Raw genomic sequence first — 60,948 nt, forward strand, 5'->3', positions numbered from 1 at the left:
TCGCAAAAATGTGTCTACACAGTCGACCATAGAAAACGCATAAATGAGTCTACTTCAGTGAAAGGAGTAAAAACGTTGGATTTGCCACTGTTTGTAATAGTAACATGTTCATTTCCTTCCGCAGCTGAGTTACTTTCTTTTTTACCAGCTACGAGTACACAGAACTACAGCTACTTCAGAACTTGCACGAGTATTCCGAGGGTTGCGATAGGCGGTGGTGAAAAAAAAGAGAGCAGCTGGTATCGACTTACTGTCACCCTGCTTTAGCCATGACCAGCTGTACGCCGCCTGCTCAAAAGTAAGCACAAGCCAAAAACTGTTTGTTCATACACCCGACAGAAAAACAAAAAATGCTGTCTATCCGCAAGTGTTGCGTTGAACTAACATTTTGTTATTGTTATGTTTGATATGTTCTTCATGTTCTGCTATACCACATGCAGCATTTTCTAACATATTTTTCAGTATACATGTATATATATTTTCATGCAATTGTTTTTCTTATTGTATCTCATACAAAGGCTATCATGTTGGCGCTATGTGTTATTATTGTAAGGTGCTAATGCTGTATCTGCCTTGACATCATACTGTTTGTGCTGTTATACATATAAATTTTATCGACACAACTTCATTACTGTTTGTATATACCATGTCAAAACACAGGCTATAGACGAAAAACTGGTGAGCTATGATCAGTGTTTTAAGCATGTAGAAGTCTCCATTCAATAAATGCTGGCGATGGCACAATATTTTGTGTAATTTTTTAAAAGATGCAAAACTTTTCAATACTGCCAGTTTGAAAAACTTCAGTTTGCCTAACAATGTCAATTTCATTATCAGTTCTCTGTACACAAATAGGGCAACTCCGATTTGAGTGGTTTGAGGCTGATGCATTGTAGACTAGCTGTAAAACGTATTGCAGATTTTTATTGTTCTCCCCAACATTATTGACATATATGACTGTATATGTGTATGCATAGTGTGATCAGGGCAAAAAATTTCAGTAAACTGCATATTTGGAGTTGTTTTACAGAATGAAAGACAACTCTCAATAAACCTTATGCTGCCCGTGAATCTGTTCCTGTAGGCGGGTAATGCAGCTAGTAAAATATAGATGTAACAAACTTCTCTATCATGGTTTCAATGATCTCTGAGACTAACATTCAATCTGCCCTTTAACGTTACTTACATCTTGCAGATCTGTTAATGATGTTATGGTAATGTTTAGGGATGTTAATTATGTTTTAATGATCTTATGATAATCATCAATTTTTTCTACTGTAGAAGAAGTCTCTAATGCAGTTAACTGGTCCTACTGTGAATGAACGCAATTTTTAAAAAATGAGAATTAAAAACACCTTCAAGACGGCAGAAAATGTCCTTAAATCTGCTCAAATTTATGCATATCGCGTTTGTAGGTCTGAGTGGCTATTTTTGACCGGAAATATGGGATATTGATTATTGAGACACAGTTGCAGAATTTTGTTTTAGCCCACCAAGTAATATTTAAAAATTTGTTTATTTCATAACTAATTAACAGTTTTAGCTATAAGGAATAACAATTAGTTTAGTTGTCATCAGAGATAGAAATGTGATAGAAGCCAGACATTTTTCCTACAGCAATAATGCTAAGTTATCTTAGCATTATGCTAAGATAACTTAGCATAATGCTGTGTTTAAGCTGGCCTAACTACTCCATTTGGCTCTGCTTGCATAGCTCAGCCTGGCTCAGCATCACGCAACTGAGGTTACTAAAAAAGGACTAGATACAAAGGGGCAGAGCCTACTTGATGGAGACACCTATATAAACGGGTAAAAAGCAAGAAGCAAGTAGAGCATCTTTGGGCTTTTATATATGTATAAACTTTGCTGTCTTTATAACTATCTGCAAAGTCACTTAGATTATTCTTGACTACATCTGTGCAGCTTATCACGATGGGTGCGGGGTGCATAACGGAGTCTTTTAGGCACTTTTTACACTAGTGACAGTAGTAGTATCACTTGATACCTGACTCTACTCCAAAATCATTGCTTGATAAACATCCTAGCACAGTCTTAAAAGCGACAGCGTGGAAAATACTCAGCACAAGCCAAAGCAGCTCTTTCTAAAAAACGGTAGCACAAACTTGGCAATACGACACGAAAACTGCCTGTCGTAAACGCAGTAGCCCTGTAACAAAGTAACTCTTGCCTGGAAAATATCAGCATGGGGTGAGAATAATAGCTTGTTCTGCCTTAAAATGGCAGTCTCCTAAACAAGTAACTTAAGATTGCTAGCATGACATGAGCCCATTCTGTCTTTAAACTGGCAGCTTTGTACGCTTAGGAAACTCTTGCAGGATGGCAAGCAAGCATGCTCGGAGTACTGGCACTTTTGTCAAGGCCATGGCTGAGGAGCCACTTAACCAAATAAATGCAATGGAGGCAGATGTCATTGAGAAACTTTTCCATATGGTGCAACAGTTTGCACAGAAGGTTGAGAGACTCCAAGATCAACTCAACCCTCTTAAAGAGACAACACAGGAGTGATAGTTCACTATGTCGGAAGCAGAGTAAGGCTGATAGCTTTAACACACAGTCCTGCTAAGACTGTTACCGGTATAAAACTACTGAGTTGAGAGAGGAAGGGTTCACACAGAAGGAGCTTATCAGATATTGCCAACAAAGTCTGACTTGTAAAGGTCAAACTACACAAACACCAGCTCACTGCCTGGAAGTGCTTTGCAATTTGAAAATGGTGGGATTGACACTATGGATTGCTGGCAGATCTCTAGGGCCCACCTAGTCAGACCTAAGACAGTTTTCAGTCAGTCACCCAGAAGTGTCTCCTGCATTAAAATTGGTAGAGTCGACCCTGGGCACCAATAACGGCTCTGCAGAAACAACTGGGCTAGCTCCAAAACAACTCTTACTTGTAGTTTTTAATGCAATGAAGTGGCGACCAAGAGTGCCTGACAGAGCAATAAACTAGCAAGGTTACAAGCCAATGTTCACAAATCGGCCGCAGTTATGAGGAGCAGGAAGCGGAAATTTCTGCACAACATGTGAAGTTCTCTCAGGATTTGGCTGAGCATGGTAATAAAAGCCCAGATAGCTTCTAAATTTAACTAGTAGTTCACGATTGCACCCCAGCCCTATGAGAATCTTGCTTAGGGCAGACACACAATCCCTCTCACTTTGGTATGGGAAGGGCAGTGAGCCACCTCCAGCTGGCCTGGTACTGGCTCAGCCTGACAGCAACTGTCAGGAGGCTGGTCAAGAGATGTGACTTGTGACAGACCTGTAAGCATGGCAAAATCAATATGTCTGGTAGCAGGCAATGACTGTACCCCTCCCTCCTTGGCCTGGCAAATAAAGATCCATCAATTTGCTTGGTCCGCTCCGCACCACTCCGAAGGGTGGCCAAATCGGTGCTAGTGTTCATGGACACCTCACTATGTTGTAAAATTTCCCAGCCTTGCCTAGTGCCACGGCGCCGATAGTAGCCAGTGCACTTAATCACAGGATTTTCAGTTGCTTAGAAATGCTGGAGCAACCCGATCAAGGAGCTCAATTTGAGAGCCTGCTGATGGCTGAACTCAATCAGCTCTTTCAGATCAACAAGACACAAACCATGGCACAGTGGAGTGGAACAACTGGTGGCTGAGAGATTCACTCAGGGGCCTGTTTGGGACTAGTGGTACTTGCTTTTCCTTTATTTGATGAGAGTACATGGAGAATTGCCACACTCCATGACTACAGAAAAGGCATACATGGTCATGTTAGGCCAATGGTTACAGTCGTTAGATTAATTGGAGTGGTACTTTTTGCCTACTGAATTCTTTCTGGCTCATGAGCATATGATCAAGTTACAGGACCAAATGAAAACGGTAGATGAAACAGACAGCCACAGAAACAAATTTGACAAGAAGACAAAAAAAGGCACTTCTGCATAAACCCGGCAACTGTGTATGCTTTTTCAGTAACCCTTAATGAGAAGCAAACATCTCGAAGTTGCAACCAAGTTCATAAAGCCATATCAGCTCAAAAAAGCCTGAGCCGACCACAGCTACTTACTGAAAAAGCAGGAACAATTTTCATTCAGAGTGAGAGCCGCCTGTGATTGTATCATGCATGCCCAAACGAGTTGGCTGAGCTCCAGCTACCCTGGAGCCTAGAAGAGGGCCAAACATGAAAGAGGGTTGACCACATTGAATGGAGAAAGCAGCTAGTAAACTAGAAACAGCTTGGATAATTTGTTACCCAACTATGCCGTGTTTATATGCAGCACTAGCTGAAGAAAACGAAAAACAAAGAAAAGAAACCAAAAGACCAACAACTTCTCTGACTTTCTCAGTTAGTTGACCGAAGAAAAAATATAACTGATTTTGCATGGCCCTACTGAGACTCAGCACAATTCAAGACCTAAGAGGGCTACCAGAAATCCGGACAAGATCGATGTCAGTCAGCTATAGAAAAAAGAATTATGGCTGAGTGATACACGAAAACCTGAGGCAGAGGTAGAAGAGTGTAAACAGTCACTCTCTACAATAGCCAGCTCATTCTTCCATGAGCCAGCAATCAAGCTAGACTGTATTATGTTTCTACGTTGATTATTATCAAGCAAAATAAGTACCAAAAACTTTTATTTTTTGCAGACAACTTTGTGACAACTTTGAGAGAACTTTGTGATAACTTTACAAAAAATGAGACATCTAACCTGTAAAATAAAACAGCGACATAGAGATAGGAGCCAGACAATGGGCTGAGGCTGCTTTACAAGTGGCACACCCAACTTAACCTCTGCCAGCCCAGATCGCCAACTTACAAAAGTCGGCGATTTGGGAACAATTCATCTAATGAAGCCTTGTCATTAGACCTTCATGACAAACTGTCATGAAAGCAATTATATTGATACAGACACTTTTGCTACTACAGTAGTTTGCTATAAGCGCTGAGCCGGCCAAGTGACTGAATCTTCTGTTACCAATCTGGGCACGCCCAGCCAAGGCACTGAAGTTCAAGCCACCATGGCTGCCTGCTCTACCAGCAGTCAAAGGCTGGCCAAAGATTAGCATCATTTGTTCAATCCGATACTATTCTGCACAGACAATGAAAGGAGTGGTGACCACCTTAAAAGGCATGAAAGACTAGTGTAGCATTAGCTGGTTTGCAACCAGAATTAAGAGAAGTTAGCATCATGGTGCTGCAGCATTTTGCTGAGTTTGTTTGCCCAGGTAAGTGGCAATACATTTCACATGACCAGGTGCTGCAGCCCCTAAGGAGGTGTAAAAAAACAAGGCTTTGAGCCGGTTGTCTAGTTAGTAGACTGGCTAGGAAAGAACCAGTTTCTGGCTGAACAAAGTTGGAACCTTAGGTGAAAATGACCTAATGCCCCTTTATGCTGACGACAGAGGACTTATTTTGACAGAGTTGACAGAAGAGAGTATCTTAGAAGAAACCAGCCTATCTGGCACGGCCAACCAGCCAGTCCAGCTTGGAGACTAGCTTGTCTGACTCGGAGACCAGCCAGCTTGGCCTGGAGATCAGCTGTTCCGCCCCAAAGACCAACTCGGCTCAAAAATGAACCAGTCTGGTCTCAAGAGTAATCAGCCAAATTGGAAGAGAAAAAAAGGAGGGAATTACATTTTCTAGCGGCAACTGCACAGCTAGGCTCAGAAGCTGAGCAGCGTCCAAGAGCTGGTTGAACAGATGGGGCACAGATTAGCCAGCGAGTCATTAGGGAAGTGTCAGAGGTGACAGGCTTGGCAGATACACAAGAATGCCAAAGGCTGGGCTTATGCCGGATAGATGATGAGGAAGCTAGCAACTAAGAAGCATGCAACCCACATCGACCAGAAAATCTTAAAAGCTGAAATTCACCGATTAGAGCGTGAGGCTTGGCACCACCAGTTTTCTAATCAGAGTTCTGATTGGAGAATAGTGCTCCAATAGGGGTAGTAGGTAATGGGATCCAGTCAGCCTTGCGTTTGAGCCAGCCTACCGACTTGGCTCAGCTCAGCTTCATTTGGCTGGCTCAACTCGCCTGGACTCAGCCAAAATACTAACAAAAAACCAGGCACAAAGGAACAGAGGGTACCCAACAAAGACATCTATATAAGGGGACACATAGCATTTCTCCTTAAATATGTGTGAGCGTTGTTGTACTCACTACTATAAGCAAAAACATGTATATTATTTTTGACTACAACTGTGCAACTGCGCAGTTGATTGAGATTGGTATGCTGTGTTGTAAGAGAGTTTTTCAGGCTTCTTTTAAAGTAAGACTAGCTGTACTACCTGGCGTTGCTCGGGTAATAGAAGAGTCTTTGGGCAGAAAATTTATTTGTATTTAACATATAACAACATTTGCCGTTCTAACTTGTAAACTACATATCATGAGAAAATTGTTTTGTCTTATAAACAATGTGAAGTAGTGAGAGCTGCTCGCTATTATGTTATACTGCTCGCTTAGCCAGTACGTTTAATAATGTGAGCAACAGCTTCTCGTGACGTTATGCTATGACCCGCATTGTACGCAAATCTGTTGGGTATTTCCTCACATATATTGACTTATATGTTATGTAGCAAATCGATTTCTGTGATCTAGTGGATAGCGTGTCGGTCTGATAAATGGCAGGGTCCGAGATCGAATCATTTTTGGTACGAAATCTTTAACTCAAGATTTTAAGATCTCTAACCGGAATGCGTACACACATACTTTGAGAATCCTTTAAAGTAAGATGTAACACTACCAGCTACAGTAATATTCAGGTTATTTATTGTTATAGCTATTATCACTATATCTTACTATCTGTAATATTAGTCAACTTGATTGTGGTCGTAGTTTGTACTAATATGTTCTACTATATATATTAATAATCGTATTGGTTGTCATTGTAGCTAGTGGGATGTATTAATTCAACTACTGTAATACATGTAGTCTGTTCAATTATGAATGTAGTTAGTAAGATGTGTGATCTGAAGCATGATATTGTGTGTGCAGTGCTGTCAGTTTACTTCTCACTCTCACTTTTACTCTCTTTCTCTCCCTATCCCTCTCTCTATTTTTCTCCCTCTCTCTCTCTCTCTCACTCACTCACTTTTACTCTCACTCTTTCTTAATCATGCATTCTCACTCACTCTTACTCTCTCAGTAAGCTCTCGATACTCTCTCGATACTTTTTCGGTACTTTTTCGGTACTCTCTTGATACTCTTTCGGTACTCTCTCGGCACTTTCTGCAGCACTAACATAAGGCATACATACATAATGCATATATCCGCACTTACATAAGGCATAAGGCTACAGCATAAGGCCACTAACATTGTCATTTTTCATTGAAATCATGAGTTTTCAACAACGTTAGCACATTTTCAGTAATGATTTGGAAACCCAAAAGTGCCTAATCTAGTTAGGAATGATGTACTTTTACTAGCCGGTATACAGTATTTGCATATACCTACTATTGAAACAACATCATTTAGAAAGAATCATGAAACAAACTGTCACACACGCTGAGCTGCACAGCAAACAAAGCATTTGCATGCTACTCATTTGTTTAATGCCACAAAGAGTATAAAGTTTTATCAAACTTTCAAAGTTTCAGAATCAAACCTACCAACTTGCGAGTCTTCACTAAGATTACATAACTTGGTGAATTGTCATAGAGTAGAGTTCTAACTTACTCATAGTGTACACAAGATAGAATTTAGTTTGCACTATATAAAAAATCAACACCATTAACCTGCTTTTAATCCATTTATATGCTCCATCATACTTACAGTTTGTTACAGCGGCTAAAAGAATGAAAATTGGTAGATGAAAGCTTGTCATGTTTAAATATTTTAAAATTTTTAGTAAAATAAAATAACTGGCATAGCTAAGCACAATGTAAATATTCAATGTTAGACCGCAGCATAGTTTATCACATTATGAACCAAATGCCCAGCGTCACACGGGTAATAGAGTAATTACCAAATGAATTTGAGTAACTTACCTGGAAAGCTAGATCTTTACTAAAATCTTTACTAAAACAATACCTACGTTTTGGGCCTACTTAACAATCGTTACGCGTAACGGTCAACAGTACTAGTTATCATATCCAAGCAAGCGCTTTAAGCGTGAGTAGTTTAACCAATGTAATGACTATTGGCCCAATGAATCTATTGTGTTCGCATAGCTTAAAGCCTCTAGATCTGGAGGTCCGGAGATCAAATCCAGGGTCGTGCAGATTTTTCATTGCTAGATTTTAATTGCTATAACTGGACACACAGATTAACAAAAAGACAAACACGGAGATTTTTGTATAGAGATGTTAAAGTTTGAATGGACACTTAATAACCTCTCTAATAATATCCCCATATCTATAGGTAAACATTCTTAAAACAAAAGTAGTATTGTGGAGGACCACCAGATACCCTTTACTGCTCCAAATAAAGCCAACCACTTGAGTGTAAATAAATATACTTATGTAATATGTTATTACAGTGAATGGGATGCAACATGTATACACACAACTGTACACTTTGAGACTTACCCGTGCTCTATAGGAGCATCTGTTGGGTCATCTACCGGAGGCTCCGCCTTTTTCTTCCAGAGGCCTTTCAGTCTCCCTAAAGCCTGGCTGATCATTCTCTTGGCAAGGCTGGTCACTCCCCTTCTTAGTCCGGCAATGTGGAGTCGTCTCTCTCTCTTTTTCTCTCAGCCCAGTTGAGCCAAGCCGTCTCCTTGCCAGCTAGATAGGGCTGACTTGGCCAGGCTGCCAAGTGTCTGGTCGAGTTGTTAGTTGGTCAGCATTCCGCACAATTGGCCAGCTGAAGTTATTGCAGCTAACAGACAGGAAGAAGGTTACTCCACTTATGACAACGTATTATCCTTGCTTAATATTTCTTTTTATAAAGTTTACATCTGTTGTTATAGGACTTACACTTCCTGTTATGCAACTCACGTTTCTTGTTGATTAAAATCACCAGATTAGTCACATGACTCATGAGATCCATCCACCCCCCCCCCCCCCCGTTCTTTATAAGGTTGTACCTGAAGCTTTTGTCAACCAGTAGACAATTATTATAGCTCAAGAACTGTACCTCACGTAAGAACTCAAGCTATATAGCTTGAGTTCTTAAAGTGTGGTACAGTCAAACACAATATCTGAGTTGTTATGGACATATATAGCCTATTTGAAACTTGCAGCATTTTAACTGATGGTTATTCATTTTTAAGTTCTTTTCAACTTTTACAAATCTTTTACAAGAATAAACATTTTTATATGGCTGTTTGTACTTCCAAACCAAAATTAACAATGATAAATATTGTTAATATACAGTGTAGTTTAATATACATGTATTATAACAAAAGATAGCATAGCGTAATATAACCCAATGTAGCACGGTGTAACGGCCAACCTGATGATGTTATGGCATGAAGTACGACTGCTCCATCAGCTGCTTTACCCTGACTAGTCCAATCACATCATACATGTAGATAATACTCTGAGACTGCTGGCAGTAATCTACCTAATACAAATTCAATACGGTAGCCTTGCTTTAACCAACAGAAATCCTTATTAAATGATTAGATTAGACTATCTTCTTTGATTTTGTCCGAGTTTTTTGCAGCATCATTTAAATATATAAATCTTAAAGTTTTTTGCGTTTTTCTGTGTGTAGTTCGGTTTGTCTAGCTATAGTTATTGAAATTTAGGAAATAAAAATCCGTGTTGCAGAAGATTTTACTTGAGAATCTCCTTTTCGCCAGGAAAATGCTTTACCAATTAAGCTACGCGCGAGATTAATGGATTCATTGGGCGATATATGTCGCTATGTGAGTGAAAATACACTACCACTCTCCGTTACGGAGCAACATAATTTTATGCTTGATCTCATGGCTCCTATTAGTAAGCTCACTCAATTTAGCCATTGGTAATGTGCTAGGCTAATGGCAAGTGGCAAGCAACTTACATTACCTCTCACTGGTTATAAGCTGATTTAAGTTTAAATATAATAGTGAACATGGTGTCTACGAGCTTGTGTTGTCGTAGTAGTGTGCAAAGCTCTAAATTATCAACTTATCAAGTCTGTAGCTCAATGTTTCTAACCTTGTTGGAGGTACTGAGCTAATCCAAGTCGTATGTACATTCATCAGGCCTTTCACATTTGGGAATGATATTATACTTGTGTCGAATAAAGCATGAAGCTTTTTATCAAAGGTTAAATTGAAGTACCTACTTTTATTCCGAACTACATGTAGTATGCTGACAGTCCCGCGTGCAATGAGAGATTGTCATGTGTAATAACTGTGCATATAATGATTTGTCAATTTGGAAGGTGGTAGAGTGCCTGTCAGTGAAGTAGAATATTGAGTTCAATTCCTGTTTGATGTAATTATTTTCTCTAGCATTTTTAGCGTGGCTTTGGACGGAGGGACAGACACGGCTCATATTATAGTAAACATTGCTAATTATAACTCAGAGGGGAGCTAGCCTCGAGACTGCCACACCAAAGCCTTAGGATCTGATGGAAAACAAGTTAAGAATGACTTCTCCTACTACATCTTGACCTCCTAATTGTACACACTATAATTACAAGGTCTTATAATACGTACACTGTAATGACAGTGTACATATTTTTTAGCCTACATACAATGATGAAGTCTGCTAAAATAAACCATAGCTATAGCAAACTCTGTATAAATTATTGGAGTTTAGCATAGCTCGGCCCTGGTGTATGATTACTACTGTACCAGCACACGCATGTGCAGAAAAATTATCTCAAACACAGTACTGTCACTGCACTGTATTTGTATTGTACAAAAACTGTGCTGTTGCAATTCCTTTAATTAATGGTCATCTATGGTCATTATGGTCATCCATGATGAACTTTCTAGTTCCAGACCAGCAAACATCTCATTACATGTATTCCAGGTTATCAGTAAATTGTTAGTTATCATATGTTAGTAGTTGTCTGCTACCGCTTCACACTACACAGAGAAGATAAGTCTGTGCTAACCTTGCTATAATTTGGTGAACAAGAATGTTACTAAAATACTTGAAAACGGTTTTCTCTTTGCGGGTCCAAAATTTATTGCACTTTTTGACAAGAAATCTTCATGCAGCACATTTTGTGTCATGGAATGATAACAGTAATCAATAACAAAGGGAATACAAACGCATCGCAAAGGCAGTGATTTTCTGGCATAGCTGACAAACTCAAGTCACTCTGAATCAGTAATAATGTCATCAAAAAACGAGTAAGTTTATATCAAAAGTGATAATAGTCAACAAGGAGCTCTATAAAAGTTAGATATACAAATACACAGATATGGAAGCTACAGATCTTTGATGACCGCCCCAGCCTTTCTCTCAAGCCACAGCAGACTTCCTGCAACAAAAGGTAACAGTGATTACTGAAAGAGCTAAGGCTAAACAAACTAGGAGACACAAATCTAAGAACTTTAGCTATCAGCCCAATGCAAACTATTCGCATTGCACTAATGGAAGAGTGCCCAGAAGAAAACTGTATTTGCCCAAAAGCACCGGCCAGAGAGGAAAGCTTTGAAAAAAAACAGACTACAGAGAATTATCAATATCATTATTAGCACATGGTGAACAGTGGAGTTAGCTGAGCCAACCGGCTATGGACATGGTTTGCTGACCTATTGACTTCTAACACCCTTGTATAGGAAACACTACAGCAGATCAGATGTGAAACGCTTGATTTGAGCATTTTAACCACGATCAGGTTTTGACGATTTTAATCGGGAAACATCCTGACAGTCAGATCCCCTCAAACATAAAATAGAATCACAAATGATAGAAAAATACCGATACTGTCTGATAGCATCTACTCAGATTTAGCATAAGTTCGCCTCCAAAACCATTCATAAAAACGCTCTGTGTTTCATTCAATCTGTTGAACAGCCCAAAAAAACGTGAGTGCTAACAGCTACAAATAACCTCAGACAAAATTCAAGCCAATGCTCTGAATCAATAGAATCATAATTTATAAAATAGAGTGTCTTTTTAAACTCCATCTACAAAGAGAGGTGTAGCCCTGATGCAGAGGCAGACAGCTCGCAGGTAAAAGCGGTGATAAAGACACTCAATATATTTCACTCTCACCTAAATAATGCAAACATCAATATAACGTAACTTATTTATTTTCAGTATTTACTATTTTCTTACATTTTATTTTTATTTCTTTATTTATTATTTTATTTCAGTCTCTGCATGTTTTTTCTTCACAACTTTTATTTGTAAAAAAAATTTTGAGTATCATAAGTTAGACACTACTTTTGGTGTCAAATCAAAATTTTGCAGAACCTTTTTATGTTGGGAAATCTTTATATTAAGGCAATAATGATCAAAAATTTAAGTACAAGCATGTATGGATGAAATCCAACAAATTTGGAACTTTGATTCCATAAACGGAAACAGTCAAGTAGAACAATTGCAGATTCTGTTTCAGTTAGCATGAGAACCTTGCTATCTATAGCAGGAGTGCATTAGCACATCCAAGTGCAGATTCTCAGTGTCAGTTAGCATGAGAACCTTGCTATCTATAACAGAGGTTCATGAGTACATACCACTATGCTTTACGCATTACCTCACCTTGCATGGATAGATCAAGGAATATAAAGAAAAACAACTAGCCGCTTACCGAGTTTGATAAAGTTGGTCAAGTGCTGGTTGCTGGTTCATTATAAACTCCTTAGCCTTTCCACACGTAGCATTAACGCAGAGAGGGCAGCGGAGTGACAGCTGTCTAGACCCAGTCAGCCCGCTGTCTAGATGAGATTTAACTACGTCTGCCAGTCCCTGCAGAACAACCAATAAGGAGTTTAATTTCTAGACAAGATACAAAATTGTAAAGGAAAGAGATTGACTACATACTCCTAGCAACATAAAACAGGCAATTTTACAATCTGGTGGAGACAATTTCAAAAGTCAAGTTATACGTAAGAGCCTGAGTCTTGATGGCCTACCAATCGTAAGCTATGTTGAAACTGCATCTGCACTTACAAATAATTGGACAATTTCGCCAAAATCTCAATGAAATGTAGTAAATCTCAAAAAAAAACTTGGTTCGGCTAAAGAGACTCACCTGTATGAATACCTTGTTATCATTCATGGCGGCTGCTCGCCGTATGTTCTCCACTCCAACCTGTAAGAGGCCATCATTTGGAGCTTTAGTATTATGTATTGCACTTAAGAGGCTATGCAAATACGGAAAATGTAACAAAAATTTTAGTCTGTAAAAAGACATTTGCATAAATAAGTGAAAAAACTGACAGCTTTGAATTGTTTGAAAACCCAAATTATTCAGCTGTATATCCTGAGAATGTGCTAAATATTATACTGTTATCATAAGCAACATGCCGTTGCACGTTTGATAAACTTTTGAACCAGCAAAATATTTTTTAGATTTTAAAAGGGAAGTGAAAATTTTGTCAAAATTAATGCAGTCAACCACACAACAGATTCGTTGTATCGAATTAAACCCTAAGCTGTTTGTCATAACTGGTAAGGTCCACGCAGTTCATAGACTAAGAGTCAATCTTAACGAAAATGATATGATATCTATGTTAATATGACAGAGTTTTCCCTATAGCTCTATTCTAACTATCTGGGTTAAAGAAACAGCTACCAATGTAACATGGACGATGCATATCTATATATAAACTAGCCAAATTCCAAGCGTTGCATGGGTATTAAAAGACAGCTTATAAACAGTGGCAGGTGATGTAGTCGCCTGCCACTTGCCATTAGCCTGGCACAATGCCAATAACTAATTTGAGTAAGTTCGCATCGGTATTGGTAAACTTGCTAATAATAGCCGTGAGAGCAAGCTTTAATGATGTTGCGTATCGCAGATTTCTATGAGTATTTTAACGAGATAATGAATCATAATTGCATCTCGCGTAGCTCAATTGGTTAAGTTATCGCCTAGTAAATGGGAGGTTCCAAGATCAAATCCAGCATGAAGCAGTTCTTCCATTCCTAGATTTTAATAGCTATTGCTGGGCAGACCGAACCGGGCAGCATATTTATCATAAGTTGTGTTATGTTACACAAGCAGATCTGAATTATATGATTTTGGTAATCAATAGAGTTACTAATGCACCTTTTTGGCCAGTTCTCCTGCATATTCTATATCCAACTCATAGAGTGTTTCAATGTGGTCACTCGTAAATGCGATAGGTACGAGTAAGAGATTTTTCTTTCCTCTACTAACCAAGCCTTCAATGACTTCGTCTGTCTGGGGACCAAGCCATGGCAAGGGCCCAACCTGTGAAAATACAAATAGGAAACAGCATGATAGTGACATAATCTCAGTAGCGCCTTGGCCGTATCGTTAGCAAAAGTTCCCATGACCAGGTATAATGACGGGAGGGGTGGAGAAGAATATGAACCTCACCTTAGACTGCCAGACCAGCCTGTAAGGATGGCTGTGGCCCAACTCGTCCATCACACGAGATACAGTGGCTGCTACTTCTGGTGCATATGGGTCCCCTCTGTTCACTACCTACAGGCAACAGAGACACTTTTTTCATACTCCATAATTAGAGCTTTCTCATCATGACTTAATTATCTCATGTGAAAACATGGACCTTGTACAAGAATGCGGTAGTTTTTTAATCAATCCAAAATGGGTGTATGCAGTGCAACTTGTGAAACATTATCAATGTCAAAATAACTGTTTAAAGCTGGTTAGTGGGAGAAACAAGTGAGTATCTCTGACGATCTAACCGCTGGCACGCTCACCCTAGTTAGTAGCCTTGGTTAGTGTTTTCCATAAACCATTCAGCATTTTGGCTGAAGAAACCTTGCTTTAGATGCACAGCAGCTAGTTCATAGAATCTATAATGCATGACTCCCATGCCTGCTTGTAGCATAGCTAACTCTGTATACACTCTTGTAGAATGATGCCTTGATCTAACAGGGACTGTGCTTTCCTTGGGTGTCTTGCAAAGAGTTCTTAGTCTGACCTACCTATGATAAGGTAAGTCTGACCTGCCTATGATAAGGTAAGTCTGCACCTACCTATGATAAGGTAAGTCTGCACCTACCTATGATAAGGTAGGTCTGCACCTACCTATGATAAGGTAAGTCTGCACCTACCTATAATAAGGTAAGTCTGCACCTGCCTATGATAAGGTAAGTATGACCTACCTATGATAAGGTGAGCTAGGAGTTAGAATAATAAAAGAAATTTCCATTGTATTGGTCTAACACTAGGAGGTTGAAATAAGATTGACTAGAAGTTATCATCTCATGGCAATATTATGCCAGTAACGCTTTTGGTAAAACAAGCCTCATGACTAGAGAACTGCTTTATGAGCCCATATAATTTGGCAAAGGGTTGGCCATGTCTAAGAGGAGAGCATTTCATGTTGGCACGAGTTCTTGCTAATAATATAGTCCGGACTCCACTTACTGTTGGCTCTAAATACAAATTTTATATACTTTTAATGATTTATTTAATGATAAATTTAAATAAAGTTATATAACTATTTGATATGACATAAAATATGAGTAGATATTTGTTTCGACACAAAATTATTTCCAACAAACACCAAGAAAAGTGTCTCGAAAAATAAAAATTTACACAATTTTCCTTCATAGAATTTAGTTCTACGCAGCTCAAACAATAATTAACTGTGTTTCCTACATTCTTTTTCAGACTTATAATCTAGGAGGACCTCTAGAAGAATAGTGTGAGTGGAAGTGGTGGTAAGAAAGAAAGTAGGCATTGCTTTCTTAGAAATATAACAACAAATGAGAGCAAACATTTTCAGATCATTTCTTTAAAAAGTTCGTAAAGCGGTTATTCCGAGAAAAAGTGGTTTCAACATACAAAGCATATATCAGAATGATAAACTTTATATATTTTTTATGATGTTGTTTGGAAAAGGTGTATCAAAGTATGGTTTCCTCTGGTTTAACATACAGGAACATAAATTGAAAGAAAACTTCTGCTGTTTAGACAATGGTGGACTGCAATCTGATCTTTAAATAAACGCATAGATATGGCTGGACAGTCTTTTAGGATTGTATAGTTCACGGCAAGTGAAGATACATTGACAATGGTACAACAGATTGGCAAGTGGGTGTGAACACAGAAACGCCATAAATTCTCCTCGCATATAATGACAAACATATTCCAAGAAACTAAGCTAAGCCCACAGAAAACATCAGAAGAAATTACAGGTTAAGCACTCGGGTGAAAACTATCTACAATAGAGGTAGACAGACCTTCATTGGTAGAGAATGAGCTGAGAAAAGAATTATTACATCATCCTTTACAGACTCTGGAAACTTGTCAAGCTCTTCCCTTATTACTTGTGCGAATGCCTGAAAAAAGGAGACAACTCCCTCATTAAAAACAAACAACAACATACATCCATCTGCTCTATGTAAGGTCATTTGACTGAAAAGCAATGCTATAACAATAGTGTTTAATGCATGGGGCAGATAATGGAGAGCTGGAATTATTACATAACACCCTATCACCATGACAGCAAAACTCAGATAACACCAGTGTCTAAAATACAATGATTGGCTACACAAATAATTGGCTGGAAAAACTACATGAGTTCACAGCATGCAGTTACAACAATGATGTAGAGCAACAACGTAGACACTGGCATATCTCGACCTGATAAATATACATAGAATGTACTTCAAGTTCATTATCAAGTGCTAACACGCATAGTTATGACATGCAGCTACAAGTGCTTGTTTCATATCTCTTCCTCATCTAGCGCATATTGTCAAACCAAAAGACTGACTCACCTTTACTAAACCAGGATGTGTCGGCCACCTGTCAATCACACTCCAGGCCATTTTAGTACTGCTCATGCCCTGTTTAGCATAATGCTTGTAAATGGCGTTTAGACTACTTCCTGTTGTTGAACAACTGTATTGTGGGTACTGAGTGAAGGCTACCGCATGTTCGACGCCGTCACTGCAATTTAATCCCATTATCATATGAAAGTGAAAGATTAACACATGCTCTCAAAGTAAAACAGTGATATTTTAAAATATGTGCTTACTGATCGAACCAACAGATATTTATAGTGATGTAAAAAAATGCTAGACTGAGAACTCATGTAATTAAAACTTTTACTACTCATCACATGTCCTAACAATCAGCTTAAAGGAAGACAACTCCTCACAAGAAGTAGTCTGTGTCAATGGGTGTCTTTTTTCTTTTTACTTTAAGTTGCAGCCATTATTCATTCATGTGAGCCACACGATGCTCACTGCCTACCAACTGGTCTCTGCACCTCGAGTGGTTAGATGAACTACTGGGCGCAAGGAGCCTTCATTAAGGATTTTTAACGGTGTATTTCTTAGTAATCGTTTTTCTTAATGAGAACACAAAAAATTAAAAAAAGGACCGAAGTAGCAAAAAAGTATAAACAAAGAAAAGACTGAATGAAGAGAGGTTGCCATCAAATAACATAACAGATTGGGGAAATAATACAGGCTGCATCGGCTTTACAAATTAGGTATTTTTTACAAATAATAACTAAAATATAGCATGCTTCCGGTCAAGAAGATAGGTAAAAGAATGCTGTTCAAGTGGTACAATAACCCCATCATATAAAAATAATAAAACTAATGGCGCATTATGTAGAACAAAACTAGAGATTCGAGAAATGCTGCTAGCAGCATTTCTCGAATCTCTAGTATTGTTCTATCGAGTTTTCTATCGAGTTGTTCTAGTTTTGTATCGAGAAATGTTGCTGGCAGCATTTCTCATTGTTGGCAATTCAAGCATTTAATTTCTTGCAATTGTTGGAATTTCTCGCATTGTTCTCACATTGTTTCTCAATTTTCTCGTATCTCTAGTTTCTCAATTTCTCGCACTTTCTCGCACTGTTGGCAATTCGAGCCCTAGAGATGTATAATAAACTGACTCAATGTTTAAAAGCTGCTTGAAGGAACTTATAACATCTGCTTACAATACTAAAACTGATGGAGTTGGAACACTTGGAACTAACCTTTCCATTTGCTCTATGGTATCCTCAGTGAGTGGATCGGCATATCGAAATCCGATATAGTGCTTATGAGGAGCCGTCTCTGGACTCATAGTATCCAAAAGTCGACACATTTCCCGACCCTGCAGGTCGGTCCACTTTTTGATCGGAGAACCACCCCCTATTTCCTTGTACTGTTCTACAATCTTAGGGGTACGCCTTTTAGCAATCCACTCTGCTAACTGCCTAGAGAAAGAAATAAAAGTTGGACGAATTTGCAAACATAATAGTACGTAACATCTGCGCAGGTTTATTTCTGATTTCGCAAAAGTAATGTAATGATTTTCACATTGAATAAAAGTCATTATTGATTGCATACTCCTAAATCAATCCAAAAAAATGTTGTCACAACAAATGGATTGTTGGCTATTCCAGTTTTGGTCAAAAAAGCATCTGCGGTGGTTGACCGTGCCAAGGAGATAAATTTAGAGATACATCAGGATAAGAAAGAGTGGTTGGTTGGTCCTAGCAATGAATGATCAATTCTTGTTAAAGCTCTTTATCATTAGAGGAAAGATAACTGACAGTGGGCATCAGCGCTTGGAGACTGTCATATGAAAAAACAGGAGTTAGCTCAAGTGCCTAAAATAAGGTCCAACTCCATTCTGCTGGCGCATATAGCAATTAAAAATAGGATGCCCTTTTTGTCAACATCAAAGTCTTTTCCAAAAATTAAATCCATACCTCTTATTATCACGTAAGGCACTCTAGACCACTAACTCATGACAACTTGCCATTTACCATTTATGCATGATATTAATGTCGCTTGAAACTGCAATTTCCCCTTCTTTATTAAACACCTCTTTAAAATCGAAACTTGCAAGTGAGCTTCAAATGTAGAGCTTTAGCATTACATAGCAGTCAGATGCTTTGAGCAAACAGTGAAACCTTATATATTCTATGTAATTACTGTCATATAAATGTCACGGAACAAATAAAATTATCTAGTTTGATAGTCTGATAGAGCAGGTTCAGTTAACCTCAAGCAAAATTCTAGAAACGTCAGTTCAACGGTACTAAAAATGAGCTCACTTTTGCGCAGGCAGAGGTATAAGATCCTTATCTGAGAATAGACGTAGTAGAAATGAATGGACCTCATCTGTAGTCTCTGGCCCACCCAGGTTCAACATCATAATGCCAGTTTTTACTCCGGCGGCAGATCTAGCAGTTGTGCTCAACTGTCTTATAGAATGGCTAGTAAATGCAGACCGCACAAGACGGCTACATATCTCCATGGTCAACCCTAGGAAGAGCAATATGACTTGGAGCTGAGAAAATATTATTTGCTACCAAGAGTTTCGAATTAATATCTCTTCATCAAATAGTATCAGTTTTGGAAAAAACAGCAAAGCATAAATGTTAAAAACACACGATATGAATGGTGTGCAAACACTTTCATTTGCAACTAGAATAGTTGCCTAGTGTTTTGAATCTTTCACCAAATTCATCAGGAGAATTTAGAGATTAATTTAGAGCTACAGTAGAAGTTGTGTCTTTGAAGAACCATCCAGGATTCAAGCCTGCAACTTTCAACTTCGTGGACCTACATTCTAACACCTGTGCCAATGAGACACCGTCAACCACTTCAGAATAATTATGCACATAGTAATTTGCTGTGCTCTATTGGCATACCTGACGATCTCTCACAGCGTACTAGACAGCGAAGGTACTAGTTATTGTAACAGAGGAACAAAATGAGAGTAGCAATTGAAAATTAAATAAAAAAATTCAGCATCAACAAAATACAGTTCAACGTAACAGCAGGTGGCTGCTTTGGGATTATTGTAAAAAGAATGACGAAGCTTATCCAAACTCAAATTCCATTAGCCTATTTAAACTTTGCTGCAGGATGAGAAATCAGAGTTATAACAATGAACTGTAGTAATTGGCTCCCACAGGACTAGTTCAAATCTGTAAGTCTAATACTCAATAGACAAACAACAATCAAATAATTTGATTCTGACCAAAATATGCACAGTAGAAGTTTTATTCCAAACACTCTGGGAGAGAGCAGGCCAAAATCTAGTAAGATGATTTGCATGTAGGTACTTGTAATAAGCATCATAATACAATAATAAAACAAAAATATTTGAACAACTTGCTTAGTGTGATTTCAAAAAGCAATGAAAAACACCAAAGCGTATAAATACTTTTATAATTTAATCAAATACTATTTCTGTTTAACAAACATTCAGACTTAAGATTCTGCAATAAGGATAATAACAATAACAACATAATTGGTATGATGTTTTAAAAAGCATCCCTTTTAAAAACACAAAGAGTAAAATGTCCACTTGCTACTAGATAAGTTAGTTAATTTCAAACCTATATTACAACTCTCCCTTGCTTGACATTGCCACGAAGAAATGTCATTCGGAAATTTTGTTCTTTTCCATGTAAAATATGTCAATAGGGAAAACTTCAAGGTTGGTTGAATTGTATTAAAGTATAAGCATTTAGTGTATATCACTTCTGAGACGTTACCATCAAGTACCCAAAAGCTTCTTTCGTGTGCTTACAGCTTTCACAAAAACTGCCATGTTTCATGACAAAAGTTAACAGCTGAGTTCTTTAAGGGTATGATAGTCAGAGGAGAACTAGCCCCTAGATAAAGGAGATTTACAGACAGATTTACACCCATTTATACTTCAAACTCGTTAGCAGTGAGTCAACTGGTAATCGGATGCTACTTAATTAAATCATTAGTGCCCAAAAAACTTGTGAATGATCAGGTTGTACAGAATATTGCATAAACATACTACCATACACATTATATATGCTACTATGCTTAGCACTACACTTACAGAAATGTATATGCATCAGAGACATAAAAAATGTGACAATTTGCTAAATGGCACAGATACCAGAAAATACATTTTAATAGGTTTAGGTTTAATACGATTGGCCTAAAATATTCAAGTGAAATGAATTAATAGCTTTCCTCAATATGAGGCAGAAGCAATAGATCAGTGTGTGTAGAGACAGGAAGTTTGAATTTGATACTGAAAAGGAATGATACCATCAGTACCTATTAAGTGGATACTTTTCATATTGGCAAACTTTCCACCAGTAAAGTTTACTGCATAAAGTCAAGAGTTTGAGTGATATTATGGTCCTTATTCTAGTCTTTATTTGTATCCAGAATTGTGTTACTATTGAAATGAGCCATATATGAAAAGGTCTTGAAATACTACATCTGCAACTTCTCATTTAATAAATGAAGTATGCATAGAGCTAAACGGTAGATGCTGAAACCAATTTGTTGATTGAGAACTATTTAGCTAATTCTTTGCTGAACACTAGAACCCTATACATGTGAATGCTCAATAGTACACAAAATTCTTATACATTAAAATCCTTAAACTCTTATCCAGTTATTTGAAATGACTCATTTTATTACTTTTCAATATGATAGAAGAGCCTTTACTTCCTCTTTATCTAAAGTGTTTGGTAAAGAGAATTCTATTCATTCTGTATTTCCAAACTGCACCTATATTAGTTGCTAAATGTTAATTGTGGAGTTGATGTCTAATGCGTGTGTGCTTGCACATAGTGTGCCGTAAAACAGTCTACCATATGGAAAATGCCGCATTCATTAGCTATATCCCATCCATCTCTGTCCATGCTTGTGGCTAATAGATTTTATTCAGTTTAAAGAAACGCCTTACACTCATGGAGATTTATGTTTCCTGTTACTTTCTTCAGTCATCTCACTTCACCTTTCTAGATTTTTTACTGTTTTATTTAACTTCCAATATTGGATATAATTTCTAGCATGGTACAACAGTTAATGTCTTTAAAAGTTCTTAACTGATGTCTCAATAATTTTTAATTGTGTACAGTAGTTATTTCAAACACCTTTGAGACACTCTCCAGTAGGGTAGTGATAGTTCTTTATTTTTGATACTAAGAATTAAAAAGTATATACATTAATTTGTCTAAATATAATGGCTAGCAAAAAATTTATTTCTACCTATTCTCAATCACTAAACATGCTTATGGTTGCAGTAAAAACTCACTTGTAACATGCAGCTTCTTTAATTTTGAAAAATGATAGTCATTTTATTTATTTTAATTTTAGATTTGAGCCAAAAAACTTTAATATCAATGATAGAAAGTAGCAAAGCTCAAGAACAAAACAATATGTAGGCATGGCATTGTCATTATAAAACTTTATAGGCCTAAGGCCTACTTAATTATTCCAGACAACATAAAATCAACTAATCATCTTCAATTGCACTTGTTCAGAGTACTTTAGCATACTTTGAACAGTTTAACAACAATATCTTATCCCGTCAAGTTAAAAAATAATATGCGCATTGATCCTAAAACTTTATAAAGTTTGTTTTTGTAGACAAACCAGAATAGAAAATGTTTTCCTACAAAAAAACAATTTCATGTTTACAGTTTTGCAAACAGCTGAGTAATGCATATTGCAGATTACTGCTTAGCTACTATCCAAAGCGATAAAGTTGTTTGTCTGTGATATAGTGGAACTGGGACTCTCATAAAATATTGATATATTATCAACTACTTGTCTGGTCTTATTAGTTGTAGTTGTTCAATTTGTAAGTACGTAAACAATTTTCTTTCAAAACTTCGCAAATAAACAAATAATAAAATGAGAGCAATTACGAGTAAAATACAGGTAAATAAGGCGTGAAAGGTTTACTCAAATATCGCCCTACTACTGCAATCAAAACTTGATGTCCTCCTAGTCAACCTAACTGTGCAAATACTAACTGCGTTTTCACGCATCAGACAAAAAATTATCGTGCTTTTGCTGATCGCTGAGAATTAAAACAACAAAGAAAAGTAATTCGCAGTCTTTTTCACGAATTGGAGAAAAAACTGACCAGTATGACTTGCAACGTTTCAATTGCGTCCTAAGATTTTTGTGCATGCACGTACGATTAATGGTGCTTTACCACGACGCCCCGTCACACTTTGAGATCTCAATACCACGGCTTATAAAACAAGTAGCCTAAGATCTTTGGTCGACAAATTCTAACTTATAGAATTTACTTCAGTATTTTCTACAGTACATCATCATTAGCAAAACAAATCCATCATCAAAAGCATATAAAAATTGTGAACGCGTTATTGGAGTAAATCTCTAGTTCTGTGAAATTCTCCAAAGTGTGATCATTTAATATGAGTTAGTTTTGTGGTATTAAAGAGAGAATAACTCTCTCTGAAAGTAAATAAATAAAACGATCAGCCAAGAACTGCTTAAAGAGGATCTAGCTAGTGTATTACCAAACCATAATTACTTGCATGTCTGCTGTGCCATTAGCCATTACCACAACTAAAAGCACCTCTAGAATAATCATTTTCAAAAAGCTTACTGGTGTATGGATTTATGGTGATTTTTCCGAAATTCTATTGGTCGTAATACACATTTGCCAAAAGGCCATTTGTCAAAGTTCAAGCCTTTCGTCGAAGTTAGTTAGTAATCTTTTACAGTGTATTTTGCTGATAGCAAAATAACAAAAAGCCCCTATTAGCAAGCATATTATCAAATAAAATGAAAATTGTAAAAGTAACCTGAATGCAAGATAGTAGTGAACCATTCATGTTTAGTTTGAGATTATTTGTGTGAGAGAAAATTTCCATGAGAGGATGATTTCAAATAAGTAATGCAAGATAACTTATACAAAAATAAATTGATTGATACTATATACAAGGGTTCACATCTGAAGAATAGATTCTCTATGAGTATTGATTGTGGCAAGATTGGTTGGTAATTAATAATTGGATGACTATAATAGCGTCTGTATCATCAGTCTGTGTAAGTATTGTCAGGGTTTGAAACGATAGATGACCAATAAGTCAAAAGAAGTAATAAATTGTGGGATCACGGAACACCACAACTGCTTCAAAACATTGCACTAAGCACGGCGATACATCAACAAGCAAACATGGAAATCTAGGGCAATCGCTATGTTGCCAGAAATATCAAGCATGGGAGTTGTCCTACCATCACAACTGATGCAATGTGAATATGGGACATTAGTTGGATTAGGAGTTGTCTGATCAATATAATGAAAAGCTTATGAATGAAAAACAGCACAAAATGGCTACTAAATCATTATTATTATTGACCAATACCACATAATATGAAAAATGCTAACTGGCTACAACAATTACTATTGGCTATTCAGTGAATCAAACAACTCTCAGAGTTTCAAGCACAAGGAGTGGGTATATCACCAATATTACAGGAGCCAGCTAGATTTATGACTTGTTGGAGCGAAGTAGCAGTCAGCATGCATCAGATCAGCAACCAGTCATCAGCGAGACAATTGTTTACAACACTTTATTCATTATATTTTGATATAGCTTATAAGGTAATATCATTTTAGTCTAGAAAATGTTGTATTGTATAGCAGTAGAAAAATATAGCATAACTTTTCATTAACTAAGATATTGTATTTTATGCAAAAAGACTGACGAAATGGTTGTGAAAAGAATGGCATAAAATGACAACATGTTTCTCGCTTCATATAAATTGCTAACTAGTAGCGTCTTAGAATGAGGATTACTGCAAAATTAATTTCACAATGCTACTCCTATTAGTTTTTGGGTTATGGCCAGTTTTGTAAAATTTGTTGCTGCACATTGAACATTTTTCGCTTGGCGTCATGGGATTCCAAAAACAGAAAGGAATTTTAGCTCACTGCAGAGAATCTGAAACAAAAATTATGCAGGAAATGATGCAAAAACCACATGCAAAACACAACCAACCAATAACCTTTGGCAATGACTCAATAACATGTATAAAAGAGGGGCAAAATCGACGAGAAAGCAGCGAGAAGCTGGCAGTGAGCCAGACAGCAGAAGAAAGGCACAAGAAAGGAGAAGATTAACAGAAGCTCAAGATAGCCAAGGAGCTGGCAGCAAACAGCTTGCCGAGGAAATCCACAGCAGATTCGATTCACCCAAAGAGGTGGCAAGCCATAAAGCCCTGAGAAGAGAGCTTATTCAGCCCCCAGTCAGCAGAAAGAGCTACCACTGCGGCATAATAGATAAATACTCATTGAGCCTACTAAGGCCATAACATATAGGGCTAAGTATACTAGCATATGGTTATTTTTGTTTGAGCTAGTGAATCTTGACAGAATAATTGTTATTTTGACTTTTTGAAGAAAATAGAGTTCATAGACATTTGGAAACAAACTACTGTGGTGTTATTGTCAATTATAAATTTATAAGATAATTACTTGCAGACAGTTGTAGACCTCAAAATACTAACACTATGTGTTGTGAGCATTGATATTTGGGCTCATCATTGGCTACAGTGCGATACTGTCAAAACAATTTCAAGGAAAGTTATAGTAGTGCCCATTTCCATTGATTTATTTATTGGCTGAATTTTGCTTTATAGCAACTTTCTGATTTTGTGGGGCAGAAGTGCCACTGTGTCTGTGGTCAAAATTTGTCTTGGGAGAAATTTAATTCAAGGTCCAGAGCTAACCTATTACACATAGAACCATAGAACCGTTGTATTATTTACTCAAAGGAAACACAAAAGAGCAATACATTCTATATTATTATTCAAGCAGCAAATAATTATTACAATTATTATAACAAAACTATTCATATATTAATTATTGATTCAATTTTAAATATGTAATTTTTAAATTTCTCTCTTGACAGTATCATTGATGTTAACTTTCATGGTTTATCTGCAGTGGGTTAATTATGTTTTCAATTGAATCGGCCACTTTCATGTAAAAATTTTAGCAGAAGTTGATTCTATTTGATTCTATTCAATTCTAGCGGATGTTGATAGTTGTGAGGGTTAGGGAATTTTTTTTTCTTAGATATGTCTAATTGCTGCATATGTATAGGTAAAGGTCTACTGTTTCGTCCTCATCCAGGTATGTGCATGTTGGTGTAAATGTTAAATTGAGTTTGTATAAGTGATATTGTAAGGTTGTGTAGCCTGTGAAGAGCCCGGTTAAAATTGATATTTGTGTTTTGGTAATATAAGTGTTTAGTTTAAAAAAGTTTAGATATAGGAAATGTTTAGTTTTGGTCAAAATTTTAGGCTATTGGTCAAAAACTCAAATGGCTTAGTCAAAAATAATAATATTGGACAAAAACATTAATAATTATAATAATAGTAAGTTTTTATTTGCTAGTTAACTTTATCTTCAACTTAGTAATAGTCTAGCTTTACAATTAGGCAACGCATCAAGTAAGTAAATTATATTGCTTAGAATTATCTCCACATGTAGTTTAAAATCAAAAACTTGAAACTATTAAATGCGCAATATTTAATTTTCATTTAATTTGTATTTAATATTTAATTAATTTAACAACTATATACCCATATCAGTCCGAGACAGATGATACAGACCATATTATAGTCATCCAATTAATAATTAACAATCAATCTTGCCACAATCAATACTCATAGAGAATCTAGTCTTCAAATAAATTTGCTCGCATAACTTATTTGAAGTCATCCTCTCATGTAAATTTTATTGTAATTTTTACACAAATAGTCTCAAACTAAACATGAATTGTTCATTACTATTTTGCATTCAGGATACATTTACAATTTCTATTTTATTTGATAATATGCCTGCAAATAGAAATTTTTTGTTATTCTGTTATTAGCAAAATAAAAGATTACCAACAAACATATCAGTCCGGCTCACCATGCCACAACATACACCCCATGCACATATGCACCTGTTTAATGGAAGAAGAAACAGCGAATCACTATATGAACCTCTGTGCAGACTATGATGTTGCCAGAGTTGATAATAACCCCTCGACACAAAACTGGGAATCAGATGTTCTAACAATACGCAATCTAGATGACAGCCAAGACCAGGCTTTAACAAGGCTATACCTCCACTGGGGAGTAACTGGCAACACTAAAACCTATAGTTACAAACTAGTGCTTGAGGTTTGGTTTTGCGATGACTTGGGCCGTCTGTTGTTAATGGAATGGAAACTAGAGCCACAGACACCAAATCTCAGAGGACACAGCACAATCACTCATGGAATATAAACCTCAAAAATTGCCAATCTAATATTCATACAATTTTTATTTTTAAGTATCATTCTGTATATATTATATTATCATCACAATATTATATCATTATAACACTGTAAAAATCTGTACAGGAACAATTACACTGTAGATTGTATTTATATACCTCAAATATTAACCTTTCATCTTGGCCCGCAAAAAGGAGCATTTTTCTGTTTTTGTTTATGTATTATTTTTAATCAATAAAGAGTTCATCATCATCACTCATGTCTGTCATTACCGTTTTTGCTATCGAAAGTCAGCGGCTGATGTTGTCAGGCAGGAAAATCAATATAGTAATCTGAAATCGATAAATTTACGTTTAGTTTGTACGTCCATTTTTAAACTTCTATTTTGTATTTCCCATCATTGGTCATTGCTTGAGAAATTTGTTAGTAACATCTGGAGCAAAATGGCAGTAAAGACCTACAAGTTGACTTATTTTAACCTGCGAGCAAGGAGAGAGCCTGCTAGGACTATGTTTACTAGGGCTGGCCAAAAGTTTGAAAACATCAGGGTTCTGCCTCAAAACTGGGAGAATGTGAAACCAGGTAAAGTAACTAAATCTTTTTAAGGCTGTATTTGGTTTTAGCTATAGTGCTACACGATTCTTTCTAGCTGGATTACTTGTATAGATGGAAGGTTTACATTGTTAGATACTGCAAATTTTAGTTCTACAATTTCCTGTGTTTTACCAGTGCTAATATAATCGTCCTTGCTATTGTTGTTATTATTGTTATTACTTAATAACAGTAATAACAACAGTAAGAGTTACTGATAGTGGCTGATCAACTAATCTTTTGATTTGACTTTATTTACTTTTCAGAAATTTCTCTTGAATTTCTTCTTATCTTACAAACGTCAAGGGGAATGATTTGTCAAACACCAGTTATTAATTATTATGTTGCTGAGAAAACTGGTGAGAGATGAGATTTCAACTTTTGTAGCACATTTTAAGGTCTATTGCCTTTTCTGTTTCAACTGGTGCATAATAGCATTCTGAATTTTATTACTAATGTTACCAATTACCAATATTTAAACCCACTTTTGAGTTTATAAAGTAGAGCTAATATCCAATTGCAATTGCATAATTTTCTCAACAACTGCTGTCAACGAACTGTCACTATCTACTTATCAAATAAGATAAATACGTAACAGTTGATTGGTTAGCTATCTTGGTTCATTGATTAGAATTTATTGATTATTTAGGAAAGCACAAGAAAGTGAAACTTACATATGTCTCCGTGTTAACTTTTAATATACACGCAATAGACTCCTCTACTACAGCGATCAACTGGCGAGCATCGCTTTTTAAATGAATAAAGAAACTCTTAAAAACTGATTATCAGAAACATTAAAAATTGTAATATGTTGTTTCGTCCACTTTTTGCTGCTACCAAATGGTTGAGATTTGATTCATTGCCTAATATCACCTGCTACATGTATATTTGTAGGTTATCTACCAGATGGTGCGTTTGAGAGGGTTCATTGTAATTCCGTATTGCACACTCTGAATGACCTGAGTGCCTTTGTAAGCAAAAATGTCTTTTTGTCGGAACTGTGTAAGGTGAGCCTGACAGGCCTCATTACTTAATCAAGAGTAGGAAAAGTTTGCTGAGCCTCAGAAAACCAGTTGAGATATAATACTTCGGACAGCTTATCTGAAAATAAACTTTTGAATTATTGATTTACATGCTGTTTTCTACATGACTAAAACATTTAACTTTGACAATCCGACATTCGGTGGTATAAAACATGTTATCCGACTTATGCTTTACAGCATTATCCATCACCTGACAATATTGAAGAATTAAAGTAGCAAGCCAGATGTGAACTTAAAAAAAATACTAAGTTTATACAAGGTTTATCGAGAGAAGGAAGCAAGTTCATATTTGGTGACAAGGTAAACAAAAACCATGTGTTCCTATGAAATGCAGATTATTTACTGGCTAGTAATATACAATTACCTTGGCGCTACTCACAAATAGTTAGTCTAATGATTATAATATGAAGCAATTTTAGTGACTACTAGTATGGAGTTAACTTACTGACTACTAGTATGGAGTTAACTTAATGACTACTAGTATGGAGTTCCCTTAATGACTACTAGTATGGAGTTCGCTTACTGACTAATAGTAGGAAGTTCGCATACTGACTATTAGTATGGAGTTCATTCAATGACTATTAGTATAGGGGTAACTTACTGACTACTAGTATGGAGTTAACTTACTGACTACTAGTATGGAGTTAACTTACTGACTACTAGTATGGAGTTAACTCGCTGACTAGCTTCACTATTGGTTTGGTAGCCATTAGAACAGAGCTAGTTTAAATACTATACAATGAGGAGGTTAGGCCGGTGATTACGAAATGGATTTAATTCAGTAACTACTAGTGTGGGGCTAGTTAAGTGGTTGCAGGGGCGGATCTAGGAAAAAAAGTGTGTGGTGCATAATTTATGTAATATATCTAGAGTGTAAGGGGGTGCGCGGGGAGACCCCTTTACTTGGCCCCGCGTTAGCGGAACTTTTTGAAATTTAGGCATCTTAGAATGAAGGAGAGATGTGTTTGAGCCGAAAAAAAGTGTAATTATTTATTTGCAGCAAACAAAAAGTTTAGAGGTAAAAATTGACATTAAATATGATTAATTAAATTGGTGTTTTATAATGTTTCTTATACTATGTATATCAAGATTACATGTAAACAGAAAATTAACAAACATTTGTGCAATAAAATAAAATCAAGACAAAATCAATCACCAAACCTCAACAGCCATTTGGTTTGGCTGTGCAGAAATTAGGTATCATTTCTGCAAACTACCATAAAAAATGTTTCGTAGTATTGGCTACATAACGATGCTATTATAAAACAGACATATTAGGGCATACTTTTTTGAATTGTTGTTTTGTCACGAAAGAAATGATCCAAAGTTCGTTCTTGACCTTCCTTTTGAGACATTTTGCTTTTAAAATTGCTTGTAGTACTCCTTTCGAAAAAGTTGTGGCTCAATTGGAGATGTTTATTGGGACCACTCTTATTTGTTTATGAGCTAAACAAATTCAGGTCAATGTTATTAAAACTGGTTCATTATAACGAGCACTACTAGGCCGTTTTTGTTCATTTCCTCCCAAAGCAAGTTCTCAGAGAAATGAATTGTAATTTACTCACTTCTTGATGGATTTTAAATCTTTTTTTTTAATTTTTTGCCATATTTATGGTGGTGCATTTGCACCATATGCACCACAGTAGATCTGCCCCGGGTTGCCAGCATGAAGTTAGTTTTTTATTATTAACATAGAAATAGTTGAGTGCAGAATTAATTGACTGACAACTAGCATGGATATAATTCAGTGACTACTGCAAACAGATTGGCTATTTACAAACACTACCATGGAAATAGTTCAGTAGCTACTAGTATAATTAATTCAGAGACTTCGTTTGAAATTGCTTAGTTGAGTTGTTACATAAATTAGATATTTAACTACAAAAAATTATTATTAACAATCTGTTCATGCAATAATAAAGTAATTACACCGATGTAACATTATTATTGATACAATTTTTACCGTTAGAGCAAAACCAAGGAATTTACATACATATTTTGGTTACCATTTCTACTTGAATTTCCTGTTTAATTCCAAAATATACATCTTAATAGCTGTTATTATCATGGTTATATATAGTTTACTTAGCTAATAAAGATATTCTCACAGGGCTCACAAATGTAAAAAAAATTCTCTCAAGCTTTCTCTAAAGTTATCCTCCAACTTGAAATCGTTGCAGATGACGGCTGCTGATATCACCACGTTCTGCAGTTGGATGCTGATAAAGCTTGTTTTTCCCTGGTCTGAATTTAATAATGACTGGCTGAACAAAGTCATGGAAAACATGGAAACTGATCCCAAGTTTGCCAAATACCTTCAGGATTGACCTGGCGACATCCTTTCTTGAGCAGCCACATAAGGAGATGTACCAAATTGCGCTGCTGAGTCATTGCTGCCTATATGTTAGCCAGAAACATGAGGTCAAGCGAGTGTATTTGTTTTTTTATTTAGTTTAACAAGGAAGATTCTTTGAACCTGAACTTGAGGATTTCTTCTTTTATGGAAATTGATTTTTAAACTGATTTAATATACTTGAACCATGCTCAGTCTATTGTACAGGCTTCAAATGAGTCGCATGACCCCTTCATGATCCTCTCTTTTAGATGTCTCAGCAGTACATATTTTATAATTATGCAAATTACCACGATATCAACCAGTTTCTGTAGCACAGGTCATGTTAGGTGTAAAGTATTGTAATATTTATTACTTTATAAGACCAATTATACTTGGTGTGCTAGAGTGGTATGGAGGATGATGTTCAAATAGAATGATTCTTGTTTAATGAGAGATGTATACTTACCGAATGCTGCGGAACACAACTCTCAGCATTATCTACATGTATATATATATTTCTCAAACTATGTCCGTATGTGTATTCTAGGTTTGATTGTCCGGCTATAGCAATTATTAAAATAGTTGTAGCTGGACAACAATTCAGACGCAAAGTCATGGCTTACCGCCATTAGAAGACTATCTTATTAAGCAGCTTACTAGAATTTTCCATTGGCAATGTGCCTGGCTAACCGCTTGAAAGTTACAGTTGTTTGACAAAGTTTTAAAACCTTTACAGTTGTTTTTATTTTTCTCTTAATTTACTTCAACTACACAAAACACTTCTCTCATGGTATGTAATTTGAAAGTTAGAATGGGAAATGTTGTTATATATTAAATGCAAATCAATTTTCTGTCCAAAGACTTTTTTATTACTCGGGCAACGCCGGGTAGCACAGCTAGTATATTCATATAGGGTAAATATTCTTGCACCAGTTGCCTAAACATTAATTAAACAGACAATAACAAAGGCAAAAATAATGGAAAGCACAAAATAAATTGAGGGTAACGAGAAGATTTTTAATGTTACACATGGAAGTTTAGAGATTACATAATAGTGCTAGATTACTTTGGAAGTCTATTTAATAAAATGGCTTTAAAGTTTGCTATTTATTGTAAACTTATGACCACGTAGAACTGAACCCTCTGAGCTCCTTCATGATTGCTAGCAGCAACACGGAAGAAGTTTAGTGATGACAGCATGGAAGCAATGAGCATCAGCTAAACAAGAGAAACTGATAAAAACCACAACTAAATACAAGATAAAAATACTCTACCAATAGTGCGTAAAAACATATTTGTTTATCACCCTCATAGACCTCTACATCGAACGACATGAGAGTAATATTACATTACTCCATACAACGGCAGCTTAAAATTTGCAACAAGCCTGAATACTAACTTCATGTGTTCAGCTGGTGATTCGAACTGAACTTAGAGAGCGCGAAGTTTGAGTTGACCACTAGCGAGCATCGACAAGCCCTAGGGTGCTCACTCTCTTCTATTCGTTCCCAAGGGCTAGTCTGAAATGTTATAAAATGCACCTTTTCCACTGACTTACACATTAATAAAAAACTACCCTTTATCAATTCATCACCACAGATTGATTGCTCCCTTTTTTGCTCATGAATACCCCTTTCCACTGTGTGGAACTCAATGAGACAGGTTTGACCCCTATCCACTGCACCAAACTAAAAAAACAGCCTTTTTTATGAAAACACTCTAGAGTGTCTGGGCACCAAAAACACTCCTAAATCATGCTTTTTTCGTCGAGCCCTTGGGTATCAATAGAAGAGAGTGAACCCCTGGGTGACAAGCATGGCAGCGTCAAACGCTGTCGGCATCAAACTTATTTGTAAAAGTGTTGCGTAAGCTGTTTAATCAGCAGAGCCATACATAACATTTTCATCCGAGTCGTCAACATTGTTATCACTGGATTATCATGCAGCCTTGACTGCAAATGCAGTGAGGTGAAAGTGATTACCAGAGCTGACCACAGAGAGGCTGCTATCTAAGCTTTTACAGAAAAGAAACTTGAAAAGCTCCAACTCTGTTTGACTGTGTAAAGCTAAAGGGTACACTGTGTATGGCTAGTACGGTCTACCAAGGTAGCTCTGCAAAGCCACTTGATGCAGTGAAACAAACATCTCTAGAATAGATAATCGAATACTACTATAGGGCTGAAAGAATAAAAGTTCATGAACAACAAGTTATAATATTATTCTCTAGTAAATTATGAATTTCAACTCTTTATAAAACGCTTTCATATTCTACAAGCCTATGAATATCAAGCACCCTACCAGTCTTGTACTAGATTAATAAAACTTTAGGGCTTGTCATAACTTGCAAAGCTTATACACTTCTATCAGTGAAAAAAGAATGTTTTTCAAGTTTACCCTAACAGTATCAGTGAATTCTATTTGCGGCTCTTTCATCCCCTCGCTGCGGCTCCCTCTGACTTTGGATTTTTTTTCATTTTTCCTTTTTTCACCATATGCCAAGTAATTCATAAAAATAAAGAAGTTTTATCACTAGAGTTTGTAACACAATTTAAAAAATTGTAACTATGGTAATAAATCAAACATCGTCGCTTGCTATGTGTCATTATTTATGCGCCAATAAAACCGCCAAAATTACACCAGCCGCCACGCCACTTCTGCATTTTTTACCCCGGGTAGGCAAATTTTGGCGAATACTAAGAAAAGAAAAGTGACAGAGGAAAATAGAACAATTAATCCTACGTGAGCTGATTCGTTTGCTTTCACTGCTGGTGAGACTGGTTAACCAGTTTGCTTAATATGTAATGAGAAATTTGCATTTGCCTTACACTCAAGTTATTATTAGCTATTTTATTGTTCTTTTCAAAAGTTTAATTTTGTTTTCTTAGCAGTTAAATCATTATACATGCTACGCCTTTTCATTTTATGGTGTAAACATGGTATACATGTACAAGCATTAAAAGCTAAACAAAATGTTACATGTAGTATTTATTTTTTATTTATTTAAAATATCAAAAGGGGTTTGTGGCTCCCACTGCATTATTTTCTGCGGAAATGAGTCCAAATGGCTCTTTGAGTGGAAAAGATTGCAGACCCCTGGTCTAGGCTGTCATAAAAAAGAATAATTTGTCTTAATGTGAACATGAAACCTTTTGAGTAAAAGAAACTGTCCTATATGTAGTACCTTCAAGGTCATTCAAGGTCACAGCTAGGCACGATTACAATCAAAAATGGGAGGAAGGTGTAAAGATTAGCTACAGACAATTTATAGCAATTTTGCTGGGCAAATAGACGAATGCCATCGTGTATAATTATGTAGAAGTTTAGCAGACCGTAGGTGGGAAACTCTGCCGAACTGCCGTAGTGAGTAGAAATGGCTGAGACAAATTTTTCATCGAGCATCTCTGTGCCAAACCTGAGCACGCGTATGGCAAAGCTGATCAAAAATACTATCATCATGAATATTGCTGTGAACTTGAACCGCGGGTCTAAAAATATTGCATATTATTTGATGTAAAGACAACCAGGCAGTAACATATTTGATATATAGCATGGCTGACAGCTTGTTTAGATAGATGATAAGATGGATCATCTGACTAACTGAAAAGATATAGTTAGTTATAGAGATGGTAGAGTTAGTTATAGAGTCTGTAGAGTTAGTTATAGAGACTGTAGAGTGAGTTATAGAGATGGTAGAGTTAGTTATAGAGACGGTAGAGTTAGTTATAGAGACGGCATAGTTAGTTATAGAGACGGTAGAGTTAGTTATAGAGATGGTAGAGTTAGTTATAGGGATGGTAGAGTTAGTTATAGAGATGGTAGAGTTAGTTATAGAGTTGGTAGAGTTATAGTTATAGAGGTGGTAGAGTTAGTTATAGAGACGGCATAGTTAGTTATAGAGACGGTAGAGTTAGTTATAGGGATGGTAGAGTTAGTTATAGAGATGGTAGAGTTAGTTATAGAGACGGTAGAGTTAGTTATAGAGGTGGTGTAGTTAGTTATAAAGATGGTAGAGTTAGTTATAGAGATGGTAGAGTTAGTTATACAGATGGTAGAGTTAGTTATAGAGACGGTAGAGTTAGTTATAGAGACGGTAGAGTTAGTTATAGAGACGGTAGAGTTAGTTATAGAGGTGGTGTAGTTAGTTATAAAGATGGTAGAGTTAGTTATAGAGATGGTAGAGTTAGTTATACAGATGGTAGAGTTAGTTATAGAGACGGTAGAGTTAGTTATAGAGACGGTAGAGTTAGTTATAGAGATGGTAGAGTTAGTTATAGAGACGGTAGAGTTAGTTATAAAGATGGTAGAGTTAGTTATAGAGAAGGTAGAGTTAGTTATAGAGACGGTAGAGTTCTTTTTAATATTTGAAAATATGTCTACAATATTTTTAAGTAGGGCATATAACCGCTTAAATTGTGTGACAAATTTAGTTTGGAATGGAATAGCAAACCTATTTTACATCATGAAACATATTGCAATGTGACCGCCTGTGTAATTAAATGGTCATTCCTGATATAACTGTTAGAAAATACTTTTTTAGCTAACTCATAGACAGCCATTGCATATTTTGCATTCAAACCAGGTGCTAGCCATTCTTTAATGTCTTTCAATACCTGAAAAAAACTTATGGCACTGATAACAAAATGAGATAGCGTTTAAAGAGGTAGTGGTGGATTAAAATTGGCTCTTGTAATACAAATTTTTTTATAAATATTTGTACCTGAACATAATCCAATTTTTTTCTTTTTGACATTAATACGTATAAAAGTGGCACTTGCTTGCTGAAGCATCTTTGTCTTATGAAGGCATTGATTGTTAGCAGCTGCTCAAAAGGCTTTTTCACACACTTGAAGGTTCCTTCCAAATACAGTGTTCTTGACATTTTAGTTGATCTAGCCGTTAGTGGAAAATATTAAGCGCCTTTCACTATCAATTTGAATGTCCACCCGCGAGAAGTTTTTTGGTATGGCATCAAGTATAAGCTAAAAAATATTTTAGATACTGTTTTGATGTTCGTGTCACAGTTCGATTACCATATTACATTTTCAGATTACCAACTTCAATTTGCAAAATTAAAAGAGGAGTGAAGTTAGTTTTTCCAAGCAGCAGTACACTCAATAAGATTAATTATTTATAACCGATTTTTTTAATTAAGGCCGGTTATCTTAATTCTATATAAAAATTATATATGGTAAAATTCTAGACTGACTCACCTCGGAATATTTTAATTTTGGATATTTTGGTCCGCATATCTTTCTTATTTTATTGTCCATCCTAATTAAATTTCATTTTGAAAGACTGCTGCTGGTTGCACATTTTGTCATAAATTCTTTTAAGTTGTTGTCTATCATCGAGGTAGCACTCGAGAAAGGTTTCAGTTTTGCTTCTTTAATTTATAATATCAGTCAGAGTCATGTACAGCATTTTTATAGGCTAATCTTTAGTATGAAAAGTTTCAGCCAAACGTTACATTAAATAAGTTTTGAGGATTATTAATGAGATTGAGTGCCTCTATCGTTACTTCTCTTACCTTAGTTATTAAAGCGGTTCGCTCTTGTAGGTATTCTTGTGATAGACACGTGTGTAAGCCAGATACCTTGTGTGCAAATTTAAAACTGTTACTCTGGGTGACCTTAGCTCTGCATTCTTTTCGTTTGCTACAAATCCATTAGACTGCCTTTCTACCATCCATATTTTTGTAAGTTTTATTGACGACATAGCTGTACCCATACGATGACACAAATATATCTCCTTGCTGCTTGCTCCTGGCTGGATAAATCTCATACTTCACCGCGCTAGAAAAATAAGCTTCAGTTATAGTTATCTTTTTATAAACCAACACCAAATTCTCAAACATGTGAGACGAAACAACTCCATGTACATTACATTACCGCAGTGAAAATATAACACATGTAAATGGTATATAGTGTTTCTATTTCTGTTTCAGTTCTGCTCTCCGCTGATTTCTCGGATGATTTTGGTACCACCTGACAGCATGACTACGTAAATGTTCATCTCAATCAATGCTAGACAATGAGTCCATAGTTTGAATCGATTTAGAAATTTTGTGCCTTTAGACATCAAATTTGTATTTTCTTTTATATATAGTTGATAAGTGAATACCGCATACATTATTGTGTAGTTAGTATATGAAAACCACTCATTGTCGTAATGATGATTTATTAAAGAAGTGATAGATTTTGCTGTCATATTTATTGTACTGTTATTGCTAATAATAATTATATTTGTTTAGGCTTGTATCATCAATGTCACTGCCGGTAAAGTCATTAGGTCCTGGATCAAGATGCATAATTGATGAAGAGGAATTTGACCTGCTATAAACAAAGTGATACTATCATATTATATGCTGTGCTATTAATACATGTATTATTAATTATGAAAGAGAGATGCTTAATTAATGATAGTAACAGTCTTGTGTTTACTATAATTAATCTTCACTGGTCAGACAATTATATATACATGAAGATACATAAAGAATGTAAATATCATGACCTTCCAAGATTGTCTCTCCTACAAACGGTAGACTGTGTACTTACAAGCTACAGACGAATCCAAACAAAATGACTGCACCTTCAAGCAGTTAGATACTACTATTTATATCTAAGCAATTGGCACACTTGAAAGTAGACAGACAGGCAGCTAGTCTAACAATGACACAAGGTGTTTAATAAATACTAAAGGCCCTAGGTAGAGCGTAACGTCTTTCAGCACGTACTGATGCAAATAGTTAGTCACTTCTTGAGATAAGATGATCTATGAACAACTTATCAGGATACTCGTATGTAGAGCTATTCTTACTGTTGTTATCACTCTTATATTACAAGGTTAGTATTACTAGTTTAGTATACTCTAAACTTTAACAATAAACTTCATTATAGTAGAACTACTTTAGATACTTGCACCTTACTTGACTATGAGCTGTAAAACTTAAGAATGCCTAAAGAATGCCTACTAAAGAACTACTAAAGAATGCCTTCTATTCAGAATCTAACTTTGGAGAGGGTAAGTACGCTTTGAGAAGACAAGATAACAATTATCTCTACTGGAAGTATCACCCAAAGCCTCATCAAACTACTGTGCAACGGCTGGACAACTCAGAGACAAATGAATGGGTGCTAATGCCTGCATCAGGTAAGTACAATATCAAAAGTTGCTTTTCTCCACCCATCTGCTACAATACTGCCAATGTTAGAAATTTGTTAGAATTGTCGGAAATTTTATAGGAAGGGCAACTCCGAATACATTCTTTGCTTCAGCATTAGAAGATGACATGTTTAATATAGCTAAATACAGGCCACTCTCTGATGACCTAGCTTTTTTCCAAGAGATGTCTAAAAGAGAAGGGAATATAAATGCTTCAACTTCAACAGTGGCTCTCACTCTACCCGCTTCGAACTTTAAATATAAAACACCTGATATGAAGAGGTTGGTCCCACTTAGAGACAGGGGTACATCACACAGGTGTGGTTGTGTTTCCTGTTTTACAAATGTTTTACACAGGTGTAACTTTGTTTCCTGTGTTTCACAAGAAATCACAAATTTTAACATGCAAACCATTTCACATTTTTGTTAGCACATTATTTTTAAACAATAGCTTGCTTTCTCATCTGCATAGATTAGATTTTAGTTTCATTATTTAATTTCAAGTCATTCTTGTGACTTTAAACCTTATGATGTAACTTCTTCAAACTGGTGTTTTGGCTTTATTCTAATAAGGTATTCTTCAAAACTAAGAAAGTAATTGAAAAAATGAAATAAGAGTTGTTTTACTATTTCAGTGAGATCGTAACTCCCAGCAGAATCTTGATGGTAACCGGCGCTGGAACTTCAGCAAGTATGAGATTTGCTAATTACTGTAAATTTTTTACTAATAACTCAACTAGATATTAAGACCAAATATGTGAACAAACAATGCTACTGGACGCGATAACATGCTAGGAAAAGTACTAACGTAATAGTTATTATAACAATAATAGCAATAATAACAAGATAAATTATTAATAGTAACATAAGTGTCAAACGTATAAGAAATAGAAATAATCATATTTACTATGTAAGAAGTAAAAACTAATGACACTAATAATAATAATAATAACTATTATTATTATTATAATAAGAATAATAATAATTACAATAATCATAATCGTAAATAACTAGAATAATGATAGTAACTCGTAAGACAATCATCAGTGAACATAGAGTACAGATGCATAAGGTTTGTTGTAATGAAAAGTTGGAATAAGCATAGTGGTAATTATCACATATAGCAAAAACAAACATCTTGCAGATATAACCAAGTCAGTTAATGTGATGAGGTCGAGGAAAGACAAAGATGTTATGAGAATAATAAGTATGTCGTAAACTACTCACAGTAAACTATACAGATCTGTTATTCCATTGGATGTTTATTACCGCAGGAAATCTACAGCAAGAACTGAATAAGTTGGTTTCAGTCTCAGGGAAAAATATATCAGAGCCTCTGAAGGAAAGGAGTGAAGAAAGTCAATTAGGCAGCATGGATGCTGACTTCAGGTATGTTATTAGCATATGTTGATATTAATATGTTGACAATACATGCATGTTGATAATATTTGTAGTCTAAAGTCTAAATTTGATATTAGCATTTTTTTATCATAAATATGAATACAATAAATAAAGCTCTAATTATTTTTAGATTTAAATTCATCTCATAGAAAGTTTACTAGATTAAATGTTTAAAATACCATTACCTCCAAATACCAAAGTAATATTGTTAGCAAATATTGGAAATACTAAAAGATAACACTTGCTAGCCAACTAATATTTATACCCAGTTACAAGATGGATCTTATAAACTTTGATAGAGACATTGTGTGTGTCGTATTAAATTGCTATTGTATTTATCATTTATTTCAGCGAGTGGATAACTCTTAAATCTGGTGAAATGTACAAAGAAGAAAAGGGTCATGTCGGTATGCCATTATTGCTTTAGGTATAACTAAAGTCAAAGATTTTTGTTTCAATCTAATTTAATGTAAATGCTAAAATATCTTAAAATATTCCTCTAATAAAAGTAATATATAGAAGGCTACCCAATCACATTTCCACATATTTGGCACCTACAACACAGCAGAGTAAGACATGGTGAATCATATGATACCAATTACCTGTAATGTGAATTTTTTTGCAAGTTAACATTTAAGTATGTTTATCTTTTAATTTTTATTCAAAGTAGTAATATTATTCAAATTCAGCTTACACGGCCTGAAGTTGGGCAATCTTGGAAAAATTTAAGTTCATGTCATAGCCAGAGTGTTACTAAAATAGTTGGGGGTATATTTCTTTCCTAGCTTCAACGATTATAGAGGGCTAACTATAATCTTTTTATGTCAAGAACTGATATTCTAAATATTAAAATTTGTATTTATTGCTTCCAAGTAATATATCATAAGCTGTACCATAAAATAGTATCACAACTTTTAACTTTTTTTGTCAGTTGGTTAGACACAGTTTGTTTTGATAGATCATTTCAAATGACTATTTTAACATCACTCTCTCCTGTTTATGCAAATGAAGCGAATATGCACGTAACGTAAAATAGCTTTATTATAGTCTTCATACAGCTGTGCTCGTTTCATATTAATGCTACCGTCTACCTGAAGCTGACTAGAATAGCAGACTAGCCCTTTGCAAATAGTAAATCAAAAAATCAATTAACAACCTTAAAGTGTCAACTGTCAATTAATCTTTAATAGCTAATTGATATTTATTAAAATGTGAGCTATGCTGTCAGTCATTATAGAGCAGCAAACATTCTATGTTCAAATGCTATTAAGTAGGTTTATACGGTCAAAAGAAATATTTATATTAAAATTAGTCAGTGATTACTTCCAGCTATTCAAAATTATATTGGCGGGTATCTAATAGCACCTTGCTGTACTTACTGTTGCTCAAGTAAAACAATTTTGCATAAATTATTATTATAATATATTTGTTATAATAAAATTGTCTCTACTTAAGAAAAATTTAATTTTATTTATACTATTTTTTACTACTTTTGTTTCCATGTCACACTTTGTATAGACCGATGCTGCTTTTACTCTCCTTTAAAAATTGACTTGAAAGACAAATTACAACAGAATAATTTCTTTCGAAAAACTACGTTTTCAACAATTTTCAGTTGAGTGAGAGTATTTCATGCTGTAGGTAATGCAAAGAAATTAAACAATACTGTGGTACGGACTATCAATTAATTGTTTTCTGCTTCTAAATTATATTGTTTGCTGTTTGCTCTGTTCATGCTGTGAGTGCTGTGAATATTTACGCTGGTGTAAAATTGAAATAAAAATGGTTGTTATTTCAATTATGCACCAATATCATATGCAATATAATATTGGTGTTTAGTTGAATATGATATTGACATATCATTATGTCAAGATCATATGCATACATCAGAAAACATTTATCTATATATAGTTAAATCGTAGTAATCGTACCCTCAGGATACGATTACCATGATATACCATTTTATCATCTTACGAGGTGGAACATGATGATTTTTTCACCTCACTATACAAATCTCATTTCACCATATGAATTCAACAAAATCTTTGCCTGAGTTCAAATTTGACAGTTGGTGTGGTTATTACCATCATCAAAATGACAAAGACGACACAAAGCTGCTCGCCAAAGACATTTTCACAATGCCTGAAAAAGACACGATGACCGATTTCTCTCAGTTCAGCCATTCTCATTTGTAAAACAGTGATATTTTCCTTTTAAAACCAGTAACAACGTTGGAGGTGCGATCCCTTGAAACAGATATTCAGTGGTCAGACAACTTCTCTTAACCTGCCAACAAAAATCCACTTCATTACAAAAACAGCATCGTTCGGGCTTTTTTGCCGAATTGGATTAAAAAAGGTTGTACTGAGAATAGGCTAAAATTATACTGAAAACAAAGCCATAAACTAATAAATGTAGGTGATAAGATTTTAGCAATAAAAAATTTAAATTCAGTAAAATAAGTAAAAGTACATACTAAAACTTAGCTTTAAGCGTGTTTGTGTTTAGTAAGCCAAACATATTTAAAGTGACTTCAGTGTTTATGCTATACGTATGTCTGTCTTGAAGTTATGAACTCTCTACGGTACATACTACACATAGCACATCAAAACGTTGCGTTTTAATGCAAATCATAACCAATAAATACACTAAAGCTACTGTAGGTAGCTTTAGTTGGCAAGGTTAACATATTGCTTGGTTACTAATTTTTAATATGCACAACAAGTATATAAAATTTTGATGATTTTTGCCAGGGGATGTTTGCATTAGATAATTACTATGAGTTTCTATACTACTCTGTAAAACATTTTCACCTTACGATGCCAACACTGAAACAAATTAAAATCAAATAATTGTATACCAAATAATTTTTTATTATAATCGTAGCAAATCGGACTTTATCTAGCCATTATTTGCTAATTATTTCACATTTACGTTTAAAGGCTTTTACAGTCATTTTATTTGTTCTCTTAATTTATTTGAAGTGCACCAAACACTCTTCTCAAAATATGAAATTTGAAACTTAGAATGGTAACTGTTGTTATATGTTAAATAATAGCAAATTTTCTGTGAAAATGCTTTTTATTACCCGGGCAATGCCGGGCATTCACCTAGTTTAAACATATATGCCTGTTATCTGGTTTTACATAGTTAGGTAACATAAGCGGAAAGATGAAATCTAAATGAAACCAAAATATATTTTTCAACAGAACCTGCTTATAGTTTACATAGAAATATGCTGAATCATGGAGTGATTAGTTGAAGAGATAGAGCAAAGAGTTGCAAAACTGTTAATAGCGGTATTGACTCTTGAAGCTAACTATAGATTTGTTTTTAGCAGTTTCATGAAAAAAAGAGCTACTCAAATCTCAACAGCTTATACAATCTGCCAAGCAAAATATTGGAGGGGGTAAGTTATTTTACCTGCTCATTAAATTTGTTCTTCATTCTTCTAGCTTTTGTGTGACCTCTCATTTTTATTAACACTCTGGTAATCTAGTGTGTCATGAGAGATCGTAAGGTGTAATGACCTTTGGTACAATTATTAGATAAAAATCAAATCCTATAGCTAATAAAATCTTGGAAGAAAAAATTCACATCACCGAAGATTTTATCTTGGAACCTCCCGTTTACCAGTCTAATCCCTTACCAATTAAGCAATGCGAGCTTGATAAATTCATTGGGTGATAAATGTCACTATGTGGGTAAAAATACGCCACACCTCTACGTTACGGTGCAACGTCATTTTATGTATTAATAAGAACTTACTCAAATTAGTCATTGGCAATGTGCCAGGCTAAGGGCAAGTGGCATTGTTTATAAGCTGTGTTTATAGGTGTGGCATTGCTATTTCTGTTTATAAGCTGATTTTTAATACCCATGCAACGCCGGTTATTCCGCTAGTCTTCACAATAAATAGAGCTCGTTTGTCTATCTGAAACCACGGTAAGAGCATTAGGAAAAAAGATTGCTTCACACATGAATCGACCTCAGACATGTGAATTTCTAGACAAGGGCGCTACCATCTACATTACTCGACCACCTTTCCACATTTATGAATAACTGTGTGCACGCTTATTACACATGACAATCTTTCGCGACGCAGGAGACTGCCACAGACTAGTTACGAATGAAATCTGTCGAGTCAAGGCAACACGAGACAAAGATTTGCGATTTTTAGTTGTTAAAATTACATGACCTCTGATTCACAGGCAGCACCAGATCAGTCTGCTGCCCAAGTAAAGAAAATAATTCAAGCCATAAATCAATCATATAAAGCCTTGGAAAAAGGCAGTGGACAGCGAGTGGTGGTGGCATACAGCCCTCAAAATGGAAAAGAGAGTGCTGAGGAAGCAATGCTTAGAACTGAAGCAGGTAGAAGATTGACATATTCTAATGTAGATGAGTTTGAAAAACTTTGCTGTCAATACTGGTCCTACTACTATAACTTGTTGGAGTTGTCCTTTCTGTATAATTCAATGTTTTGATTGCTGAAGTACTTGCTCTTTCTTTAAAGCTTTTCTGGTAGACAGATGTTTCACATAAAAGCAATTAAAGTTTATTTATTGTTTATAGCATTATTAGGAACAAATTTAATAGAAACATAATTACATCCATTCCTACTATTTTCGTTAAGTGTAGGTGTTTCATGTATCACGTGTAAGTCAATCACTATCAAAATGGTTTTGGAGTTGTATTCACATTTTTAGACAGTTACATGCCTGACATAATATTATTTTTAAGTAAACATGGTTTTTTAACTAAAGTACAAGCAAAAAGCTGCAATTGTGATGGTTTTTATGGTGATTAAATGATGGTTAAATGATTATTTAATAAATATAATGCATTAAATCATTAAATAAATTTTGATAATTAAATGCAAGAATGCTAAACCCATACATTCGGTAAATATATCTATACTACATCTTTAAAATCCACATTGGCTATGCCAGTTGCTAAGCAACAAATCAACAACCTTTTTCATATTAAAGTTCTCAGTAGTGTTTACAGAACGTATAAGGATACACCTAAGGTAAAGAGAACCATTATAAGTTGTCTATCATATTTTGTACAATATGTAGAAAAACTGGGAGAAGAGCTAAAAATCATGAAAAAGCTCTCTGCTAAGGTAAAAAATGCATCAGACTTACTGGAACAGAAGAAGAAGTACAACAGTGACTCACATAAAGTCATAAACGCTATACTCAAGTATGTCTGCTTCCTACTCATAATATTGTACTTGGTGTAAACTTTATTTGTATTATTAAAATTGTGTGAATTAATATTATAATTTAATACATTGATATAAAATTAATTAGCATAGTTGTACTAGTAACTTAAAAGACAATTACTTCTAACTGCCTATAGTCAATGTATGTATTTGATAGTCAACTAAAACAAAACGTTTTTTTCAATTGATGGCTTTCTTATCAGCTGGAACTTAGAAGTCTTCAATATTTTGTGACTCCTACTAATGTCTAGTAAGAATGACGTAAAATCATCAAGAAATAGTGGAAAAAAACACAAATTTTTTAATTTTGTTTGCCAAGTCATCAATAACTAGTTTTAGCTTTAAAATAAGAAACTACTAAAATAATCTTCACTTAAAATTAATTATATTATAAACATAACTTTACAAATTTTGCACATTTGATTACAGCTATTAGCAAGTATCTAAAATAATTTCCTCTGATCTAGGCTGGCTGACTCACTCTTGGCTAAGAACAAACCAGAAATATCTATCAATATTGGTGAGGAAGAAACTTCAGGTACACTAAATAAACTTCTTTATGGATTCCTTGAAGAAGTCATCTCTAGCTTCTTAGATTTCTCAAAAGTTTTGTTTAATAATATCAACAGTACCTCATGAAATAGAAAATTATGCAATTTATTGCATCATTTCTACAGTGGCACGAATCCTCAATGATACAGAAACTCTGTACATCTTCTCGACATATTTGCTCTCCGCTGCTAGTTATACATGAACCAGTCTTAAATGATTGGATGTTTTAGAAGCAGGAAGAAATGGCTGGTCTGATTGGACAACCTGGAGTGATTGCACCATGCAATGTGGACTGCATAGTTACCAGTTCAAACACAGGATCTGTATCCACTCTGGTCATTGCCCCGGGGAGAGCAAAGAGCGTAAGCAGTGTTTCGGTACATTTTACCTCATTTTCTTAGACTTCATGACAGTAGCTAAGAATAACATACAAATATGGCTTGATACCTGCAATAATGGGCTAACTAACTACTATAATAAAACCCATGTCCATTTGTCTGTTCATCCATAGCCACACTTTCAAGTTAGGAAAAAACATTGCATGTTGTGGGATTTCAACTCACTCCATTTACCTTGGTAACCTAACATGATAACATCTGCTACAGTCAGTCGCTTTAGACATCCTTGAATAGTTGTGCACATAAGTATTCTCTATACTTTATTGGCACTCCTGACAATCTCTCACAGTCTGCCAGGGTATTAATAGACAAAAGCTATTTCAACAGGATGTGCTATGAAATAATCTGAATGTATTAGTTTCTTCAAAAACTATTATTTTAATATTTTGAAAAATTAATTTTGTAAAACAATTTTGTCCTTTCTACTGTTATCAATTAGTAGGATATGCTTTTTTTAGCAAAGTTTGAACTTTTGAATATCTGCTAGAAAGTTTTCAATTTTTTAAAAATTTTAAAAAACAAGAGAGCTAGGGGAGAGTGGCAATTTTGCAACTGATTAGCTTAGTTAAGCGGTTGTGTGACCAACTGATACCATGAATAATAATATCTAAATGTCTTTTTAAGAACACAATGTGTCAAATTGGTGCTTTCCAAATTTTAAAAATCTTTGAAAAATTGTTCCTGGTTTTATGCATGCAAAGCTCGAAAGGAGTTTCTCATTCTGACCCCTAATTGAGGTAAATTCCTAAATTTATTTCTGATGTCTCTCTCACGTATCGCAGGTTTACCGAAGTGTGTGCCAGAAGCAGGAGTATGGTCGAGTTGGTCTCATTGGACTCAATGCAGTGCATCTTGTGGTGTCGGCACCAAGAAGAGTTACAGGAGCTGTCAGATAGAGTCGGGTTGTGAAGGAAAAGATGAAATGACTGAGAAATGCTTTTCATTGATACCATGCTCAGAGGATGACAAGTAAATGCTTTCACCTTTTACTTGACTTCATATTTTAGAATAATTTCTAATGATGGCTGCAGAAATTGTCTTCACATTGGTTTCTTGTAGCCTTTGTATAAACTAATCACTACTCCTTCTAAACACAATTAAGTTTACTTCCAAATGTTGCTTAGATGAGATCATTTATATGGAGTTACCCTACCTCAGTCTGCAAGCATTCTTTACTCAACCAATCAGCAAAAAGTAAGCTATGCACTGGAACTGTTTTTTTATGTTGCTCAACCCCAATGACAACCTAACAAAGTGTTAACTTTCTTTGACAGTGATGAGCACCTTCAGCTTTCTGATGGCTGGAGCAGGTGCTCTGTATCATGTGGCTCAGGTATTCAATATAGAGCCAACACGAAAGGTAGAAAACTCTCAAGAACTTGTCAAGGGCAGACCTCATGTGACAGTGGTATGATTAGAGAACATATTATAATTTTTCTTTTTAAGTCATATCAGTCATTTATTAAATACAATATCTTTTAACATTTTACTTAAAATATTTTCTATTTTTAAATTTTACAATTTTTCTGTAATACTTTAACGTTTGTATATAAGTTTTAATTTAATAATAATATTATTGATAATAATAATATTTAATTTTAATCATTAAGTATTCATCTGCAAGTTTTTAGCAAAATTTTTAATGTTAGTACCATAGCACAGCTGCGGCAGCCTTTTTACAAAACCCATCAGCTATTTTTATCCCAAAATTTAAGTTGTGAACAAAGATATCTAAAACTTTCATCTAAGAATTTTTTAATCATTCTTTATCTTGATGACTAGCGCTGTCATTGAATTCAAAGTATTAAAGATGGATGTCTCTTTAAGAGTCATAAAATGCACTTGAGTATTTCAACCCAGGCTTTTAAGTGTATAATTTTTTGTAGCTTTAGCGCATTGGCAGAATTGGCAGGCATGGGGAGCATGCACAGTGACATGTGGGCTAGGCGTCAGAGTCAAGTCTAGGATATGTCTCACTAGAACACCTGCTGCTACCTGTCATGGAAGTGGGATGCACACAGAGGCTTGTACAATACCTTGCAACTCTCATAGGATTCCTGATGTAGGCGAGTGACTATGTTTTACTCTAGTCATTTTTGGAACAATAACAATAATTTATTCTAAAAAAAAATTGCTAAGCCCATGAATTTATTTTCTCTTTATTCTAAAACAATTTAATTATTTTATTGTGTTATGTTACAGCCTAAATATAACTTAATGAGATATGAAAGTAGTCTAAGGTCATTCAAAATTCATGTTCTCACAAAAACTTGGATTTTACACGAAATGTTTTTTAGATATACAGAGACCTCTTGTCATGGTTTTGTATTTTAGAGTGAAATTTATAAATGCAAACTCAATAATTTTTTAATAGAGTAATATGCAAATGCTGAATAACTCTATTCTTTCGGGATATAACTCTATCCTGTTCATAACCAAAATCAATTCAAAGACTTTTTGTGGCGTTCGATTTTCAAAGAGCTGAATTCATTTCTATCTTTCTACAGGTTGCCTAAGCTGCACAAACTGAAAGTTATGTATATTTCTCTTTGTAACCTAGTTCTACTCAACTGAAAATGGATAGATACAAAAATTGGATAAAATTTTAACAAAAGCAAAGATTTTGCATTTAACAGATCCTTTAGGCAGCAAAGACAGCTATCAAAGGAATGGATGGTCAGGTACTTGGAGCGAGTGGACTGACTGGACAAGCTGCTCTGTAAGCTGTGGTATTGGAGTAGAGATCAAATATAGGAGGTGTAGAGGTCAATGTTACGGCAACTTTCAACAGAGGCGTCCATGTGTGAAGGATTCTTGTGACTTTGGTAATTTTCCATTTATTCTCAAACTTCTTACATTAAATTACAATCTCACTAACGTTATTGTTCATTGTTATACCAGAATAGTATAGTGCTATAGGTTAAGTATAATGCATTTATACCTAAACCATAACCTTGGGGGACTAAACAGGCTTCTCATCTGCGCCTCAGTGTGAACGAGGGTGTGGCTAGCAGCCCTGCGAAACTAAAAACAAAATCTGACAAGGGGCGGAGGAGAGGAGCTACTCTGCAAACCAATGACCTGCTAGCTAAAGATGGTGTCTCCATAAAAACAACCAAAAAAGGCAATGGCAAACCATCGTTAAAACCAGCCAAGAAGAGGAAGAGAGAGGAAGAAAGACAATTTTTTATTGACTTACAAAGATAACGCTGTTATCTTTGCAGATCAATAAAAATCATGTTGCTGTTTCATTGTACTTAAAATATTTTTAATTAGATAATTAAAATATTTTAATTTTTAATTAAAATATTTTTAATTTTTAATTTGTACTTTAATATTTTTAACATGTAATTAGAGCAAAATAAAAGTTTTAAGATTAGTTCAACTAAAAAAGATGATCTTTGACAAGTTTTTCTTACATCGTTAAGCGTATTATTAAAAGCGTACTATTATTAGGTTTATTAGTTTTTCATACAAAAAATGGCGCAAAATATAACAAAATATATTCAGCTTAACATCTTAAATAACATTTCATTTCACGTGTATGTTTTAAATGCGTAATGTATTAGAATCAAAAGGATAAACGATCATTTCACACAAGCAATACAGTAACTACATACATGTACTGTATAACTATTTTTAAAACAAAGTATCAAGTAATATACAAATAGAAATAGCTTGTTTTTTAAGCTGATATATTTACGCTTTTAGACAATGTAGGGTATGCTGAAAGGCTACTCGAAGGTGACTCAACAAAACTGGGGTGTCCTGTTGAAGATATTGAGGATAGCGGAGAGGTCATTTGGGTTTCCCCAGATGGAATGAGAATTGACAATGACTCTAAAGACAAAAGGTGACTGTAGAAAACCTAAGGAGTTTTAATCTAGGCTTTCGCAATATTATATTAATATTATATTATATTAATATTACGTTGTGAAATGTGTAGCTGAACTTACATACAACGATTTTGGTAATTTAATGGCAATATTTATATATAATTTGGGTGATATGAATAAAACATAATACTATATAATTTAATATAAATCTTTGCATATAATTTGGGTGTTTAGGTAAGAAAAAGGACATTAAACAGGCAGAAATTAGTACGATAAAAGTAAGGAGAATGAGAGTAGATTATTTAATTTATTTTAAATCATTCACAAGAGAAGCTGAACACTGTCAGAAAACATTTTTAGCTGATTTCATTTGTGGTGGTTTAGAAAGTGCTTATATGATATCATGATGTACATTCTGTCTCTACATAATAACTTTTACAATAATATGAGCTGTGGTTGTCCGTCTAGAGCCATGTTAGAAAAATATTTTGCTTCTAATGAGAATCAAACTCATGATTTTTTGGCTATGTTGAACAAAACTCTACTTTTATGTTGGAATAATTATGGAGTTACTTATTACGTCTGATGGCCTCTCACTGCGCACCAGATATATATATATTGTATATGTGGCTATATATATACTATATGGAGTAGAGTTACATTGTATACTAGATATCCTGTATATATGCTATCTTCTATATATAGGATAAATACATATATATAGTATATATACATATATAGTATATATGTTACTATATATACTCTATATAGTATTTATAACATATATGGCATATGTGTAGGATATATATACATTTACAGGTATTATATAGCATATGCGTAAGATATATATACATTTACAGGTATTATATAGCATATGCGTAGGATATATATACTTTTACAGGTATTATATAGCATATGCGTACAATATATATACATTTACAGGTATTATATAGCATATGCGTAGGATATATATACATTTACAGGTATTATATAGCATATGCGTACAATATATATACATTTACAGGTATTATATAGCATATGTGAATGATATATATACATGCACTATATATGTAGTATTATATAGCATATGTGAAGGATATATATACATGCACTATATATGTAGTATTATATAGCATATGTGAAGGATATATATACATGTACTATATATGTAGTATTATATAGCATATGTGAAGGATATATATACATGCACTATATATGTAGTATTATATAATAATCATACATGAAAGTTTCTTTTGTTAATTTCACTTGATATGTAGAGTACTAAAGTTGTTCTCGCAAAAAAGAGCAGCATTTGCAATGACCTCTACTTTACTACAGGTTCAAGTTATTAGGGAAAACTCTAGAGATAATTGACGCAAGAAGTGCAACTGCAGGAACGTACCACTGCATAGTCAGTCACAGTTCTACTGGTATTGTTCAGTCTGGAGATGTGAGTCTAGGTAAGTGGGTTACCACTTGTCTAGTCTTGGCCAAAATATAACCAGACCTAATTTACTCCTGGTTTCCTTCTCAGAAAATATTTCAAATGAAAACTGGTGAAATTACAATCTGTTAGATAATGAAAACTTGTATTAGAATACTTTAGAGTGTATTATTATAAATTATATGAATGCTTCACATATTTATATCAGTAAAAACCTTAAATAGAGCAGCGTCAAAAATTATGAGACCACCTTTTTAGGAAATATTTGTTGGTAGCTTACTAAGCTTACTGGTAACTTGATGACTTACTGCCTTATATTTGCTAGAAACCACCACAAACTATATATTATTAGATGCAGAATTTTTTAAATATTTGTAAAAATAGCTGTCATTATTCACTATACAATTATACCAGATGCATTTCAAGTAATATCTCAACAAGTCAATGATTTTTTTCCAAGTTGAAATTATCTTTAAACTAATACATGTCAAAGTTTTTTTTCCAAGTATGTGCGAATTTGACTGCTGACAATTTTAGCTAGTTTTAATACATTTGGACCAATTTTGACCCTCACACATTTTTCTAGTTTGTTGAGATTTTTCTCAAATTAGAAAAATGCGTGAGAGTGAAAATTGGTCCAAAATGTATTAAAACTAGCTAAAATTGTCAAGAGTCATATTCACACATACTTGAAAAAAAACTTTGACTTGTATTAGAATGAAAATAATTTAAACTGGGAAAGAAAATTTGGTTGGTTTGAAAAAAAAGAAAACTGGTTTGTTGAGTTGTTACTTTGAATGCATCTGGTAAGCCATTGTGAGCGATTTTATGATGATCTGGCATGATTTTAACCATCACTCAGCGTCACACAATTTTTCAAATGTCACGCGCTTTACAAAAACCTGTCATTATACCAATATATTTACCACTTGCCCACACTTTTCTACTTGTTTTTAGAATATGATACATAGGCTAATAGCAAACAGTACAGCTAATGAACTTTCAGAGCTCCTGCATCACACTCACTCAGAAACTACACTTAAAAATTTAACATTTAATTTAAAAATTTAACTTCTTATAGTTAAAATATCTTCACATGCAGTTTTTACATTGTAATCTGTGTAAAACTTTCTAATGGCCAGAAACAGGCATTATTAGCGATACTCAGAAATCAAATCAGGAATTCATTGACTTGAAATTTGTTGAGATCAGAAATTGGAACTTTCATTCCATACAAACTAAACAAACTCATTCTTGATTGTTGTGACGCAGCCGTAACCACAAAAGTGAAAGTTCTAGAAACTTAATCTCTTGCATTACAATAAGCCCATTTAGTCTTAAATACTTTCAAAGTAGTTTCTGGAGGTAATAAATAAGATTGCTTTAGCGTAAGAGCTCAAACTGTAATAAGATTACAATAAAGGTATAAAACTGGTATGTTAGCTCTATAAAATATCTGTGTGAGAATAGACTGAGATATCTGCAGCAGGCAACAAAATGCTTTACAGCAATATTCAGAATCAATAGTTAAAAGTATATCTTTTGTCCTACTTTGCTCTTCATTGCCTCCAGAAACGGCAATGACAGTATTGAAAACCAGAGTGCAAAATAGGTCAAAATAGAATAATCAGTTTTGTTGCAACAGTTTACTTTTAACTGTTAATTCTGATTATTGCTGTAAAGTATTGTGCTACCTGCTGCAGATATCTCAGTCTATTCTCACACAAATATTTTATAGAGCCAACATACTAGTTTCATACCTCTATTATACTCATATAATAGTTTGTACTGAGTATGTGTCAAACGTCTATCCCTTGGTTGTTGTCAGCATTAATAAAATGTATGATATCAAAATAATATAGACAAGGATTTATTACCCTCACATAGTATATTTATTATTGGTCCTACTACCTGCTTACTCTTGTCGTTTGCTATTAACTGCACTGTCATTAATTGACAGCCGTAACAACCTGTGACGCCTTGCCATGTAAGCATGGTGGAACCTGTGAAGAACAGCCTAATGAGCTTATTACATGGATGGCATTCACTTGTCACTGCCCTGCAGGAACCATTGGCACATTCTGTGAGCTTAAACTCTCATGTGAGCCAACAGTTTGATATTGTTCTATTGATAATAGCAGCATCAACTGTCTGTCTATTGACTCCGATATCAGTATTCATTTTGCACTTTAAATTACTATATATTGCCAATCCCATTGCTATTTAGACTGAGATTCTTGCAATAAAAATATTTTGAGTTAGTTTAAAAACTGACTTCAGCTACAAAGGAAATTATGAAATACTTTAAAATACATTAAAATATCAAGCAAAGCATTGACCAAAGAATTGCTTTTTAAACTAGCTCAAGTCTTTACAGCTTCACCCTTGATATTCTGTCTTACAGATAGCACACAGTTCTGGATTCTCACCGCCATTATCACGTCTTGCTCAATGTTCTGTCTCTGTTTTGCCATCTTTGCTATTTCGTGGAAAGAACAACTTGAAGATCATGGTTCTAGAGGCTTCAACATAGCCACATACTTAAACAACGTGTGAGTTTTCTCTTCTATGAATAAGAAAGTGTATTCAATGTAACACCAAGGGAAGATTAGCGGGAATCGAGGAGAATTTGGTTACCTATAGTTTTGGTTGAGCACCTTCATAAAAACTCAGTAATTTGTTGGCATCTCTAAACTTAACTCTATAATGAGATGTTATGATGAAAAAGTATTATATATTAAACTATAATAGAAAGATTAATGCTATTTTTGATCTAAAAAGAAAAAAATTAGGTGAATGCTCAACATTGCACAAGTAATAAAAAATGTTTGTGCACAAAAAATTTATTTTTATTCAGCATATACAACATGTACCAGTCTAAGTCTCATAGCATATACAACATGTACCAGTCTAAGTCTCATAGCATATACAACATGTACCAGTCTAAGTCTCATAGCATATACAACATGTACCAGTCTAAGTCTCATAGCATATACAACATGTACCAGTCTAAGTCTCATAGCATATACAACATGTACCAGTCTAAGTCTCATAGCATATACAACATGTACCAGTCTAAGTCTCATAGCATATACAACATGTACCAGTCTAAGTCTCATAGCATATACAACATGTACCAGTCTAAGTCTCATAGCATATACAACATGTACCAGTCTAAGTCTCATAGCATATACAACATGTACCAGTCTAAGTCTCATAGCATATACAACATGTACCAGTCTAAGTCTCATAGCATATACAACATGTACCAGTCTAAGTCTCATAGCATATACAACATGTACCAGTCTAAGTCTCATAGCATATACAACATGTACCAGTCTAAGTCTCATAGCATATACAACATGTACCAGTCTAAGTCTCATAGCATATACAACATGTACCAGTCTAAGTCTCATAGCATATACAACATGTACCAGTCTAAGTCTCATAGCATATACAACATGTACCAGTCTAAGTTTTTACATAACATAACAACATGTACCAGTCTAAGTTTTTACATATGTAAAAACTTAGACTGGTACATGTTGTATATGCTATGAGACTTAGACTGGTACATGTTGTATATGCTATAGCATATACAACATGTACTAGTCTAAGTTTCATAGCATATACAACATGTACCAGTCTAAGTCTCATAGCATGTACAACATGTACCAGTCTAACTTGTAAATAAAGGTGGTTATTTCTGTATGTGTCTGACCGATGCGTAATTCAAATTTTTAAAAACACCAGGCAAAGCTAAACCAGATTGTTGAAAAACATTTTTTACTTCTTATGCTACGCACTTGCTCAAGATTTAAAATAGCTAATAAACAGGGGCAGATAATGCAGTTGCTAAATTGACTAAGTTTCTTTACCCGATGAATTTGAGTAACTTGAGCTAATCTAAATATATATATATATATATATAATATATATATATTATATATATATATAATTATATATATAGTCTATAATATATTATATATAATAAAGTGTTTGTCATTTGTAGTTTTTCATTTATATATTTGATTTTTTACCTTTTTTTTTATCTTTTTTTTTACTATTACCACCTGCACACAGCATCTCATGTCTGAAGTCTACAGTGAAAGAGCCCAAAACAGTTTTGCTTGTCTATTAGATATTCAATGTAATATTAATAAATATTATACTTAATTATATAATCTTTTCTATGAAAACATCAGTGACCATCTGTTCGAAGACCATTCGGAAAAATAATTTTCTCATACAGGAAGTGAACTCAAATACTTGCGTGCTCACCACTACTCGACACAAACTGATTACGCAAATAGTGATTACTCATTACGATCTCTCATGGTGCAAAGAGCTGTCAAGTACTAGTACTGTATTAGTACGCTATAGAATATGCATACAATATATTGCACAGTTTAAACAAAATAGCTGCCATTTCATCTTCATGTACATGTATTCTGAAATAAGTGAGACCATTCTGTGACCCTCTTTTTTACAGGTTTGCCAACGGAGGATGCAAACTCTTACGCTCTGACAACCACCAGCATTCAGGTTGTACCATTTGTCAATTCTTAAAACAAGCATGATTTAGTGACACTGATCTTTGACTTACAAAATTTAGAATATAGATTGACAGGCCTGGTAACTGTTACAGAGTTGGTACGATTGGATGTGTCAAGGCCAGAAGGCAGAGGATGGCTATCCAGGCTGTGTAGATTATTACAGTGTAACAGGAAGCCTCCTGAACTGCCTGTTGTTTCTGAGAATTCATTCACTGAGTCAACAAGTTCTGTTGACCAGAATACGTCTTTCAGCAATTCACTACCTCAGGTTAGTAGGACTAGGCTAATAGAACCAACCGGTAACATAGATAGTGTTTACTGATACAAAAACTAGGCAATATGGCAAAATACACAGACATACGTATAGTTTTTTGTTTTTATGTTTATAATGACATAACCAGATAAAAGTGGTGTAATGTGAGGCTCAGTATTAGATCAGGCTGAATTAAGCAATGAATATGATCACTTAAAAGCTCATTGGATGCATACAAGTATATTTAGATATGGTTATACATGTACATATAATACAAATAAATATATCATATATTAATATACAACTATATTTTATACATATATTTAGATATAGTTATACATATATTTATATATATATATATATATATATATATATATATATATATATATATATATATATAGTCAAACATGGATAACTCGTCCACGGATAGCTCGAACACATGGTTAATTCGAACATTTCCTTTGGTCCGTTCCCACGTAATGATAAATTGCTATAGATAACTCGAACTCAACACTGTTAATTCGAACTGTTTTTTTGCCCAACAGCTACCGAAACGGTTGTTTTCACTTTAGAAAATCACTTTATTCAAAACCATAGAGGTAAACTTCATCTTTTCGTAATTCATAAGCGTCGTTATTACCACCATCGGCAAAATATTTTTGTCAACGACTTTTCTAAAAGTTTGGTGAAATTTGATTTATACTGCGATACGATGAATAGCACGGGCTAGCCGGGTCACGAGCGCAAGAATTTTCGCCACGCACATACAAAACAAAAATCGCATGTTGTTTTGTATGTGCGTGGCGAAAATCCTTGAGTGCGTGACTCGGCTAGCCCGTGATGAATAGTTTTCCGACGTTGATTCCGTGTTGAATCAACGTCGGAATGTTGAATGTTTAAAACGTCTTAAAAAATGTTGTAATTAAACGTATACGTTGTCTGAGCTACAAAAAACTATTCATCGTTTGACCTAAACACAGAATACGTGTGTACATTCAATAAGTATCTATTAAAAAAGCGTGAGTGATATAGAATGTACCGTAAAACCTCGTAAAACTTCTAATTGAACTGCCTCGGAGTGTTGCTCTAAACGAATCCCAGGTAAAGTAAGGTAATCTGCATAAACTTCAAGAAAAAACGGCAAAATTGATCGTGGGTAAAACCCCAAAAGAAAAAAATGTCTTTTCTTTTGAGCATTTCAACAACGATCAAGTTTTGCCAATGTCAATCTGAAAAACGTCCTGGCAATAACATCACCTCAAACAACAAACCAATCTCAAGTGATAGAAAAATCTCTATACTTTTTCATGAAAACGTTTTAAACTTTACATTAGAAGCATTTAATTTGAAACAAGCCATTTGTGCTTTTGATTTATATTATAGTTTGTATATGTACATGTATCTACTAATAAATAAGTAAATATATGGACTTGTGACAGTGCTCTGATAACTTGAATGCTCTGATAATTCGAACACTTTTGCTCGGTCCCTTGAAGTTCGAGTTATTCATGTTTGACTGTATATACAATACATATAAATATACATGATATATTAATATATATTATATATAAATTTTATATATAAATGGTACATAAAATCGTATATACAAAATTTATCGTACCTAAATTAATTGAGTAGAATTTTTCGCGGCAGCTGCCGCAAAAGTTTCTCTTCAAGGTGCGACAAGAGAAAAAAACGATATTTTTAAGGCTATGGGACTATCATTATTCAAATCAAATTTGAGAACTTGCATCGACCTGATGCTTTACACTATATGGAATTTTTTAGATAATACGAAAGAAAAACTTTACGTAAATTCTTTACGCTGAGTCGAATTTACACTAAGGAAGTCATTATAGAAGTGTCAACTCTATATGTATTATCTTGTGATAAAAACGGAATTATAACTGTAGCACAGCATTGCACTAATCTCTATCGTTATTTTATGTTAAACTAATATAGATAGTATCATGTTACAATACTCACAAAAATTTAAACTGCATCAAATCTTGAATTTAAAGTAAAATTGTACTGCTAAAACAAACTTGTTACTTGCTGACGTTAGAGGAAGAAGTTAGACATTGGCTAACATCTGTTATGATTAATAATATTGAAAAATACCAACTTAGAACCTTTTCATGGCACAAAGCATACATTGATGGTTTTTGAAATCACCAAGTGCATCTCTGAGCTCTCTGCGCAAGAGGAGAGGTCGCAGCGATCCGAGATAATACCACCAGAGTTACATTTCAATTTCTTAGCAAGGAGAACCATTGAAAATTGTATGACCTTTCTGCTACCACCAAGGGATCAAACCTTGACCTGTTAAACAAAAACTACTGATGAACCCCGACGTTCGATATAGTTGTCTTAGAACATGGTGAACACTAAAGATAATGACATGAATACGTTCTGTTGCAGGAATCATTAGATACCCCGAACATCCCAGATGGATCTTCTGATGGCACATCCGCACCTTCAAGTAAGTGTTGACACAAATATTAATTTTAGCTTTAAAATTTCTAAATAAATAAATAAAATAATATAACATAAATAGTTGTACACAAAAGTAAAGATTAAAAGCATATAGCTATTTCTATATGATGCAATATTTACTATAATAAGAGCCATTTCCTCTGTTCAACTGTCCAAAGCCATGGTTGGATGTTGAAAAAAAGATTGATTCATATAGGATTCAAACACACAACATTCAAGATGGTAGACTAACATGCTCACACCTGCACTAATTGACCACCTTCTTGCACATCAGAGCAACTGCGCAGATAATTGTTACACCAGAATATATACTTTAAAACTGCTTAAAATGTGGCAATCTAAGATGCTTCAACTTTATCCGGCATTGCTCGGGTATGAAAAATCAGCTTATAAACAATGAGAGGTAATGTAGTTGCCTGCAACTTGCTATTAGCCTGAGACATTGCCTATGGCTAATTTGAGTAAGCTTACTAATAAGAGCTAACTGCTTGCTCTCATGATTGGGCATGCATAAAATTACGCTCTCCATGACGTAATGGTGAGCGATAGTGTATTTGCACTCGTATAGCGGCATATATCGCCTAATGAACCCATCAAACTCGTGTGGCTTAATTGGTAAGGGAATGGACTAGTGAATGAGAGATTTTGAGATCAAATCTTCTGTGATACAGATTCTTTATTTCAAGATTTTGATAGTTATAGCTGGACAAACACACACATATCAACTTTGAGAAACATATGTATCTTTAGAAGCATAGCAATCATTTGAAAGTCTTCTTCCTAGTCTTCCACATTAAAAGAAATCCTGTCAGTATTAAGTGTGCATATTATATAACGGCGGCTATAACTCTACATACGATGCTAAATAACATAGGCCACATCTAAAAGTAAAAACAATTTCTGTATGCTATACATTATACATTAATCCTGGAAATGCTGATTTTAAAAATCATGGTGCGCTACTATCTCCTATCAGCTATGCATATTTCACACAAATTTGATTTTGATAATTTTTTTGAATACCTTTTTTTTTATATTAATTTAGTAACATGCTAGAAACAGAGAATAAAGGTTGTAAAACCTGGTTTGAGCTAAGTTTGGTAAGTTTATTATTGTAAAACAGAAACCTTTTAATAATACATGTGTAACTCATATTTTGATAAAAAAATTTGTTAGGTTTATACAAACAATCACCTGAGATTTTTAGTGCTATTTGCTCCTTTGTGGACAACATTTTATTGGGGAAAAATAGAAAATGACTACAAATCTAACAAGAAAGTGATTGTTGTGTCATGTATTAATATTTCTATTATTAAAAAACAGGTAATGCAAAGCAAAATATTTTTACTCATAAAACTTTATTGATTTGAAATAAACATAAGTACATTGCACAGGTTGATGCGCGTCAGCTAATTTATTTTATTCTTGAAGTGTATTTCATAAAAGCTACTGGCAGCATTTTTTTAAACACCTAATGCAAGTTTATTAATAAGTATGCATGCAAATTTTTTGATGTTTTATTTATAAAAGTAATTATTCACTAATACCACAACGTTGATATAAAATCACCATCCAATTTCATAAACCAAATTCTCACTATGTAACGGGTGTTCACATTTTCCATCTATTGTTACAGCAAACATATATGAGAGCACACTAGGTTCTGGGGCTCAATCAGGGAGTAAGAGAGGAGCTACTTCAAGGGTGAGTGCTGTTGGATTTGAGAAAAAAAATTTTGATTTATTGATCTCTGAGCTTACGCATAAAACATTAGTTGTTCTGCCCTAAATCAAGCTTCTTACTTACTTTGTTATTTGCAGGCGGGAAAAGAAAGTACAATTGCCTCACCTCATGCATATGCATCTCTTCAAAACAGCGAAGAGTCATCTAGTGAAAGCAGCAGCAGCAGTTAGCCTAACAGCGAGAAATGTCATAAATGTATTTTTAATGAACTCTTACTTGATGCACATTTCTAAACAATAATAAATGTGGGATTTGTAGAACATGGTGCAACTCCAGGTTAAATTTGAGATGCAGCAGATAGTTGCATACAAAAAGACAACAGTGCTAGGTTATGCTAAATGAACCAACACATTTATTGTAAAAGAGAGTAGCTCCAAATACAGTGGAGTTGTCTGCTCCTTTATTGCTAACTCAAATTCACAGAGTTATCAATTGTAAAACCTTCTTCGACTCAGATAGCTTTATAGTTAAAAAGAAATTCTGCTTTATTTTATTTAAACGCACCTCCAGATGAATAACTGCCATAATAGAAACAACCTGTTACCATCTGATAGTATGTAATTACAGCCAACAACAAATACCATTAGTTTAACAAGTATATTAAATATTTTATAGCTTCATAATAAATATGTTTATAAATATTTCGGTTATTTGAAGTAGTAATCACATTGTTCAGATATTGTATAAGATTAGTACATTATTAACAGATCATAAACAGATTGGCCCAATTTATGGGACAGAATACACTCTCTCTTAAAGCAATTACTGTAAAATAACCACAAATCCTAAAAAATCACCTTTTCTATCTAAAGTGCCAGCTATAAAGGTGTCAGTGTGTGTTTAATAATACCCGAAGAGATGTTAAGCAAGGT

At 34.7% G+C, this 60,948-nt stretch overlaps 3 protein-coding genes across 3 annotated transcripts; 2 read left to right on the forward strand and 1 right to left on the reverse strand.

Moving 5' to 3' along the window:
* Positions 1-11,040: 11,040 nt before the first annotated feature.
* On the reverse strand, positions 11,041-22,891 carry LOC137399226 (ferrochelatase, mitochondrial-like). The gene is made up of 10 exons (XM_068085237.1): positions 22,877-22,891; positions 19,053-19,263; positions 17,985-18,206; positions 16,771-16,942; positions 16,231-16,329; positions 14,393-14,500; positions 14,099-14,263; positions 13,079-13,138; positions 12,635-12,792; positions 11,041-11,356 (listed from the first exon to the last, which is right to left on the reverse strand). The coding sequence occupies exons 2-10, from the start codon at positions 19,253-19,255 to the stop codon at positions 11,338-11,340; spliced, it is 1,206 nt and encodes a 401-aa protein (XP_067941338.1). The 5' UTR covers positions 19,256-19,263; positions 22,877-22,891; the 3' UTR covers positions 11,041-11,337.
* A 4,590-nt stretch (positions 22,892-27,481) lies between these two features.
* On the forward strand, positions 27,482-30,999 carry LOC137400815 (hematopoietic prostaglandin D synthase-like). The gene is made up of 3 exons (XM_068087153.1): positions 27,482-27,620; positions 28,524-28,636; positions 30,853-30,999. The coding sequence occupies exons 1-3, from the start codon at positions 27,482-27,484 to the stop codon at positions 30,997-30,999; spliced, it is 399 nt and encodes a 132-aa protein (XP_067943254.1).
* Positions 31,000-37,968: 6,969 nt separating this feature from the next.
* Positions 37,969-60,246, forward strand: LOC137400816 (uncharacterized). The gene is made up of 22 exons (XM_068087155.1): positions 37,969-38,155; positions 38,248-38,449; positions 38,803-38,858; positions 39,442-39,556; positions 39,920-39,971; positions 43,780-43,942; positions 44,650-44,776; positions 45,266-45,336; positions 45,581-45,727; positions 46,531-46,717; positions 47,023-47,156; positions 47,635-47,814; positions 48,385-48,573; positions 49,460-49,601; positions 50,923-51,044; positions 52,989-53,129; positions 53,433-53,580; positions 55,521-55,573; positions 55,677-55,852; positions 58,259-58,319; positions 59,970-60,037; positions 60,154-60,246. Exons 1-22 carry the CDS (start codon positions 37,969-37,971, stop codon positions 60,244-60,246), a joined length of 2,814 nt encoding a protein of 937 aa, XP_067943256.1.
* The last annotated feature ends 702 nt before the right edge of the window (positions 60,247-60,948 follow it).

Source organism: Watersipora subatra, chromosome 7 (genome assembly GCF_963576615.1).
Source record: "Watersipora subatra chromosome 7, tzWatSuba1.1, whole genome shotgun sequence".
NCBI classification, from domain to species: domain Eukaryota; kingdom Metazoa; phylum Bryozoa; class Gymnolaemata; order Cheilostomatida; family Watersiporidae; genus Watersipora; species Watersipora subatra.

Excerpts from the sequence above, each read along its gene's own strand:
- LOC137399226 (XM_068085237.1), bottom strand. The coding sequence starts at position 19,255 with ATGGAGATATGTAGCCGTCTTGTGCGGTCTGCATTTACTAGCCATTCT. Across the intron at positions 16,943-17,984 it reads ACCATAGAGCAAATGGAAAG|TGACGGCGTCGAACATGCGG; the intron begins GTTAGTTCCAAG and ends ATTAAATTGCAG. Across the intron at positions 14,264-14,392 it reads GGCTGGTCTGGCAGTCTAAG|GTTGGGCCCTTGCCATGGCT; the intron begins GTGAGGTTCATA and ends GTATTTTCACAG.
- LOC137400816 (XM_068087155.1), top strand. The coding sequence starts at position 37,969 with ATGCCTACTAAAGAACTACTAAAGAATGCCTTCTATTCAGAATCTAAC. Across the intron at positions 44,777-45,265 it reads GTCATAAACGCTATACTCAA|GCTGGCTGACTCACTCTTGG; the intron begins GTATGTCTGCTT and ends CCTCTGATCTAG. Across the intron at positions 58,320-59,969 it reads TGGCACATCCGCACCTTCAA|CAAACATATATGAGAGCACA; the intron begins GTAAGTGTTGAC and ends CTATTGTTACAG.
- LOC137400815 (XM_068087153.1), top strand. The coding sequence starts at position 27,482 with ATGGCAGTAAAGACCTACAAGTTGACTTATTTTAACCTGCGAGCAAGG. Across the intron at positions 27,621-28,523 it reads CTGGGAGAATGTGAAACCAG|GTTATCTACCAGATGGTGCG; the intron begins GTAAAGTAACTA and ends GTATATTTGTAG. Across the intron at positions 28,637-30,852 it reads TTTTGTCGGAACTGTGTAAG|ATGACGGCTGCTGATATCAC; the intron begins GTGAGCCTGACA and ends AAATCGTTGCAG.